This window comes from Mus caroli, chromosome 1 (assembly GCF_900094665.2).
Source record: "Mus caroli chromosome 1, CAROLI_EIJ_v1.1, whole genome shotgun sequence".
NCBI lineage: Eukaryota > Metazoa > Chordata > Mammalia > Rodentia > Muridae > Mus > Mus caroli.
Genome location: NC_034570.1, coordinates 159,715,866 through 159,773,726, shown reverse-complemented (window position 1 = coordinate 159,773,726; position 57,861 = coordinate 159,715,866). Strand labels below are relative to the sequence as shown.

Here is a 57,861-nt window from a genome sequence, read left to right as displayed (position 1 = left end):
CACCTGATAGGATGGTGCCCGGACTCACAGAAGGGAGAAGCCTTCTGACGGTGCACCTGATAGGATGGTGCCCGGACTCACAGAAGGGAGAAACCCTTCTAACTGTGCACCTGATAGGATGGTGCCCGGACTCACAGAAGGGAGAAACCCTTCTAACTGTGCACCTGATAGGATGGTCCCCGGACTCACAGAAGGGAGAAGCCTTCTGACGGTGCACCTGATAGGATGGTGCCCGGAGCATAGGAGCCGTTCAAAACACCGGACAAGAAAACAAACATCCGTAGGCCAGGAGATGGAACTGAGCTCTCAAAAGAAGAAATGCAAATCACTAATAAATGTTTTTAAAAATATTCAACATCCTTAACTATCAGAAATGCAAATTCAAACGATAATCTGTCTTATCCCAGTTAGAATGACTAGCTTTAAGAACAGAATTGATGCCAGAAACTGGCAAGAGTGTGGGTGGAAGAAAGCCTATAAGAATTTATTTATTTATTTATTTATTTATTTATTTATTTATTTATTAATTTAGTGTACTTATTAATTTAGTGTGTGAGCACACACCTTGCTTATGCTTGAAGGCCAGAGGACAACTCTGTGACGTGGCTCACTCTTCTTCCACCATGACGTGTGTCTTGGAGAGCGAGCTCAGCTCCCGGGCTTCCCAGCAGCACTTTGCTGTTGTACTGGTCTGAAGGACTGTTCACTGCTCACGGGACTGTAAGGTGGTGCAGCCACTATGAAGCCAGTGTGGGGTGCTTTGGTTAAAAATAGGACTGCTGTCTGACCCAGCTGTAGACCGTTGTAAGACAGGCTGTTATGTGGTCGCTATACTTGCTTATTCATGCTCATGGCTGCTCTGTTGAAGTCACCAAGAATCATCCTAGATGTCCACCTACAAAGGAATGGATAGTAAAACTGGGGTGCATGTACACAGTGCACTGTTATTCATCCATAAATGAAAGAATATAGATGCTAGTGGAAAATACTATATTGAGTGAGGTGACCAAGGCCCAGAAAGACAAAAAACCACGTTCTAAGTGTTAAATGTGTGTACTTATGTGGAGTGAGTGTGTAGATAGCAAGACCTAAAGAGTCTGTGAGGGAAACAGGAAGCTTTAAGGGAGAGGGGTATTAGAACACAACCGATACCAGAATGGAAGGGGAAATACCAACAGTATATTTGAGACAGGATTTCTTTATGTAGCTCTGCTGTCCTAGAACTCACGTAGTCCAGGCTGGCCTCAAATTCAGAAAGCCAGTCGCTTCTGCCTCCTGAGTACTAGGGTTAAAAGCGTGTACCACCATGGCTGGCTTCCAACAGTATATTTTTGATCCATGAAATAAAATACTTCTAGGATCAATGGATGATGTTAGGTGTAAAAGTCCATGAATGTTATAAAATTCTAAATCTCTCAGATTTCAAAAATGAGATTATCAGACCAACACTTGGGTGAAACATTGCTAGACTCCGAGTTATGCCTTTCTGTTCTGAAACTACTGGCTAGGTAGGCACTGTGCCCTGAGCCCTCGATGTGTGTCTAGTGCACCAGAGGGGCTAATGGCGTTAGGATTATAATCTAAACTTTTGAGACAGGGTTTCTCTTTGTAGCCCTGGCTGTCCTGGAACTCACTCTAGACCAGGCTGGCCTCGGACTCAGAAATCCGCCTGCCTCTGCCTCCCAAGTGCTAGGATTAAAGGCGTGCACCACCACTGCTGAGTTTATAATCTAAATTCTTTACTTATAAATAGCTCCAAATGGCTAGTACTATAGCAAACAGCGCTGGGCTAGGTTTGGGTTTTCTTTCCATCCCAGCCCTCTGCTTTGACTTTAGAAGGATATGCCTTCACAGTAAGACTTTTTATATGCCAGCTGTCATTATAACCTCCCACTTGTGTATAGACATTTACTTGGATATTCTAAAATAGTATTGAGAAGGCTATATCCCATCTCCTTTTACACCCAAGAGTGTGCTCAGTGCGATGCCACGTTTGCTTCTTGTGGTGTGTTGCTGGATTTGGGTTTCCTGTTCCATTTATCGTGCCTCTGTCTGTGTAACTAGCTCCTCCTTGGAAGTGTGCTTATTCTCAGGAGAAAAACATCGCTTTGATGTACTAAATGGCTCGGTGTGTATTTGCAGATTGTATTTCCTTTTTTAGCTACACTTGGCTTTGACGGTTTCTCGAAAGTGATCTCTCTCTGCCTGCCTTACTCAGCTCTCCAATAAGCACATAACCTAGTAGAACGAGGAGCTTCAATTGATCTATAGCCTTTGAGTGTGCTGATTGCTCAAAACAGCATTCACACAAACCAGTCACTGATGCACCTGCTTGTTCTTACAAGATTTAAGAAATAAAGCTTTCAGAAACTTCTGTTTTCTTGGTGGTTCATAGTTTATCTCAGCTGTATCAGCTGTAGTCGTTGGTCCTGGGTAGAAAAGATCTAAGCTCTTCCAGCCTTGTAATAGAACTAATATGAATGGCCATTGGAATATTTTCAACTCGGGGATAGGTCTGGCTGTCACATGGAGTGAGTACTCTTTGTCATTTGTCCTCAGGAGATCTTTGTAAACTTGAAAAGTGCTCTGGAGAAGTACCATGAAGGCATCGAGAAGGTAGCAGAGGAGCGCAGCGCTAAAATAGAGGAGAAGGCTGCCGAGCTGAAGAAGAGGATGGTCCGAATGGTCTGAACAACAACAGCCCTCCTGTAAACGGCCTGCTGCCTTTCTGCTTCTGTTTGCCATAGTTATATTGAAGCTAATGGAAGTACCTGCAATATCAGCTCACTAACACGGGTACCACTGGTTCTTGTTTCTCTTTGGTGTCCTTTTCTATGGCGGTGTGCTTCCTATGTGCCTCCAGACCTGTCCCTGAGTTGAAAATATTCCAATGGCCATTCATATTAGTTCTATTACAAGACTGGAAGAGCTTAGATCCTTTCTACCCAGGCCAACGACTACAGCTGATACAGCTGAGATAAACTATGATGGGGATACAACTCAGGGCCTTGCATACTACACTGACTTGCTTTCCCAGGCTCCAACATGCCATGTATTGTATAGACTTTTACTACAATTCAAATAATGTGTACAGCTTTTATGTCCCTACTCTCTCTCTTTTTCTATGTACTGGTTGGAATAAATAGATACTGAACTCTGTGAGTTTTACTACTGTTATCCAGGATGTTGTTTCTTCGACGTTGGAGTCCCACACTCTTGAGCCTGACTGTGCCCTACGCATTTTAATTACATGCTCATTTGATGCTCGCTCATTCAGCCTTCCCTACATATCTGATTGCTGTTGTTTAGGTAGAGAATTATGATGATCTCTGAAGACTTATTAGCAAAAATTTGAACTGCCACAAAAATTGAAGATGTTCCAACTGGTAAGAAGGACACATGCTCCACTATGTTCATAGCAGCCTTATTTATAATAGCCAGAAGCTGGAAATAACCTAGATGTTCCTCAACAGAGGAATGGATACAGAAAATGTGGTACATTTACACAATGGAGTACTACCCAGCTATTAAAAACAATGAATTTATGAAATTCTTGGGCAAATGGATGTATCTAGAGGATATCATCCTTAGTGAGGTAACCCAATCACAAAAGAAGTCACTTGATATGCACTCGCTGATAGGTGGATATTAACCCAAGAATACCCAAGATACAATTTGCAAAACACAAGAAAATCAAGAAGAAGGAAGACCAACGTGTAGATACTTTATTCCTCCTTAGAATAGGGAACAAAATACCCATGGAAGGAGTTAGAGAGACAAAGTTTGGAGCTAAGACAAAAGGATGGACCATCCAGAGACTACCCCACCCAGGGACCCATCTCAATCAGCCACCAAATGCAGACACTATTGCTTATGCCAGCAAGATTTTGCTGACAAGACCCTGATATAGCTGTCTCTTGTGAAGCTATGCCAGTGCCTGGCAAATACAGAAGTGGATGCTCACAGTCATCTATTGGATGGAACACAGGGCCTTCATTGGAGGAGTTAGAGAAAGTACCTGTGGAGCTGAAGGGGTCTGCAACCCTTTAGGTGGAACAACAATATGAACTAACCAGTACCCCCAGAGCTTGTGTCTCTAGCTGCATATGTAGCAGAAGATGGCCTAGTTGGCCATCATTGGGAAGAGAGGCCTGTTGGTCTTGCAAACTTTATATGCCTCAGTACAGGGGAACGCCAGGGCCAAGAAGTGGGTAGGGGAGCAGGGGTGGGGGTAGGGTATAGGAGACTTTTGGGATAGCATTTGAAATGTAAATGAAGAAAATATCTAATAAAAAAATTGAAAAAAAAAACAAAACAACTACATAAAATAAAGAAAACATTTAAAAAAAATTGAAATAGTCCTAATATACCATACTTTCTAATGTAATTATTTGAAAGAGTAAGTTTGTAGGGTTTCATTTTTCACTGATGCAATTGGCATGTTTTGAGTAGAAAGAAGACAGTTGTAGACAGAAAATTCAAAGTGAACCAAAACAGCTCTTCCTTCTTTATGACTTTATTATCTTGAGGACTTTGTTACAAGGATGTTACAAGCACAAGGATGCTTAGCCACGCTGTGGCCTTCTGCACTAGATCTTGGCTTCTCAAACTGTCCTGGCAGAATGTCATTGAGAATTCTTATGAACCAAGGAATGTGGTAAACTTTTGAAAGAAACACAGTAGCCCTTGCTAGCTGGCACCCACCATTGAAAACTGCTAGCTCAGAGTGTTCATAGTTGGAGTGTTCAGCTGCTAGGCTGTCATTCCAGTGGTCTGTCCTTACCAACCTAGTGAAGGACAAGAGACATATATGGATATATGCATATGCCTGCAGAAATCAGAGATGCCTGATACCCTGGAACTGGAGTTACAGGTGGTTGTGAATTGCCAGTGTGGGTGCCAGAAACTAAATTCAGGTCCTCTGTAAGAACAGTAAGGTCTCATATGCTGAGCTATCTCCCGAGCCCCTAAAATTTTAATAACATTTATTTACTTGTGTGTGCACATGTGAAGTCAGAACCACTTTCTGGAGTCCATTCTTTCCTCTACCCTGGAAGATCAAGGAAACGAACTCAGGTCATCAGACTTGGTGGCAAGCCCCTCTACCTGCCAAGCAATCTTACTTGCTCACTTTGGGTTTTGTAACTTAAGAGTTTTTCTATTTTTGCTGTCTTTTGTATTGTTTTATGTAGTTTCTTATACACATTTTCAACATGGCTATATGCTGTTCTGGAGGCCTGGGACTTCTGTTTTAGCATTTCAAATTTAGCATCATACCATTTTTTAATACATGTTCATTACTTGAATATTTATTTAAGGAAGAGTATTTTTTTTCTTTTCTCTCTGTGTGTGTAAATAACAGCCACAGAAGCAGACTCATCAGTTTAGCAGGCAACATTCTGACATTTCCTCCTCCCAAATACATTTCCTGGTGACTCTCTTTAATCATTCCTTTCTGCCTCCAAATAGTTAAAATTTAATCAAAGGCCCTCAGCATAATCTACTCAAATCCATTTGGCTCTTCTGACTGAAGAATAAATTCTAAAATTTAGAGATTTTCCTCGAGCTGTCTTCAAAATGACATTGTTGGTGCCCAAATGGTTTTGTAATACGGGGAACTGCATACCCTGAAGAAGCAGGTGCCATCATGTTTCTGGGGCACGTGCCGCCCCGATGGCAGAGGAAAGGAAGGCTGTGCCGCCAGACCGCCGTCCTTCTCTGTGAGCTCAGCTCCTTAGCTGGATGGAGCAAATATTTAATTTCATGTTGAACTGACATATTTCAAGAAGCTAATCCATTTTGTGACAAAGCCAGGGGAGTTGAAATATGCACCTCGCAGGCTGGAGTTAATACATTGGATTTGAGTTTCTCGGGATGTTTCCTATTTTTAGTAAGAACTGAAAAGTTTGATATGAAATTCCATTTCAAATTCAGGCCTGCCACCTTTTTCAATTAAGTCGGCACGCTCTCCCTGATTGAAATATGCTTCTCATCTTCCTGTCCAGATTGCCACCAGGGGGCACAGCTCGGCTTGCATAACCAAGGCAGAAATAGCTGTGGATTCTCGAGTTGGAAATGCAAGAGCGGGAAGTTTTAAAGTGACAGTGACGACTCAAAATCAAAAAAATGGCAGAGAGAACTTAGACTCTGTCTCGTTGAAATAGGTTCTAAATAATGGCTGAGTGTCTGAAGGTTTTGCTGAAAGGATAACTCTTACCATGGGGTTTCTAAAACTACCTGAGTGATTATAAGTGGTTCAGAGTTTCTAACTCAGATCTCATGCAACCCTAGAGACTGCGTTTTCCTCAGAGAACTTGAAACTCCATGAAATGACCAAGTGCCTTAGGGACTGAATATAGACAGACCACCACTTGGTATCCATAGCTCAGTCTGATCTCTTTGCTTTTGATTTTCTTTCCTGGTAGTACCACCAACCTTCACCACCAAGAGCTTCTTCAACTCCACTCTTTCTGCCAACACAAAAAAAAAAGTCTCTAAAATACTTGATCCTGTCCCTACAGCTCTCTCTACAAATCTTTGATGCTGAGACCAGAGCTGTGCTCATATAAGGAGCAGTAGTTTGTGGTAGTACAGCCTGGTGAGTAGCTCCCCCTTGAAAACAAGTTTATTCTATAGGTAAAGCAAAATGATTTTATTTTGTGTGTGTGTGTGGGGGGGCGGTGTTCATGTGGTGGCAAGTGTGTGTGCATGCACATGTTTACATGTTTGTGCAGGTTTGTGTTCACATTGCATTTGGAAGCCAGAGGTCATCTGCAAGCGTCATCCCTCAGGGGCTAACCACCATGACTCTGCCTCCCGGGCAAAAAAATAAAACCAAAATAAACAACAACCCATAGGCTCTAGAGATCCAAACTCAGATTTCCACTGTGGGCACTTTAATGACTGAGCCATTACCCCAGACACCAGAGTGGCTTTAATAATTATCCTTACAGGTTGCTTTTAAAAAGAAACTCCCATATGGTTAGAGCATAAACTAAAGTCTTCACACTCCCTTTTAATGAGACGGTGATAGCAAATCTGTCTCCAACACGCAAGGATTGAGGGGCTTTAGGGACATAGCTCACATGCTAACACCTAGCCAGTTCTGTTAGGATCAAACTTACCAGGTATCTCTGGGATGCAGTTTAATCTTTGCATGTATGTCACTACCTCTGTCCCAGTCCTTCCCACCTGATCCTAGATGAATGAGTAAGTATGTGCTTAAAGAATCTGCACAGCCCACGTTGACACAGATTCCAGAGCAGCTAATTCTCAGGGTAGGGTAGCTTTGAATTTTTAACACAAAGAACAGAGGACGGGGTGTTTGATTTCACCAGGGCAGGTAAGATCATGGGGCAGCAAACTGCTTGGCTCCACAGGGTAGGATCTCACTGTGGGCTCTTTCTCAGGCGAACTACGGTGGGATTGCCTGGCCCTTCAATCCGAATCATCAAACCTTAAGAGTTCATTAGAATCACCTGAAGATAGACCCAGCATGTCGGAGTCTGTAGGCTTGGGTGGGATACTTGCTGGGTTTTGTGTGTCAGGTTGACACAAGCTGGAGTCATTGAAGAGAAAGCAGCCTCAGTTGAGCAAGTGCCCACATGAGATCCAGTGGTAAGGTCCTTTCCTCAATTAGTGGTTGGTGGAGGAGGTCCCAGCCCGAGGTGAGTGGTGCCGTTCCTGGGCTGGTGTTCATGGGTTCTATAAGAAGGCTGGCTGAGCAAGCCAGGGGAAACAAGCCAGTAAGCAGCACCCCTCCATGGCCTCTGGATCAGCTCCTGCCTCCAGGCTCCAGCCTTGCTTGAGTTTCTGTCCGAAGTTCCTCCAATGACAGAAGTGTAAGCCAAATAAACCCTTTCCTTCCCAACTTGCTTTTTGGACATGGTTTTTCATTGCAGCAATAGAAGCCCTGACTAAGACAGGTCCTTTGCAGTCAAGTTGTTCCCAGGTGAAGCAGCTGGGTCTGGGATCCCCATTAGAGCAGCCCCATACTAGAGAAGCATGCTGGCTGAGGTGGAGCTATCTCCACAGATTTATGACAGGAATCCTAAAACTCTGATGTGCTTCCAAGTCACCCAACGATCTTGTCAACCTGGAAACTGGTTGCCTCCATTTCTAACACATTCTTGATGCTGCTAGAAGACACCTGAGGCTTGCAGTAGCAAGGCGTGGTCCTCATTATCTCCTGGCATTGCCCTGCCTTTGCATCTCCAAGTTCTTTGCCCTGAAAGACAACGAATGCCTGTAAAATGTGCCACACAGGACCCTGAACCTTCACAGGAACAACTGTTAGGATGAGGTGTGTAGTACAACAGTAGAGAGTGGGCTTTTGAGAAACATTCCTGCATTCCTGTTGCAACTGATTTGCTTCACGAACTGAGGTCCAAACAGTATTGCTACTCAGGTCTTTTTCCAGTTGCAGCACCACTAGGCTTTGGCAGAGGATAAACCAGATGATAAACTACTTAACACTGTAAATGGCTGCTATTGCTAGTAGAACTCAAGAAACTGAGGTGACAAGAACAGCTGTGGCAGATGTTATTTGAGCTTTTGCAGTCTGAAAGAATAAGAATCCAACCAGAAAAACAATCATATGGCAACTGTGATCATGACTTGCCTTCCAGACCCCTAATGCTCATTTATTGCTGTCTGGGTATCAGAAGGAAGGACTCCAGAGATACTGCCATGCTCACAGCAACCTTTTAAGGCTATTGCTGTAGGGAAAGCATTGTCTTTACAAATGTTCTCAGAGAACTGTTGCATTTCATCAGGAAGTCAAATTCTTCCTTCTGTAATGAAAGTGAGTTTATCTCTCAAGATGGTGGGACTTAGCATGCCACAGAAGCAAGATGCAAAGCAAGCTTTGCATAAATAAGGAAAGCTTTCATGTTGGAATGTGTATGAGGTGTGCCTCTCTGGGCTCTCCCATCCTTTTCTCTGTTTTTCTTTAAAAGGTTTCTCTTCTTTCCTCAAGGCCCAGACTTTAGCCCCGAGTGTCCCGCTTTTCAGGGAACCCTTCCCTTCAGTCAGTGAGAACCAGAACCATCATTCTTTTTAGGTATATACCTTATACAAAGCTACACTCTTCTCCGTGCCCATGGTAGGGGCTTCCTTTTCTCCTCTGTCAGATTTAGGCCTATTCTTCGCCACTCAAGAACTCAGTGAACATTTACTAAGACATTACTATACATTATCATGCCTAATACATTAGAAGTTGAGGCCAAAAGATAATTCCTGGGACTTGGAGAGATGGCTCAGCCATTAAGAGTGCAGCTTGAATCTCAACACCATGTGATACTATGCAAGATCCAATGTGGACCTGTAACCTCAGCACTGAGTGGGGTAGAGATAGGGTTGCTGGAGTTTGAGGGTTACCTGCTTAAAAACAAAATCAAGCTCCAGATTTGGGTAGAGCCATTTAATCAAAGGAATATTAAAGGCTAGTAGTAGACTCAGTATCTCCTGTGGAACAGAGGGGAGACTGGCTTGGAGAAGCTCGGCAGTAACTAAGTGATAGAAGAAGACCGTTGATAGCCTTCTTCCGGTCTCAGATCAGGCACAGGGTGTGCCCACACACAGAGATGAACATATACTATGCATACTACGCATACATGTGTCACATATAGATACTGCATACTAGATAGATAGATAGATAGATAGATAGATAGATAGATAGATAGATAGATAGATAGATAGATAATGATAGATAGAATCCTTGCTGTTAAGAAATATCTTTGGACACTGTTAACACTTCAAAAACTCTACAAATCCAATTATCATTGGTCTTCATTTCTGCCCATTTCTTCCCTGTATTAGTAATCCAGTTCTATATAAAAAAACATGCCAACTCTTAGTTGCTAAAAACAAAAATGTATTTATTATTGCACAGAATTCTCGAGGATAAAAAAGAATCCATAAGCAGTTTCATGGGGTGGGTGCCAGTGTAGGGGCTTTCATGAGATGGTAGCCACTCTGTGTGCCAGGGCTTCAAGTCCCTGACAGCTTGCGGAGGGGAGGGGGCTCTGCTTCTGGGATGACTCAATCAAACTGATTTGGGCAAGAGATCTCCACTCCTGTGAGGGTTACCAGAAAGTCTTGGTTCTTTACCACCCAGGCTTCCTCAGGCAGCTGGACATGGCAGCTGTCTTGTTTGCCCCTTGAGAAAAATGGCTGGATGTATATGAGATAGATACAAAATGGGGTAGAAAAGCAAGAGGAAGAATGGTGGGGTGGGGGTGGCAGGATGAAGCTACATCACTTGTAACCTGATCTTAGAAGTGATAATGATTACTTCCACAGTGCCTTGTGGATCACATACCCATCCCTCCTGCAATGTGGGAGGGAACCATGAAAAGGCAGGAAGTTCTGCATTGCTCTTTTTTTTTGTTATTGTTGCTGCAACAAAATATACGAGGGTAGGTAAATTATAAAGAAAAGAGGTTTGATTTTGCATGTAGTCCTGGGAGTACTAATAGCGTAGCACCAGCATTTGCTTGGCTTCAGCTGAGGGCCTCATGATAGATTACGCCACAGTGGCGGAAGCACGTGCATAAGAAGGCACATGGCAAACTCAGAAACCCAAGTGTGGAGAGGGACCAGCCGGACAGACTGTCAGTTTTTTTTTTCATATAAAACTATTTTTTTATTACATCTTTTCCTCAATTACATTTCCAATGCTATCCCAAAAGTCCCCCATACCCTCCCCCCTACTTCCCTACCCACCCTTTCCCATTTTTTTGGCCCTGGCATTCCCCTGTACTGGGGCATATAAAGTTTGCATGTCCAATGGGCCTATCTTTCCAGTGATGGCTGACTAGGCCATCTTTTGATACATATGCAGCTAGAGTCAAGAGCTCCGGGGTACTGGTTAGTTCATAATGTTGTTCCACCCATAGGGTTGCGGATCCCTTCAGCTCCTTTGGTACTTTCTCCAGCTCCTCCATTGGGGGCCCTGTGATCCATTCACTAGCTGACTGTGATCATCCACTTCTGTGTTTGCCAGGCCCCGGCATAGTCTCACAAGAGACAGCGATATCTGGGTCCTTTCAGCAAAATCTTGCTAGTGAATGCAATGGTGTCAGCGTTTGGATGCTGATCATGGGATGGATCTCTGAATATGGCAGTCTCTAGATGGTCCATCCTTTCGTCACAGCTCCAAACTTTCAGACTGTCAGTTTTAACATCTCACTCAGAACTAAGTATAACGGTTCCCCTCCCAAGAACTGTGTTGATCCCTCCCAAAGGTGGCGCCCTAAATAACCTAATCACCTTACACCTGTCAACATTGCTATACTGTGGACCACAGTTCCAGTATGGATCCTTAGAGGGGCACCATCAAACCACATCTTAACCATGGCCATTATTAAGAGGTTAAATCCCTTAGGAGTGCCTGTGGGGTTGCCCACCATCTTCCCAACCCCTGTGTTGGAAGGTTCAGATGAACACAGCTTGGCCACCTTGAGTCAGGGGTCTTGGTTCTTTGATTGGCTACTTACATGAGCACTCCACGGCACTATAGATCCTGCTCATGTCAAGGCACCATGTATCCCTTGCAACCTGCCTCCTCCCTGATTGGAATGTTATAGCTGTGTGCTGCAATCACAGTGGAGAGAAGTAGAAGACTCATTATCTCTGGTGAAACAGATGGGAAACGTTGGCTCTGAGAGGCTCTTAGCGGTACCCAGTTGATTTACTTGCCTGAGAAAGTAAGATGATTGCCAGTGCCCTGGCGAAGTCCACTCTGAACTACATATCTGGTGTTCAAGCCTTCTTAAAACTGGACCTTATCACCCTTGATGAGATAGTTTTATTATTGGTTCAAGCATTTCTTAGAATTTGACGAGATGCTTCCAAGCAAGATCTTTCTCTTGATTTTTAATAAAAAGCAAACAGACATTTGCTGACCACACATTCAGGATTTAGGAGCCCATTGCCTGAACAGTGAGCCCTGTTTAAGTCCAGAAATATAAATCTGGAAAATTTTGGAAAGTCCAGTTTGACTGCTGTGCTTTGGCTCCCGCATGAGAATAAATGTGGGTCTTTCCCATTCTCATTTCTATTGTGGCTTTCTGGGAATTACTACCAATCTCTTTGCCCAATATATCTTGGCTCTCTGCAGTTTTTCTTCAAGGAATCACATTAGTAGTTCCAATGATTTCATATCTGTGGGCTAGACCCACAACAGTTGACTTTCCTCTCAAAAGTGACTACAGTCATAAAGAAGTTCACCTTACAAGATAGCGCTGATATCATCCACATAGAACACACACAGACTCAGCCAGAGTCTTGGGAGCAGCTCATTGTCCTGTGAGACTGGACCTTATTGTAGTGGAAGAGGACTGCATAATACAGCCCAGACGTCTGTGTGCTTACTGTGACGTTTCCCCAAGCTCTTCGGGTAAGCACAGTGCATAGCATTCTGGTCCAGAAATCCCAACAATCTAACTAAAAGCTACACTTGAACTGATATTCAGGCACACCACTGTCACCAGCACTAGTTTGAGTGCAATAAAAACTGTGTAATATATTTAACCTGAGGGTGGTTACATAAATATTTCTACTGGAAATAAATTTTTAGAATGTAAACAAGACTCTTTAACTTGCTTTTCTACATTTGGTTAACATAATGATTGAATGAAAAGATTTTTCTATTTTCCTTCACAAATATAAATTTCCTTTACTAATTTCTACCCCAAATATAGTGACTTATTCACATCCTATTATTTAACGTATGAAGGAATACATGGGACCAACAAGATGGCTCAGTGGGTGAAGGTGCTTGCAGTAAAGTTTAACAACTGGAGTTCAGTCCCTAGGATCCACATGGTGGAAGAGAGAACCAACTCTTAGATGGTATCATATACACTCACCCCATGACATACATGTGCCTGCACACACACAAACATACACATGCATACCCAAGCACACACATACTTATATATACATGCACACACACAGGCATGCATTGATAAAAACATTATACAGTCCACTGGATTGCGAGCTCCACTAGACAAATTATTTGTCATCAGGGTCTCATGCCTCGCATTGCACTTCCTGGGCCCTTAAAATCCCCTTTTTACTTTTCCCTTCCCTTTCTGAGTCTCTCCTCTTCAGGCAACATCATATCTGGTAGAGGTGAACCCAGAAGCTGATCAACTGCAGACCATGGCTAAACTGCCCAGTACCTGCTTTACAAATAAAGTTTTGTTTCAACACTGGCACACTCATTGGCTTATGTTTTCATCTGTGGACATGAATGTGCTACACCGCATGGTTCAATAACTGTGACATGACTGTCTGTCCTAAGTAGGGAAGTATTTATTGCTCTGCCCTTTACACAGGGAGTCTATGAGCAATGGTAGGTGATAAATCCCAGTGGGAAGCACACTGTGGTGGTTTACATCAAAAGGGACCCCCGGCAGTTCCTAGGGAGTGGCACTATTAGGAGGTGTGGCCTGGTTAGAGACTGTGGATCACTGAGGACTTGGAGATCTCCGAAGTTTAAACCTAATCTAGTGGCTCACAGTTCCTCTCCTGTTGCCTGCTGACACAGATGTAGGACTCTCGGCTACCTCTCCAGCACCATGTCTGCTTGTGTGCCACCGTGCTTCCCACCATGATGATAATGGGCTAATCCTCCGTGCTCTAAGGCAGCTCCAATGAAAGGTTTTTCGTTATAAGAGTTGCCACGGTCATGGTGTCTCTTCATAGCAATAGAAACCCTAACTAAAACATACAACATGTGAACAAGTATATTATTAGAAAAAAAAATACCAAGCCACTGTCTTGACATTTGCCATTCATTTTGTAGATAGTTGCCTAATTCTATCTAAAAAGAACAGATCATAATATATACAAGGCAATTTAAAGAAAAATGAATTAATTCAGGTTACACATACTGCAACCAGTCCCTCAACTGCTATCCTTCTGTCTTTAATTCACAAATGAAGAAGTGGAGCTAATTGTATAAGACTTTTCTATCCAAAATAGCCCCCTGGATCTTCAAGTACTTGAACTGTCTCTGAATTTCTTTATGACCTCTCCCCCACCTTTCTCACTTAATGACATCACTCCGTAAGTTTTGATGTCAGGCTTCAGATAATACAGTATGTTCTTTTCCTGGTTGTACTTTGTAGGAAATAACTGGGGCAGACAGAGAGGGACTAGAGGTGTGGGAAGAGGCTGTGGTGTAGGCAAAGGAGGAGAGGGAACTAAGCAGACGACCCTGCAAGCGTTGGCTAATTTATAACTCCTGGGGCTGCTGAAATGGCTTTCTAGTTTTGCACTCTGACGTTTTTGCAATTTTTCCATGTTCCTACTGCTGTCCCAGCACCATAGATAAGAAACCCTCAAATCTTGCTCTGTTCTGGAATAATGAGATTGGAAAAGAAAAGATCTTTTCCATCTTTTTAACATTAAGAGGGGGAAAAAAAAACAAACCAGCTAGTCAAAAAGCCCTGCAGTTCAACAAATATTACTCATGTCGTTGGCAAAAAAGAAAAGGAGATTTTTGAATAGAAAAATGGAAAAGATGAACACAAGAGGCATTGTTTGCATATCGGAAAAATTAATCTACACAGCAAAGTGTAAGAGCCTGCAATTCAGAAAGCAAAGAATTAGGACAGCCCAGCTGAGAATAATTTTCTAGCCAGTTAATTTAATTGCATAAATCATTCCTTTGTTAGCAATAAAGAGATATAATTAAAATGAGATTGCCTCTAGTTTCTATTCTCTGGAAGCTAAAGAAATTGATTTTGGGGAAAGCATTCTTCTAAATACCAGATCGGCAAATTACATTTACCTTTTGTAGAAAAAGCTAAATTATTTTGTGATAATATCGTGGTGAGTTTAATTAATTATAGATCTGCCATATGATCTTAAAGAAATAATTTATTTAGTGCTCTTAGAACAGAAGTTTGCCATCATGTGAGCATCCCCTCTGGTAGATGGTTGTGCAGATTTTCACAAACAGGTCACAAGTTTAACAGGAGGCTGTCAGGAGGAATTTGAGGCAGCTTAACGATTGTTTGGGGTTTTGGTTAGCTGTCCTTATTTAAAATTAAAAAAAAAAGCCACTATTTGATGTTGTATAATTTAACTGAACTCATTTAGATCGGCTTTATCCTAAAATTGCGACTGGTGATTATTTGCTATCTCTAAACCTTTGGAATTTAAAGAGCCTATAATTGTCTATTAAATAGGGGAAGACCAGATCAAAGAGGAATTTGAACATCTCCTGCTACAAAGCACAGGTCTGCTGATCCATCAGTTGAGTGTCAGGTAGAACTGCAGGCTGTGACAGAGGGGAGGCTCATTTTTATGGTAATGAATTTGAATTTTTTTTTTTAAAAAATGTACTAAACCACATTTGCTTGCTCTAGATTTTTGAAATTCCCTGGCATTCCTTGGTAACAAGGATTTGTCCAGTGATGGGAGGGATCTAGCCAGGTTTCAAAAGGTCTGGGCTAGGGGACAATCCTGTCCCCAGTGTGTGTGGCTTCAGCACTGACACAGTGTGTGAACCTTAGAGGAGCTGGTGGAACCCACCCTCAACCCCAATTTAGAAAGGAACTGGAAAATCTTCAGAATCATTTTTTGTAGTAGATAAAATGTGCAGTTAACTTGTTGCTTAACGTCTTAAAACAAGAAGTGTTAGCCACCCGTTATGTGGGTTCTTGAACTTCAGCACAGGATGGCTTAAAGAATAGGCCTAGGACTTGGGAGGAATTAAAGTGATTTCCATTACTCAGTTTAGATCTCATATCAAATGAACCAGGTGCTGAAGACAGATACCTCCTCCTCTGAATGCACTCCCTAGGAAGGAAAGATGGCTCTGAGTTTAGTAGAAGTAGTCAGTGGAAGGTGCTAGTTTCTGCTGGGCAATACATCTTGATGAGTACTGTCACAGCAGGGGTCAGCCTTCAAACCAGTATCCTGCGGAATGTATGCCTGCTGCTTCCCCATAGAAACAGCTACCCAGCCACTGATCATGGACTGAAACTGGAGCCAGAATAGATCTTTCTCCCTTTTAAATTATTTCTCCCAACTATCTGTCACGGGACAAAAAGTCGAATGCACGTAGGTCTCCACAATCTCCTTAAATATCCATGTATCTGAGTTTTGAGTTTTATTATTTTCCTTATGATATATACATATATATGTGACATATATTATGATATATATACATCTTATATATGTCATATATATACATCTTATGATATATATATACCTATCTCAATACATACACACACAAATATATGCGCACATTTATACAACACAAACATACACATAAACATGTCATCACATACACAAATATATATATATATATATACTTACATACATATACACACACACATACATACACACACACACACACACACACACTCCACTCAGTTTTCTTTCTTGCTCACTACTCTGTAGTTTAAGTATGATTTCTCCAGAAGCCATCTCTATGCTCATCTATGCTGACTGGCCGTGACGTTATCACATACCACTTTCCACACCTCCTATTGTCCTCCACTATTGGATTTGCTGAATGAGTAAGTAGCTTCCACGGGAGCCAAGTCTTTGGTTCAGCCTTATAATCCCAGAGCCAAATCTGGTGCCTGGCGCATAATAGGAGCTTGGGAATGATTCATGGAAGAAAGAAAAAAATAAACTGAGGAGTGTTTCAATGCTGTGTGAGGAATTTATTTTCCAGTCCAATTGCAATAAGCACATCTTCTTGAGAGAATGGCTAAATGCCCCGCTGTCGCCTGAGCATGGACACAATCCAGCAAGTCTGAGTTGTGGCACCAAACAGACAAACAGAGAGGCTCTTCCTAGGGAGAGAGGTAATTAGCACACATTTGGCAGAATGCACTGGAAGGAAGAGACGTCCTGAGGGGTACTCTTGGAACACACTCAGGGAGGAAAGCTCACATACAATGAACTGTTTTTTATGGGTCTAAGACGATTTTAACTTAGTAACAGTGACTCTGTTGTACAGAATCAGCATTCTATGCAGGCAATGGGAAAGCAAGAGTCCATGTGCCTCGTAAGGAGTGAGCAGGTGGCTAAGATTAGACAGGACTCGGCAGAAGAGGAAACATCTGGCTGCCTCTACAAAAGAGACTTTGCTCTCTTGGCCACTCCAAGCTTTCCCCTCTAACTTCTAAATGAGAAGGCATTGAAGGTGAGTTACCAAATTCTATTTCTGTGGTGACTCCAGTTGATATATCGGGACTTTGGAAATAAACTTTTATTTCCATAAGTCATTTTCTTATACTTTCTAATTCTTTAAAGAAGCCCTGTTACATTTGGACTGGGTTGCTGCAGACAGCCCAAGTGTGTTAATTAGCAAATTAAATTATCTTATTCCTCTCTGCTTATGCTACATACAACTCTGTGGAAACACTGAGAAGACAATGACATTCATCTAGTGACTTCCCAACCCTAAGCATGCTGGGATAGTGAAGAAAGAGATCCCAGCTGGGGCTCACTAGGGAGAGCATGAATTCCGTCTTTGTTCTGACATAACTCTGCCTGCTGCAGGCACATGTCTTCACCTTCTCCTTTGCCTCTTAAGCATCCCATGCTGTTTCTAAAGATGGGCTTCATAAGCTGGCCATGTGGCACGCATCTGGAATCCCTGCTCCTGCAAAGTGGAGGCAGGAAGATCAGGAGTTCAAGGCCAGCCTTGGCTACACACTAACTTTGAGGCCAGCTACATGCGGTTTTGTCTCAAAAAAACAAAATAAAGATAAAACGAGAGAATGAAAGGAAGAAAGAAAAAGAGAGACCCTGTAATCCCCGAAAAGACTTCAGATGATGCTTACCAGGTGAAATGCAGATATCACGTCTTCCTACTCCTTCAGCTTTTCTCCTCTCGTAATTATATAAAGCCACAGACAGCTGGAGAAGGAAATAAGTGTAGGCTCACACAGCTCTTCCTGAGAGTTGGGGCTTTCCCATTCAACGTAAACATTACGTGTTAGAGCCTTCACATTAATTGGCAGAGCCTTCTTCCACCCCCACCCTTCCCTTCCACCCTTTTGCTCTGACTCTACTTGTCCGAGCTGTTCCAGTTCATAGGTTCTTTATTTGTTTTCTCATTACCGATGATTGTGAGCCACCAAGTGGTTGCTGGGATTGGAACTCATGACCTCCTAAAGAGCAGTCGGTGTCTTAACTGCTGAGCCATCTCACCAGCTCATGGCAGAGCCTTCTTAAGGAAGGAGAAACAATGAGAAACTGGTGGGCTAGAAGGCAGCCTCACCCCTAAGCTAGTGACTGGATTCTCACCATGATCTTTTCTCATTATGTCTCCATCGTGTGGCAGATGGCTGTGACTTTTGTCTCTTTGACACAGGTTGGACCATATGAGGCTGTGAACTCAATTCAACATAGGATACCTTCCTTGAGTTAGAGGCCACAAACTACATCCTATACCAGAATAGTCTTGGGACAAAAGGGATCTTTGATAAGTCATAAACAACCAGTGGATTGATTGATTCTAGAAATTTACATATCTAGGCATTCATTTTAATTAAGCACCTCATTGGAAAACACATAACCCCGGCCAGAGTCAGTGCAACTGTGACAGCTATATTGCCACTTTATAGCCCCCAATTTAATCATCAGGAACTGATCAATCGCGCTCTGAAAGTCTTCCACAGCACAACACTTGCCTGGATCCTCTAGGTTTCCAAACAGGGAGGGGAGCACTGGCGTGGCAGAGAAACCAGTCCACCAGCCAACCTTTCACTATTGTGCTTTAATTTTCTGGGAGTTTCCCCCTCAGCTAAAAGCCAGGTCCCCTCTACACTACTGTCCATATGACTCTAACAGTGCTGCTAGAACGTATGAAAGAGAGTCCCTGAAAAATTACCCAGCTCTGAGGAAGGGACTGGGTTTGCATGTATGTGCATGCATTTGTGTGTGTGTGTGTGTGTGTGTGTGTGTGTGTNNNTGTGTGTGTGTGTGTGTGTGTGTATGTTCAGGTGCGAGGGCATGCATGTACATGTGTGTGTGTGTGCTGGTGCCTGTTCATGTGTGTGTTCATATAAGCATGTGAGGGGTACACGTGTGTGTGTGGTACACATGGAAGCCAGAGGCCACCCTTATGTACTATTCTTCAGAAGCCATCTAAGACAAGGTCTCTCAATGGGACTCGGAGCTTTTGGATTTTGCTAGTCTAGCTGGCCAGTGAGTCCCAGTGGTCTACTTCCTAAGGTTGGGGATGACTGGTACAAGTGCTTTGCAGACTGGGCAGCTTTCCCAGCCTCGGATTCAAAGTTTTGTAGCTCACTTTCCATCAGTAAAACCAAGGTTCCATCTGAGATGCCACACCCTTTGGAATTCTTCCTAAAATTGCCCATGGTTTCTCTGCTCAACCTATTCTGCAGTCTCACGCTGCCTCCTCCCTCTTGGTTGGACACTTTGTTATTACTACAGTCCTCTGACTTTACCAAAAAGCACACTGTCTCCCACACCCTTTTTCTTCTAGAATGTTCTTACTGCCCCTAGTCCAGCCCTTCCCATGCCCCTTCAGCACCCAGCTAGTCTCCTTTCTTCCCACCCAGGCTGGACCAAAGTCCCTTTCTCTGGGGCCCCAAACTACTTTGCTGTGTCTGTATCACTAAGCGTACGGATTGTAAAATATTTTTGTTTAAACCTGATAATAAAAGGAAAGCTTCCTTGTTGTTGGGGAGGTTAAGAAAAATGGAAAAAATATAATGTAATCCTACTAATACCATATGATTGTTTTGGGACTTCCCTGACTTTTTTTTTATGTGCATCATGGGCAGTTGATCTATTATCTATTATTCTAACTTTCCTCACCATGTAAGGTATTATTGTGGGTGCTCTCCCACCAAGAGATGAGTTTTTAATTTTCCTTTCATTTAATATGAGCTGGTCTCATGAATCAATTTGGAAAGCAGAAGAGAGTAAGTGATGGGATGGAGCCTTGTAGCTGCCCATCTTTCTCTCTCTTCCGATATATCATAAAAAGAAACAACCCCCAGGCTTGCCTGATGAAGAATAAAAGGTCACATGGAAACTGGCTAATTTATAACAATCAAAGCCATGCTTACTTATCCCAGCTAACCAGAGTCCCTTTACAAACCTGACCCGATGAAAGTTTATAAGAAACCCTGCCCAGTTGAGCCCAGGCTAGCGTTGCCTATAGAATTATGAGATTAATAAATGGTTGTAGTAAGCTAGTAAGTTTTGAGCAATTCTTTGCTATACAAAACTAGCTGACTGGTACATGTGTCCTTTCACGTAGTAAAGATTCTGTCAATCATGTAAGTTTGTTTCCCGTTTCTTCCTTAATGGTTTGATCATAGCCAAAGTGTTTAAAGAATTATTGATGAGCATTGTTTATAACTTTATGGTAAGTTAAACTATTGATATAGCATAAAACTACCCATTTTTCAATATCTGCATTATTTATAATGATTTTTCCAAACATAGAACTACAGCTTCGTGAGCTCCCTAAAATTTGAAGTATAATTACTGGGCCAAAGTCTATGTCAACATTTTGAAGGCCTTTGATAAATGTTGACATTTTCTTTTTCCAGGAAGACTACCTGTGGTCTAAGATGGCTCATTTCCCTACTGTCTTTCCACAGTTAATTAATTATTAATTATGAATAAATCATAAAGTTGGTGATCAAGAAATGCATTTCATTCTATTTCTTATTCATGTAAGTGAAGTTGGGCAGGCACTTTTTGCGTTTACTCTTGAGCCAATGGTTTCTTTATTCAGAATGGTCATTGTTCTTCCTTTTTATTTAGAAATGCATTAGTGTGTTCTATATATTAAGAATGCATGCTACCGATCACTTCTATTTCCTTAATGACAACCACAAACATCTCATTAAAGTATCTCCTGTAAATTGTCACAGAAGCTTTTCCAGGTAAGTTCTATATTGTTGGAGGCCTGAAGGATAAATATGATGCTCGTGGCCACACATAGACGTACTCAGGCTGTAAAGTCCAGTTCTTATGTTTGGATTGCTATGTTTCAAGTTGTTGTTTTTTTTTATTCATTTTAATTATGTGATTTTATTTTGGTTTGACATATCTGCACTCAGAGAGATTACCTTGATAGAAGTTCATTTAAATGTCCCTTGAGACTGCAAATTTCCCTTGGTTTTCACCTAAGATGCATAATAATTAGATCATCTCTTCCTTCTCTTTTTTTCCATCCAAACCCTCCAGGTGTCCTTCTCTCTTTCAAATTTATGACTTCTCTTTCTTTAATTATTGTTGCCTGGGAGTGCTTGTTTGTGTGTGTGTGTGTGTGTGTGTGTGTGTGTGTGAACAATGGCGACACCAATAGACATGCTAATGTGGACAGAGGACATCTCCTGAGACCTCAACCTTAGACAAAACACTATAAGCAAGTAAGGAATGACTGGAGTGAGAGAAACAGTCTTCCCCAGGGAAGAACACTCCAATTACTTATCCAATATCAAGTGGTCAGCCCTCAAAACACGTCCAATCTGAATTCTTTAGTGTCATGTTTACACCAATATCTTGGTGGATGAAGTCTCTGACTGTAATGTGTAATGGCGAGGCAAGCCCCTCCCTAATTAGATATGAAAAAGAACCAGGCTAAATGTGTTCAATTATTTTACTTTGTCAAATTGTTTTTCTCAGAAACAGCTGAGAACCTGAAGAACTGGTGCCAGGACCACTTTAAAACAAGCCCTGAGTTCTTATCACCTCTCAGTGCCTAAGATCCCTGACCACCCAAGACAGAAGAGCACAGTCCTGTCCAGTCCTACATACCTGGAATTTGGCCAACAAAGCACACTGGTGATTCCTTCCTTCATCCGACTAAAAAAATTTTTTTTGCCGGTTAATGTAAAGATCCTCCTTCAAGATCTCCCTCAAATGTGTGTGGAGCAGGCATGGAAGGATCCGAACAGCAGGGTGAACTGGTGATGCATTTTCAAGTGCCAACCGTGAAGAAGAGGTGTAGTATTCTTTATCTTTAGATTGCTCTGGGACAGGAGGAGGTGGGGCTTGGTAGTTGGGCTCTTGCCTAGTGTGCTCAAAGCCCTGCCTTTGATTTACAGTTCTAACAAATAAATCCTCTTTAACTTGGTTCCGTTTTAAACTTTTAACATTTTCAGATGGTCAAATTGCACCTGTCCTTTTGTGGAAGAGACTCAAATTCCTTGGTCAAAACAGAAATAGTTCTAATTGTACTTATAAATGGGAGCCTTTCTTGTATACATGCGTTTTATCGACGTGGGGTGTACCTCTATCTCCTTGGAAACAGGAAAGATGATGTCCAAATATATTTGTAAAGTGAAATAGTGACTAGGTTAGCAGCCTCGTTCTCACAGGAGCTCACGAAAATGTGTGTATGTGCACTCTAAAGCAAATCGAAATTAAATTAGCAAGACTCTTTCCTTTCCTGGTGGGACTTGTAGCTACCTTGGGGACAGACTGACAGAACTGCTAGCTTCAGCCTAGGGAGGGGCTGGAAGAGCCTGGAAACGCTGAGCGGGGCCTTTGCTGGGATGGAGCACCTGGCGCTGGTATTTTAAAACCCTCTAGAGCCACCCTCTGTTTTTTTTTTTGTTTTTTGTTTTTTTTTTTTTTTAAGCTGAACAACAACTTGCGGGGCTCCGATCTAGGTCAGTGAACATGGAGGAGTGAAGCTTTCTGTAAGATCAAGCGCTCCTTATATTTGATAACAGTTACAGAACCAAGGCAGGCAGTGGGTACGCTAGCAGCGAAGGGATCTTCTTTCTTACAGGCATTGCCACAGGATTTCTTTGGTGGAGAAGACCATCTGGCTTCAAAAACTTGAAGTGTGTTGAATGATATTTTATAGTTTATCCTCCGTGTTTCATAATAGGATTCACCAGTCCGTAGATTAGAATCTCCTAGAAAATATTTTCTCTTAAAAATGAATATTTATATCAGCTTATAAGTAAACAAACAGAGCATAAACAACTTCATAAACTATTCCAATTTATTGTATGATAAACCAGGTATCTCAAAATGGTAAGAAATGGCTCGAGATGGTTCAGTATTTCACAGGGCAAGGGCTGGCCACTCTTTCCTAACTTCAGGAATTTAATTCCCAGCACCAGGTTGGGCAACTCTCCCTCTCCCCCTCCCCCCCTCCCCCCCACGCTTAAAAACTCTGATATGGAAGAGGTAATGTAGGATGCTGGGATCTGCTTACCTATTTTGAGAGGACAAAAGGTAGATTTCCATCTAGGACCTTACCTAACAATAAATGTTGAAAGAAGTGTAAATATCAAAATGACAAAGATGTAGCATCTTACCTTACATTTTTCCTTGGTCTTGCATATTTTCTACAATTTTTTTATGTTTATTTCTGTTGATGGGCAACAGCTGGGTATTTTTTTTAATCTTGCTAATCTTTTGGTTTTTTTTTTTGTTTGTTTTGTTTCTCAAAGAAACAACTTTTGATTGATTCTATGTGCTATTATTTTCATTTTTCAGATAGCCAACATCCTTAAATGCAGAATGATTCAAAACATTTTTGATGAGGACTAAAGATGAGGACTAAAACATGGGTAGCAACTCTTTCCACTTCTGTACATTATAGCGCTTGAAGACTTACTTAGAACAATAAGATAAGAAAAAGTAAGAGAAACAAACTGGAGAAGATGGAGGTAACTTTCTATGTCAGTTACAAAGAGGACCCCCCATGTATGTCAGTGATGGAGATGGACTTCTGTGTATGTCAGTGATGGTGATGGACTTCTGTGTATGTCATGATCAGTACATAGAATCAGTCAACCCAAAAGTTGTTTATTTGAAAAAAATCAAATTAAGGTTAGCTAACCTCTACTAAAACAAAACAAAACAAAACAAAACAAAACAAAACAAAACAAAACAAAAATACCCAGCTGATGCAGATCAACAGAAATAAGCACACTCTCTCCCATCTCAGAGCAATCTAAAAGCAGAGAAGAGAAGAGAAAGCAGAAAGAGAAGTGCCTCTTCCCCATTGGCACTTGAAAATATATCACCTGCTGTTCTGTTCCTTTCATGTCTGGGTGAGAGAGGGAGTGAGAAGGGGTTTGGGGATGGTGATCGAGATTTCTTTTTATGCCCAGATATCACAGGTATTTCTCTAACCTGATAAGGCAGTCACCTGATTGTAATAAATTATGTCTCACATGAAGAGGTTCTGGGTTCTGGCAGTGATACTGTTGCAGAAGAGGAATTTTCCATGGTTATTATTTTTTTTTTCTGGAGGCATGCTTCTGCTGGGAGTTCCAAGATGAAAAACTCATGGTATGCTGCTAGTGAGTGGGCTACAGGGAGAACACAAGTTAACTGCAACAACAGGCGATCCAATCTTTTTGCTCTTCTCTATCTAGACCAGTACATAGAAGAAAATAAATGTTTCCTTTTGCTTTTTCAACAGAAAGATCTATATGGGCACCTTGGTAGGATGTTATGATGAGAATGATTTTAGTATGAAAGACTGTCCTCATCATCTGAGGAGCTGATGGATTTGTTGGAGTTCTTAGTCTTGAATGGATTGCATAAGCACCATCCAGGACCCCTCGGGTCAGCCTCAATGGTAACAATTTGGCTTCCCTTCTTATGCTCATGCTCTGGGTCTAATGTGGACAGCCAGGGATGTTGTTATAATTTTTGCTCTTATCATCCAGACTTCTTAATTCTTTCTATATTGTCACTACTAATATTTATATGACACCAGTGAGTGATTGATCTTCTATAGGGCCCTATGGTCACTCACAGTTGCTTATCGTCTGTACATAGGGGCCGATCCGTTGATTTATGGTGGCCATAAAAATTGTTACCAAAAGTATGGCTTCTTTTCTTCTCCCTATGGGCTAATTTCTAATAACTCTTGTGCATGAGAGCAATTACTGACAAAAGTCAGCCTGTGTTAATAGAGTTTATCACACTTCATCATATATTCTTTGTCGTTGGAAGCATTTTGACAAGCCCAGGGTTAATTAAAACCAAGAAGACAATAAAATACACCTAATCAAACATAACAGGTACAGAAATCAATTAGCAGATTTATAGCACTTTGGAGGTTTCCATAATGTATAAAATTCAAAGAAACTGTCGTTCCCATTTCCTCAAGACAGTGTAATTAAATTTCTAATTGAAACTATTTTTCAGTAGATAATGTATAATCTACTCAAGTTTCATTTGCATTAAAGCGGGGTCTATAGAGGTTGAAAGAGCTTAGGAAATTAAAAAAGATCATTGAGTTATTTCCACCATTGATATTTAGTCTAAGTAAAAGTTTGGGGAAAGTTATATAATACAAAACAGGGGAGGAGGGAAAGACAGCACTTTTTATGATAAAGAGAATAGGTGCAGTTTTTCGATATGTTGTGCTCATGTGTTCTGATACAATACAATAGTTGCCAAGGGACTGTGGATCAATTCAACAATTCTCTAGTTTTGTAAGCATCTGTCAATCATTTATTTATTTTCTCTCTTAATTCGCATACTTCTTTTGATTGGATTGATTGTGGTGGTCCCTTACATTGGTAGCAGGTGCAAGTAGCTTTACACAGCCATTGGATTTTTTTTGTTTTGTTTTGTTTTGCAAATTATGTGTGTGTCAATCTGTGGTGGTTTATTCCATTTTTGTTTGTGCATATGTGCATGTGTCTGCATGTATGTGTGTGGATGCATGTGCATGCCTGTCTGTCTCTCTTTCTGTGTGTGTTCCCATGCATATGCATGTGCTTGTGCATGCGTACATGTGTGCACATGTGTGTGCCTGCATGTGTGTGTGTGTGTGTGTGTGTGCGTTATACAGGTATGAGTATGGGAGGCCAGAGAAAGTGTTGGAGAGTTTGCCTCTGTTGCTGACCTTGTTACTGCCTTGATAAAGGGTTTCTGGCTGAATTGGAAGCTTGCTGTTTCAGATAGACTGATTGTTCCACCAGGCTCTCAGGAGTACCCTCTTCCTGCTGAGGTTATGGGTACCTGCATCTGTGCCTGGCTTTTATGTGCATCCTGGGGATTCAAACACAGGCCCTCATGCTTTCAGAGCAAGCAATCTTTTCTGCTAAATCACACCCCCCTGGGGCGGGGGGGGGGCTGATGGTTAATTTTGTTTATCAACTTGACAGAATTTAGGGTCACCTAGAAAACAAATCTGTGAGTATGGCTTTGAGAATGTTCTCAGAGAGTTCTGAGGTGGGCCCCAAGCCTAAGATGGGCACTGCCATTTGGTGGCCTGGGGTCTCAAACTGACAGAAGTAGAGAAAGCTTGCTGAGCCCCAGCAGCTCCCTTCCTGCTTGCTGACTGCCCGTGGCTACCAGGTTCAAGTTCCCATCACTTTGTTTTCTTTGCTATGTAGACCACCAAAGTGCAAAGCGAATCTAACCATTCCTTCCTCAGATGGCTTTTGTTAGACACTTTGTGACAATTTTAAAAAATAACTAAAAACCACCTAGGTGAAATGTGACACTAAGCTCCTGGAGCAAGTTCTACTGGGACAAGGGCTGGAGGATGAACAGGATCAAAGCACTGTGCTGATCTGCAAAACCAGGTCCCTGCTGCCATAGGGGCCCTATAATTCCTGCTCCCCCCCCCAGACTCTTGGTACCTTTGATTGAGATTTTTCTGAACTATGAACAGAATCTCATATTGTTATTCACACATAAAATGATCATATTCTTTAATCTTCTCCCAAAATTATCCTTTAAACAGAATTCTGTATTGTTGACATTGGATTGAAAGATTTGTGTGACGAAAGGATGGACCATCTAGTGATTACCATATCCAGGGATCCATCCCATAATCAGCTTCCAAATGCTGACACCATTGCATACACTAGCAAGATTTTGCTGAAAGNACCCAGATATAGCTGTCTCTTGTGAGACNATGCNGGGGCCTAGCAAACACAGAAGTGGATGCTCACAGTCAGCTATTGGATGGATCACAGGGCCCCCAATGGAGGAGCTAGAGAAAGTACCCAAGGAGCTAAAGGGGTCTGCAACCCTATAGGTGGAACAACAATATGAACTAACCAGTACCCACAGTGCTCATGTCTCTAGCTGCATATGTAGCAGAAGATGGCCTAGTCAGCCATCATTGGAAAGAGAGGCCCATAGGACTTGCAAACTTTATATGCCCCAGTAGAGGGGAACACCAGGGCCAAAAAGGGGGAGTGGGTGGGTAGGGGAGTGTGTGGGGGGGTGGGTATGGGGGACTTTTGGGATAGCATTGGAAATGTAAATGAGGAAAATACCTAATTAAAAAAAAAAAGAAAAAAAGTGAATATAAAAAAAATGTCCTTACTTATCCTTTCAGGTAAGTACTCCCCTAACATAATAACCAATAATAACAATAAACGACAAAATAATGGGTTGTTTTCCTAAACTCATAATTAAGCCACACCCACAGCTGAGCTGCTTCTTTAAAACTATGAGCAAAGCACGCTCTAGTGCTATAGAAGGGCTGAGCTGGAGATAATTCTTTCAGCATGTGGGGCCACCTTTGAAGTTTTACCCATATAATGCCAGAGGAAGCTAGATACTTAGAAACTAAGCACAGCCAAAACGTTGCAACTTCCACAGACAATGGTGAAGACTGGCAGGTTAATCATACTGCACTGTTTCGGGAAAGATATCCTGGTGACCAAGAAAAATGAAAGATACAAATGTGGACAGACCAATTTTTAAATAACATAAAAACAGAGAAGATGATGTTCCCTGTTTTCTGGGCAATCTCATTTGTGCGTCTCTGGGCGTTGAAGGACTATGAAGTGGTTAAGCGGCTCAGCAGTAGTGTCCCTTACTGCAGCAGGTCCCTAGGTCAGGAAGGGTGCTGGCACCTTAACTTTCTCTGTGTGGACCCATGGAAGACGCTCTAAGAGTTAAGAAATGACGTTTTGTGTTTGACCTTTGTTCCTTTCCTGTCTTACTCCTCTCAAGTCTTCACTAGTTCTCCTTCCTCTCTCCAGTACTTACCAGGAGGCCCAGTCCTCAACTCTTACATTCTTACAGTCTATTGATCTGAGAATTTGTTTGTTCCACAGAATTGGCAAACTAATTTGCAAAAACCCAATCTGTCTTTCTTACTGAGTTCTCTCTTCATGCTTTGGTTTGCTGTGACATCAGTGATCTATGGACGTAGCCCCCAAATATGGCTCTTTCCATATCAGTATCGTATTTTGTTGTTTGGATTTTGTTGTTAGTGGGGACACTGTTTTCAAAGTCCATGGTAAGGTAGTCTGATTCCTAAAATAAGTGGAGAATGTGTAATGATTCACTCGGTAGAGGTTAGTTTTTTTTTCTTTTCATAGTATAGCAGAATGGGAGAGGGCTGCACTGTGGTCCTCCTCATGGATGCTACTTTGGGAACTTGAAGAGGGTGCAAAGAGAATGGAGTGTGCATGAAGGAGGTTTTATGTCCTCGACAGAGAATATTCCTAGTTTCTGTGCACCGTCTTTGGTTAGATCAGGGCTTTCTGCTTATATGACTTTTTCCTATAAGAAAATTTCATAGACCTTAGATAGACTTATGCATACAAATAAAACATTTACTGAAAACAAGTCACACATACATTTACCTTAAAACAATTATTTGGTATATATTTATTACCACTTATTAATGAGAGAAGAAAATTTTCAGATGTTCATATACTTAAATGCTTTGGGAGCAGTTAGTGGAACTGTTTGGGAAGGGGTGTGTCTGTTAAGGAGGCGTGGCCTTGTTGGATACAGTGTGTCACTGGGGCTGGGGTTTGAGGGTTATAAAAGACTCATTCACAGTGTGCCCTGTCTGCCTTCTACTTGAGGATCAAGATGTGGACTCTCAGCTGTCCCTACAGCCACACCTTTTCTCTGGCATCATAAACTCTAGCCCTATGAACTATAAGCCCAATTAAATGCTTTCTTTAATAAGTTGCCTTGGTCATGATGTTTTATCACAGCAATAAAAAGTAATTAATACATACTAATGACATGAGTATGCTTAGCTATTTTTACACAAAGCATTAAACCTCAGTTGAAAACTTGCTATTGTGGGGCATAGTGTCTTTGACATCTCTCAGAGTTGATCACGTTTCGATTTTATAATCATTAATGCTGCTTCACATAAATACATAAGCACACAATGCAGAAATTTAAAGTAATTTCAGAAATTGTTGAAATTCAGTCCTGATCCCTGACCAAAATCCTTTTAATGACTTTTATGAAATTCAAATCAGTAATCCAAACAGAGATGTTTTAAAACCTTCTAACATGATGCCACCTGAAGCTATAATAATTTGTTCTTTTTGTGTGGAGGAATGACAGTAAGGAATATTTTTAAAAAAATCTTTGTCTTGTGTAATTAATTCACCCAGTTCCTCAGAAAGCAGAAAACTTTATGTGTATTGTAAAAACACTGCTATCCTTAAAATTGTCTTGGATCTGAGCTAAAATATTCCAGGAAGTACACGTCTCTGTTGTGTGACAGCACACCAATGCAAAATGCATGTTTAGAACTAAGGCTTCAGGGAAATCTTGGGATATAATGATGATGACGACTTTAAGAAAGGCTATGGGCTCATTATAGGCTTGAATTTCAACTGCTATTTGATTATTGTGGATCCATAAACCTTTTTCTATTGCCAATTTGTAAAAATAACAACAACTTTGCTTCAGTTAAATGTTCCCAGCCATTTAGGGTCATGACGCATAGGTTGAGAAGCTGGGCTCTAGGCTCCGGTAGTTTGGCCACGTGCAATTGCTACTAAAGCTGAGAAGTTTTACCCCGCTGTTTCACCAGAAGGAAACAGTATTGAATTTTGAAGTGCAGCTATCAATCTCTATCACAGCCCTCTAAGTTAAAAACGATAGATTTCAACTTTGTTTTTTAAAAAAGTATGGATTTCAACTCTGTTTTTATCTTCTTATTAGGTCAAATCCTAGATCAATCCCGATTACTATTTAAAGTGTGTCTTAATGAGTCTTCATTCTGGTCCTAATACTGGCATGTGGTCCAAACCTCCTCCAGCTCAGCTTCTTGGATAATCTCTACATCTCAGCATCTTCTCCATCTTGCAGCAACTGTTCCTACTTAGGGTCCTTGCTTTCACTGCTCCCCATCCCAGATCAAAGCCTTTCAGAACCCATTTCCAACAGATGCAATTTAATCCCCTCTGAATCACTGTTAGGAGTTAGCATACCACCACAGTCAGAACTGACCTGACTCCTTTTCTTACTTCAGCCAATCTTGATCCCTAACTCCCAAGTTTCTGCACTGTATTTCTGCATCCCTTGGGTTAGCTGAAGATATCACTAATCCTGTCTTGTATTGTGTAATACTTGTTCGTGTGTTTTATAGCATTCCCCAACACTACTTGGCGAGCTTCTTGAGAAAAAAGATGATGTCTAACTTTGTACTCCATAAAATCTCAGAGGTTGTTCAGTTCACACGAGGTTGTTAACCCATAAATTCTTGGTGAATAGGCTATCTTGGAGGTAGAATTAGTCATTATGCTGGCTTTATATAATTTCACTTCCTAAAAGTGTCAGTCATATTGACAAATCATTGCTGCAAACTACCTTTTATTTATGGAGACCTATGCTTAATTACAGTTTATGTCAGAGTATCTCAACATAAACTGATATAAACTAGATACACTTAAAGCCTGGAAACTCATTTCCATGAGTTGTTTCATTAATTCAGTTCTTATCCACACCATGAAGAAGCTTATGAGTTTGAAGGGAAGCTAAAATATACACACATTCTGATAGTCAGAATTTTGAAGACAGTACAAAGAGTTCTGCCCTATGTTGTACGTGCTGTGTGACTCTTCTGTATGTATGTGTGGAGCCTGTAAATAATATGGACCATCACTCCCACAAATGATTATCTTACATGACAAAAAGAATTGAGCAGATGCAGCCATGTCTCTGAGGAAACTGAGTTAATCCCATGGCAGACGACCTTTGGCGGGCTCTTCACCTAAGCAGGGGAGTCCTGAGACAACAAAGTAAGCAGCTTCTAGGATAAGGCTGGAGAAAAAGTAAAAGCTGTAACCAGAAGCAGCTACAGAGGGGGCATCTGACTAGGCTCAGAGGACAGTCTCTAACAGGCAGGACACACACACATCTAAGGACTCAAAGCTAACATCCACAGATGAGCAACCATCTGATGTCCTGACAACAAGAACAAATTTGGGATTTGAATGTACCAGTGCCACCTCATTTCCTTCCCTTTCCTGGAGCCAGTGGCTATAAAAGAGGCAAAGGCTGGCATTGCCTCATCTATTTGCAAAGACCTGCACAGGAGATCATTTAACACAATCATTGGTGTTTGTTAGAAGGTCATGCCTCTTGGTTCTACATGCTAGCAAGCTTAATGCATAGACTGAGCGCTGTCTGTTGGGTACCCCACTGGGTTACCCTTGGAGGAGAGCCAAGTAGACTTCCCACTCTTAAAAGAGAAAGTGGCTCAAAGGAGGTTGCTGCTTAGCAAAGCCACAACACCATGGCATACCAGGCTCGTTTCCATAGTATATTAACAGTGCTGATGAGAAAACTAGCCTTGGGGTGAAAAAAGAGAAAATGAAGAAATCACGTCTTAAGGAACATCTTGGTGAGGTGAGAAGTCCTGGAACATGATTAGAGGTGTGACTTCTGCTGGCTCTGAGGTGAGGGAGGGGGCCCTAGAGCTTGCTAATTCGCAGTTTCCTTACCAACAAATGGAAGATTGAACCAAAGGAGTCTCAGTTACCTTCAGGCTTTAGTCTCAGTAATCCACCTGGTCAAAGATGGGATGATGAAGAAGAGAGATGAAGGCACTTACTCAAGATAAATAATAGGATATTTATAGTAGTGGTAGGCATGAGGATGTGATTTCTGTGCTTAAGTCTATTGTGTGTTATCCATTTATTGAACTATGTTGAACAAATCTTGCATCCCTGGGATGACATCAAGTTGATTGTAGTGTAAGATCTTAATGTGGTTTTAAATTTAATTTGCACATATTTTATTAAAAGTTTTGCATTTATTTCCATCAGGGAAAGTAGTCTGTGGTGTTCTTTGTTGACTCTTATCATCAGCTTGCAGAGCTTTTCCACTTGTAGTTTCCAAGCTGGACGCCAACATAACTTTTCCATTCTCCTTTCATTTAAGTTGGAGCTGGGATTGAGCCTAAGAAATTGAGAAAAAATAGTTGTAAGCAGTTAGAGGATTGTAAAGGCTCATAAACAGGAACTCTGAAGAAATGAAAAACCTGTGCAAAGAAGACAATTGGAGGGTTGGAAGAACCACAGAGAGAATCTCATCGACATAATTACACGAGCAGGCACTGTGTCAACTCCTTGTCTACAACTTATTTCACCACTGTGATAGCAAGAAAAACCAAACATTAGTTCCCACATCTCCAAGTTGACCAATTATAAAACTGAACTTCAGTCACTGGAGACTGAAGAAATGACATCTTCTCTTCTGGGTGATGCTGCTTTGCCCAGCGCAGGGATGGGGCAAGTGAGTGGTGGTTTTGAAGCCAGAGAGGCATACATAAGATCACCTTCCTAGTTGTAAAGTTAAAGCAGGATACTTGGGCTAGCAACCAAACACAGGGGAGAAAACCCAGGAGAGCTTAATTCAGTATACTTCTCCATTTTAGTGAGACACAGGAAAGAAGATGCTATGAGATGAACCACACCCTTACATAGGAGTCATGCATGAGTCTGGAGGTTGAATAGAATAAAAACAAGTCAGAAAGACAATATAGAGTGATTAGTCTTGTTTGTTCATTTGTTTACCCACTATCTCTGCTATGCTGTGGGGGAATTGAGCTAAAATACTTACATGTTCCCCATTTCCATGTTTCTAGGTTGGTATGAGTTTCTGGGCAGTGGTACTTGTCTGGGCACAGTGCCTTGAGCACTCCCCACTTGTTTTTTCTCTTCCCTCCCTCTAGGAGTGATATTTCTCACTTTGGAAAACCAAGAGTCCTCGTGTCTTAGTGATCATCTCAAATATCTGATATTTTCCTAGTATGTGTGGCATCGGTCATCACAGCACCTCTACGATGCCTGGAGTTTAAGTGATGTCACTTTTTACTCGAGGTCAAGACACTAGAAGGAAAATAAAGACAGGGGGTAGTGTTGGATGCTCATTTGTTTATGTGCAATCTCTGCTACACTACAGAAAAATATAGATGAAATCTGTACATGTTTTCTATTTTTGAGAAATTTGGGATGTTAGTAAAATGTAGTAATCAGATAGATATATGAAGGTAAAATCAAATGACCAGGAGAATAAATAAAGTATAGAAAATATATGTTAAAACCAGTAGAAGAGAAGGCAGAATGACTGAGTGGGAGATAGAATGCAAGGTTACAGTAGCATAGAGAGGGGATTAGAGCTTACATCTTCTGTCCTACAGCACAGAACATTGCACGATAGGTCAATGCTGTTGGGTGGGGCATCCCTGGAGCCATAAGGAAATGCACCTTACATCCATAAAGCAGAGGCAAGGGTCTAAGGACTGGTGTTCCTTCAGAGGTGGCACATTGTTTAAGGCAGGCGGTAGAGTAAGAATGATGGCTTTCCAACCATGGCTTTATAGTTTATTTTTTGAAAGCGCTTGTGTCAGTCACTTCCCTGCTAGTTTTGCAGTGCCCTTATGTTTAAAATGCCAGTGGCTGTTAGGTAACCCATCTACAAGTGGATGGCAATTACGTAACATAGGCAAAGCACCAAGTGACTCCTGGCACTTGGTAAGTGATCTAAAACCTGCTAATTACTATTAGTTTTCATAGATCAAGTAGCAAGTGGCACTCATGGGATATACCTGGGACCAGAAATGCTGTAGATTTCAGTCTTTCAAATTTGGGGATTAAATAGAAACAATTGTATTTTTGGATTTTTGTGGGCAGGTGTGGTCATGTCATGGAGGTTTGTGTCCATGTGGCAACCAGAGGACAACTTTGGGGAGTCAGTTCTCTCCTTCTGTCATGTGAGTCCTGGGCAATAGAACACAGATTGTCAGGCTGGGTGGCAAGTACCTTTACATGCTTAGTCATCTCACTGGCCAGACTTTTGGCCTATTTTATATGGACTTTACTGGTTGAGTTTTCCAAATCTCAAAAACCGAAACCCGTGTCCTGAGGATCTCACCTGATACTTGAGAAGTTCCAGATTTTGTACGATCTTTCGATTTAGGAGTTTTGGGCTCTTCAGCCAGGGCTTTTAAAGGCTATTCACCGACCTTTAGTTTGAGGTTCTCGTGAATCTTTAAGGATGACTTTAACTCTTATCCATGTTCATCTCTTTGTCTTCAGGCATTTCCTCTGCCTTAGTCATTCCAGTCAAAGAGAGAACTTACAACACAAGGAGACAAGAGAAGGTTCCATGGCCTTCTATGCAGGTACTGTGGAACATCTTTAAGGATACGTAGAGATGGAAGAAAACCCAATGCAAACTTTAAAGTCTTCTTACTCCAGGGCTGTTCTATTTTTAAACACGCTTCTGCTTGGGAGCTGCACCTCTGTTTTTCCTCATGAAGAATAATAATTCTGTTCTGTCCTCTGTATCCCAGACTCCAAATACTCTTTTCTTTTTTTTCTTTTTCCTTTTAATGAGAGCAAAGCTCCCAGGCTACATCCCATGCAACCCCAGAAATGCAAGCCATCTTTTGTTCTTAGCTTTGGCAGCGTTGCCCCTTGTTTGTTCCCTTGCCGGTCTGTGCGTCTCAGAGCTGCTCTGCAGTCGGAGATTGCAGGAAGCTGGTGGACTCAAGCCACTGGCTTCTTTTATAAGCCAAACATAGAGAAAGGAGTTTTTCACTGGCTCCAGCCTCACAGTCAGGTACTCCCTGGTGGGCTCCACACAAAGCTGGGGCTCTGGAGCTGGCCCCTGGAGTTTGCCTTTGTTTCTTCACAGGCCACATGCCTAGTCATGGGCAGGTGAAATGGCAGCCCAAGTCCCCAGCTCTTTACAGCCACTGGAAGCTGGTTCCATGCTTAGACCTCAGAAGTCTCTGGTTTGACCCAGTCCTCCCCAAAGCCAGGCTGAGTTCTTTATTAGTGAGCGTAAAAAATGCTCCAATCATAGCACCAGATGGTACCCAAACCAATTTGGGTTGTCAGCTGTGGCCTACTGGTTTCCAAGGACTTTTTCTAACATCAACGCTGTCTCCCTCAGTGCCCATTGAGTTCTACGAGGTGATCTTGCTCAGATGATTTTGATGAGAAATAATATTTTCCTTCACCCAGCACCATGGTCATTACATCTTTCCAGCTTTATTAATTCACTCAACAAGCTTTTATTGAGTGCCTGCTGTGTGCATGAGGCATTTTAGTGTGTACCAAGGAGGGATTCATTTCTGCTTGATAAATATTTGCTGAGAATCTACTGGATACAGAACAAGCACTTTGAAAGATAATGAACAAGTGATATCATTGAGATGATACAGCGGCCTTTAAAGCACTCACAGTTGCAAAGAGGAGGACGTGGTCATCACTCAGGAAAGTATCAATGTGAGACATGTGACATTTTCTGTGTCTGCTATTTGATGCTCAAATTTCTGTATTTCTCAGTCTTCCTAAAGAGTCAGAATCATCAGTACATTGTCCCTGAGGGCCACTAGCACATAAGTAGATCCCAGGGTAGGATGTGGGGAAAAGTCAAGGACTGTGTATTCTGTCCTGCCTCTCAGAGAGTGGCTGCTCAAGTATCTCCTAGGAGCTTGTTAGAAAATCCATCCCACCCCATGACAAGTGGATTAGAATATACAGTTTTCCTAGGTCGCACAGGTGACCTGTGAACCTATCAATTAATGTTTGAGAGGCACCACTCTGTTAGTTATAGTTATTTTTCTCCTGGTGATCCAACAATGCTAGTGGGCTCATTGATTGTTCTTGTGAATATTAGTTGTATATCCATAACTCAGGACTTTCTAGCAGTATGGCTGCTCTTCCCTGAGCTTTGGACCATGTCATCTGACATGGGAGCCAAACAGGATTGGATGGGGATCTTAGTTTGAGCCTCCAAATAGCCACTGAAAAACCAGTGACCTTTGTGACAAGAGAAAACTGTCCAAGAGGAAGACTTCATAGGGCCGAAGCTAATCACTACACTAGAGGAGTCTCCGTGGGGGACTCAATGGATATTTAGAATTCTCATTTGTCTCAGGAGTAGAGAGAGAGACACACACAAGAAGAAGCAAGCAGGAGCTACACAATCATGAGACTGGGCAGGCAGGGAAGTGAAGAGCAACCCCATTGCTTTTGTCTTTATGTAGGAAAGTATTGGAAACTTCATGTAGATGTCCTCTAACCTTCACAACACCACTGAACAGCAAATGCCACCACTGTCTTCTTCAAATGGACAACCAGAACTAAGGGAAAAAAGTAACAGTTACCCATGAACACCCAACTAGCAAACTAAAGCCAGGGTCTGAATTAGGTTCAGACATTTCAAAGCTCAGCGGTGGCAATTTGTCATACCAACCTCCACCCCAGATTAGTGCTTCTGTTTTGTTCCACTCTTGACATTCGGATACTCTGGGGCCTCTTGGTTTCAGGGACAGTAATGGATCCTTCAGAGTCACACGATGGAAGAGGGAGACTTAGTGTTCCTCGGTGACCCAGGAGAGCTGATTTCTCACACAAAATTCCAGTGAGGGCAGTGTGGGACTGGAGACAGGAGTCCTGATCTATTCCAGTTTCTTCAAGGAGTTTACGTCTTTCTGGTAAAGGAAGAAATCAAACTGTCTTTTAGAAAAAAAAATCCCTATAAATTAATTGATCAACCATGAGTAAGTAGGCGTGAGCGTTCAGAAGTTTAATGTAGGACTCGAGAACAGAGAGGGAGAGAATAAAGAAGACCATTGTAGGCTGGGGGAAGAGTGTGAACAGACGTCAGAGATGAGTCTGTTGAGGTGTAGGAGGGGAGACTGAGTCCTCTGCTCTCTATTCCCAGTGTCGAACGGCACCTAGTTCAGGGCGGCCAATGTGTGCTGTATGCAAAAACCTGCAAGTAACCTGTAGATCCAGTGGGTAACTGGAGGGAGATTCCTAGGTACAGAGAGACACCCCAATCTAACCCATAAGAAAAGAGTGCCCCGATGAGAATAACCTGGCAGAAGGCATATGTTTATTGGGGGTCTGCTCAGTAGCCCTGTCACTCAGAGAATGTGTGGACGAGGAAGAAGGTTGCTCAAGGTCTCTCCCTCGATATTGCTAGGAAAGGGAGGATGCTAGAAGATAATCACGCCATAGTTTTTTTTTTCCCTTTGAGAAGCCCAAGTTTTAACATTTCTGTTGCTCCAGTTTCCATAATCAGTGTGCACTGACTCTCTCTCTCTCTCTCTCTCTCTCTCTCTCTCTCTCTCTCTCTCTCTCGGCTGAGAGGTGCTTGCTGTTTGCTTGGTGGGATGAAACAGAAGCTACTCAATACATTTAGGGCCCGATTCTTAATACCATCCTCCTCCAGCCCTCCCTTAATCCTCTGTAATGATCTGAAGGTCAGCTAGAGAGTGTAGCTGTGGGTGCAGGAGATTGGACTCATGAGAAGTGGAGTTGGCATATTCTTGTTGGGTCGCTGAAAGTTTGGGGTCTGTTGGTCCAGCCTTCTCAGACTTACATGCCATACATTTATTTCTTTATATTTATTTTCTAACAAGCACTTCTAGGTTGTTCAACAGCACATCCCCAGTGATGGCTCAACATGTAGCAGATACTCAAGCATTTTCACTGAGTGACTACATGAACGATTGCCTTCGTTGTGGAGACCCAGTTGCAGTTGATGTTATTTTTAACCTGAATTTCTCACTCTCAGAGAGCACACACGGTCACCTTGAAGGCCACTCTTTCCCTTTCAAGGTTGCTGATGTCATCCAAGACCAAGTTGGGAAGAGTGAATGGATAGAGTGAATTTTTTTTCCCTCTCACTTTGTTGCTGTTAGGGATCATTTTGGAGAGAGTTCTCATCTTCACGGGCCACCGTGCTAAGTAAACGAACCCCATTTATCAACCAAAAGTTCAGAGCTTACATTGGCTATGGTGCTTTCTTTCCCTTGCTTACTTAAAGACTGCGAGCTCAGCAAGGACTTCAGAAGACTCTGGCAAATCCCTGTAGCCCACTTGCCCCGCTGCTTAACGTTTCCCACCCAGTCACGTCAAACTTCCTAGGACCCGGAGGGATGAGTTCCACGCCACACCAAACACTCCTGCTGGGCGTCAGGCTCCAGTTTGTGCAGAGACTGAAAAACCAAACACTTTGACTGGGATTCAGGGCAGAGAAAGGGGCTCCTGCTGGCTGACCCCCTTTTCTCTTTTCCTCCATGTAAATTTTGCTCGCTTAGCTCCTCAGTTGGAACAAGATGAGGATTTGTTTGCTTTACAATTTACTCCTAAGTGAAACTTGGTGGAACTGGAGGCTTTGGGGACCCATGTTCCCCACCAAGCCCCTGCCTCCTTTTTTCTTTTCTGCTAAATATTGCTAACTTCCTGGATTCCTAATGTGCTGGGTGATTGGCCTCTTAGGAGTCTATATGTAATCAATGATCTATTTTTTTTAAAATAAACTTTGATATAATATAAGAAGAACAGTTTGGATATTTGTAGGGAAATTTTGGAACCAGCGAGAACATCCATGATAAAACTGCACCATTTGATAATTGTGTTAAGGGGCAACGAAAGGCAGCAGATTTACAAAGGCGGCAAACAATGAGAAAATGGAGGAGGTGCGGTTACTGTTATGGGAAGTGCCAGGTTCAGAAATGTGTCTTCGTGCTTCCACTTGCCAGCAAGGTAACTTTCTCCAAGTCCCACACTTTTTTATTTTAATTAAATTTCTTGGTTATTCTTTTTGCAACCCAATATTAGCCCTTCCTCCCCTCCTAGTAACCCGTCAAGAGATGGGGAGCCCCACTCTGGGTATCAAAAACCCTCTCCCCATCCGCCAATGACCAGCTCCTTTAAGTCACCTCCAAACTCCTTGCCAGTTTGAACTATTGAATTTTCTGGAGAGCTTCAGACTAAGTAAAGAAACAGTATAATAGCGTGTTTGAAGAGAAGGCTGCCCAGCTGTTGAGTCAGCTGTATGGACCTGTGTGTGCGCGGGTGCTAACGCCTGTGAATGTACATTCAGAGGCCAGAGGATGGTGTGGGGTATTTTCTCTATTTTATTGGCTAGATTGGCTGGCCACCAAATCCCAGCCATCCTCTGTAAGATCTTGTGGTCCTAGACAATGACCATACCTTGCCTTTTACTTGGGTTCAAAACTCAGGTCTTCAGGTTTGCATTGCAAGCCCTCTTACTCATTGGGCCATCTGACCAGTCCTTTGAACCATCTTAATTTAACTCAGCCTCATTCCAAATTTTAAGGCAAAGTACCCAAATGTTGCCAGATGGTCATAATTTTTTTTTGCCAACTTTAGGTTTAATTTTGATTATTGATCTCATGGTGCCTTAACCATGGCACACAAAGACAACAAATCAGACCCTAGCTTTCTTCTTGGACCTTCATTTGTGAGGATGTCAATTTCCAAAGCCACCTGGTCCATGAAAGATAGGAAAGAGTGCGTACAGGTCTGCTTACAGTTGGATGTGTAGACTCATGGATGAGAGGCCAGCCCCTGGGACACCGGGATGCGTTCCCCTGGTTACATCAGCACCGTGATTTCCAGTTTTCAAATAAATCCAAGGCTGTGAAGTAGATCCACTCTCCACCCCGGAGGAGCTTACTTGCCCCATCATCACTGGTTCCCAAGAGTGGGGGTAGGGCGTCTGGTTCCCTTCCACCCACTGGGAAGGTTTGCCACAGAAATCATCCTGAACGCGTCGGAAACGCAGCCAAGTGGCACCGCATGTGGCAGAATCTGTTCCTGTTTTTCTGCACAGTGGGGGTTTAAACTTTTTTGAGGGGGAGGTTTATGTCTACAGCTCAGCTCCCCGCTTCTCACAGAGCAGCTAGGCAGGGAGAGGCAAGTACTTGAGTGGGTCAACCAAATTTCAGCCTGTATTGATTATATCGTTCAAACCCCTACCCCCCCCCCTTTTTTTTTGGCTTACACATAGCATCATGAATACACAGCTGCAGGGGTTGTGCCAAGCAGCTCAGCCGGCTTGTACACACTGCCATCAGTGGAAAACCGTTTTTCTTTTTTTCCTGCTCGAGGTGTTATCATCAGACACCATGTGGATGCTCCCTGGGCCAAGCCGCCATCTCTCCAGCAGGTTCACAAAAGCTGCTGCTGTGAGGTGAGGTCTTCCGGGAGCGGAGGGGATCCCAGTGGGAACTGGAGCTGGCAAGAAGCAGAAGGCAAGATGCCCTGGCGCCTCCTCCTCCACTGATCACTCAGAGAACAGCTTAAGAAATAAATGTTGTGTTCCTGTGCCCAGGCTGCGGACAACACTTAATATCGCAGATCAACACAGTTTTTGATTTCATTCATAAAAAATGTGCTCAGGTCTATGCCAGTGCTCTGAATGGGTGCAAGTTTCTAACTCCCTCTGTTGCTCACTTGGAGACTATGACATATACAATAGATACATTAAAATCGTCATACATATCATGAAATAATTCAACAGTGATACCAGGAAATAAATGATGATATCACAGACACATACCTACTTCACACTGTCTGTTGTTTGCTGTTGTGTAAAGAGTCCATTTCTGGGTTGGAGAGATAGCTAACTGGGGGACGTTGTTGTGTGCAAGCCTGAGCCCCTGGAGCTATGATCCATGGTTGTATAAAGCAGCCTGTACCACCGGCCCTGGTGGGTAGAGACAATTGGATCCTGGGAGCTAGTAGTTAGCCTGCCAGTCTAAGAGAAATGATGGGTTTTGGGTTCACTGAGAGATCTTCTCTCAAAAATAATGTAGAGAAATGACTCAGGAAGGCACTGATCTCTGGTCCCAGCAATTTTCATGCTAAGGCTCTGTGCCTTTCCCCCGAATTGTATCCTCTCAACTCCCAGACTCCAGAGCAGTGGTTCTCAACCTGTGGGATATGACCCCTTTAAAGGGTCATGGGGGTCACCTAAGACCATTGGAAAACAGATATTTACATTAGGATTCATAATGGTAACAAAATTACAGTTATGAAGTAGCAACGAAATTGTATTAAAGGGGCACAGCATTGGGAAGGTTGAGAACCACTGCTCTAACATCGTCTTTTTCTCCTTTTCCTACATGTTCTTGTTTACACATGCAGACTTGCTTGCTCCTCCCTAGATAAGCCAACACCTTTGCTATCGTAAGTGTTTTCCCTCCATCAAGAGTGCCCAGGGCTTTCTTTTCCACTCAGTGGGCATGCACTCAGTAAGACTCTAGTGTGGTTTTCATTTGCCTGGTCCTCCAGTAAAAAATTTTTCTTTTGCTCAGCCTCCATCAAAGCTGACATCTTATGTCTACGAGTTCCCCTGGATTTGACTAAGTTCATAGCTCTTTGCATATTCCTGTCTCAGTCTTCTGTTGAATTTTTCTCCCAGGTATTAATTCTGTAGAAAGCCAAGACCACCCTAGAGCCCCCCTAGCAATTAGATGAACACTTGGCAAGTGAATGTTTGTTGATTTATTTGAAAAATGTTGTTCTTCTAAAATCAAAAAGTATATACAGACAGAATGAAAAAAAGTTTAAAAAATCCCAAAATCATAGAATGTTTAAAAAGTAGAAACTCCTGACCATCCCTGCCCATTGTAACTGTGTGTTTATAGATGTGTACACACGTGTGTGTGTGTGTGTGTGTGTGTGTGTGTGTGTGTATTTTTTAAAACAAAAGTGGCTCAAAATACACATTATATTTATTCCCTCAAGTCACCAATGAAGCAGTCATCTCTCCATGCCCATACTTAGAGATGTGCATCATTCTTTATATAGTTTTAAATTTTAAATTAATAAGGCATGAAAAGGGGCTGGGCAGCGGTAGAAGGGACTTTCTCAGCATGTGTGCTCCTGGGTGCCCTGGGCTCAATCCCAACACTGTAGGAATAAGTTGATTCAATTCTCCAGAGTCCAAACTGGTCAAGATATCAAAGGCTGGGAATAGTTGGAGAGACCTCAACAAAGATGAGTCTGGAGTCTGGCTGAGAGAGATGGTAGACTTTGAATTTTGCAGAGGGGAGTAGAAATGGGTGAGGTTGTCCCTCCCCGGCCCTCCAGTGGAGGGATAAGGAGTATGCTTGGAGAGGCAAGCAGATGGTCTGTCTTAGAATGTTCCAGAAGGCAGTGAGATAGAAGGTGCAATAGAACGTGGACTGAAAGGGACATTAAATGCCTGAGAAGTTTGTTTTCACCAGATGCTGATGGTGGTGGTAGGGATGGACGGCCGGGTGACAATGACTTGGGTACCTGTCTGGTGGTGTTTGGGATGCAGTGTGGACCCAGGAGGAAGAGATTAGTGGCTGGAGTCTCTGCTATTTCTCTATCGAAGGGAAGGAAGAGGTAATGCTTTTTTTTTTGTTGTTGGACACCAACTTGGTTATCTCCCAAGACTACGTTGATGGCTCCTTCCACCAGCCAAATGAGGCGGCCACTGTCAGCCATGATGTAACAACACAATGGAAGCTCAGATCACTGTGCATGTGGCCTGATGCCAGTGGGTTTCAGTTTGAGGTCGCATCTGGTTATTTGAAGCTAGGATTTCTTTTCCCCAATAGGCTCAGCTGTGGAAAAGGGAGGCATTGGTAAGGAAGTGGCTGAGGTGTGTAGCAAACATTTAACTAGAAGCCTGGAAAGGGAGACCAGAGTGGACTCTGCTTCTGGAGAGATTCATGGTGGGAACTCACTGAACTCTGCCTTTAATGGTCTCCTTTTATCCTTTTATCCTTTGGCCTGGCACTTGTGAGATCAGTTTTGAATTTAGATTTATTGAGGAAATTGACAGAATATGTCATAATATAGGCTCCAAAAAATATTTATGCTACAAAGTATCCTGATGTCTCTCTCTGCATACACACACACACACACACACACACACACACACACACACACAATTTTATAAATGAAACTGCCCATGACACAGCAGTCCATTGGCAAGTGTGTTCAGCTAAAGGCATCCTCACAGTCACTGGAGTAAACCTGCCTTGGGAAAAGCATGATGGATACTCAGTCTGAAGAGGAAATGCATGGGATCGTTCTCCTTCCAGGCCATCTAAAGCCTGAGGGTCACTTCCGCCGAAACTTCTTTTGTTTGACTTCACCTGCACGTGAGCCTCGTGCCTCTAGAGGGCACTGTTTACTTTGGAATGAAGTTCCTAAGTTTCACTCGCCTTTCCCTCCGGGATCTACTGTTTTTGCTGTATAGTAGTAGTACTTTGTTTTCTCTCAGGAGGGGTTTTCTCCCTTTTGTGCATGTGTATTCGTGTGGCCTGTGCGTATGTGTGTCCTTTAAAAGTGAATGCAGTACTTCTGAACGCGGCAGATAATTCCTCTGACCAGAGCCTGTCATTGTCTAGGCAGGCCTTTTGAAAGCTCTTCATCCCAGTCCCCATCCCTTATATTCTTCCACCACCCTTTAGTCTGACCCATGGTGCACCTCCCCCAACCCCAATTATTTCAGTCTGGGGGTCACCGTCACAGCTCAGCCAATGCATCTCAATCCTGCCTCACAGCTGCCTGGCCTAGTCCAGCCCGGGGCTCCCACTCAGGGCAACTGAGGCTTGATTTATGACACCCCTTTCCAGTGGTCCTGGACTCTCCTGGGGCGAAACTGCTGATCGTGCCACATTTTCAAATTGGTTCTGCACTGCAAACCAATGTCATGAGGGACATAATTGGGTCCTGAAGCCCATTTTCGACAGTGACCTCCCTCGTTCTGGAGCTGACCTCTGCTCTCTGGACATGAAGAAAACCTGATTGTCCTTTTTTAGGTTGCAACGGGGAGAGGGGGTGGTATATGGGTGCTGCTTCTCTACTGCCTCTGCCTGAGATGATCTCTTGTCTTCCTGTCTGTCTGTCTCTTTCCCTCTCAAGTCATTATGTGCAGTGATACACAGTACTGGGCATTCTAGCACTTGGCACGAGGGTGCACCCGCACCTTCCTCTTCTCTTTCCACTTGTCAGAGAGGCCACACTGCATTTGCACACATGGGGAACAGGAAAATGAGTGTCAGTAAATGGTGGGAAGAGGCTTGGTCCATGATGGATGTGGGTGTTGAGGAGCAGGGAGGGATACTTTTTGGCGAGGCATAGGGGGCTAGTGTAGTGTTTCAAGGACGACAGAGAGCATGGCCACCTTTCCAGGAGTGGGCCTCCTAATTGGGAGGGTATCATCTGGGTACCACATTGTGGAAGCGACAGAATTGGTTTCTGTGACCTCTTGAATGCTACCCCACCCCCTCTCTTTCCATCTTCAGTGCTCTCCTTTTCCTGTTATCTTGGTCCATTTTATCGGGAAGACGTCCCATCAAGCATATGATGTTGCTGTTTAGAAGGAACAAGAGATACTGGACAGGGGAACGCCTGGGGCTCATCCTATGGCAGAAGTGAGGATGATAACTGAGCCTATCATCTAGCTGGGTTATTATTATTATTATTATTATTATTACTTGCTCTGGGAACAACTTTTAATGCATTATTGTGTTTGTTTGTGAGGGTAGTGTTGATAATATAATGACAATGTTTCATAAATATGAAAATTAATTAACAGAGCAGCTATTCTTCTACCTATAGACTTATTGAATGGCAGAACAATTTAATATGAATTCTCAGCCTCCCATACCACATTTAACTTTATATTTTAAAAATTGTGTGACTTATTGATTATGTGTGTGTGTATCCAGTATTTTATGTATATTCTTAAAATTCTTTACAGTAACTCTGTGATGTATCTAACACTCTCATTTATATAGACCAAGATCTAGTCTGTATAATATCTAAAGCTGGCAAAGTGATTGCCTAGAAAGCACAATGTCCTAACTTTGGTCCACCAGAACACAGGTTGAAATGGCCAGGGCATAATTGCTTAGTTGTGACAGCCTATTGCCAGGGAGAGAAAGACAGACAAATATTTCCCATGCCTATGGGGGAGATTATGCCCCCACACACAATAGAAGTAGATAGCACTTGAGAAAAGACAGCTGAGTCTGTCTTACGGCCTCCAAATGTACATGCATGCATACATGTGCAAGTGTGTGCAACTAAATGCAACTGCACATACGCACATCAACATTAAAGGGCTTTATATGAATAAGCTAGGTGTTTTAGGTTTCAGAGTTTAAGTTAGTTACATTTATTGCAGGGTCCTCAGAGGTGCCAACCATATCCTAGGATATTTAGAGCTTAAACTGAATGCCTAGGGGAAAGCTGCATTTACCTAAAAGCATTACTCTGTAGTAGTAGACTGGCAGAAATAACAAGGGGGAAGTTATAGGAAATTAACACCTGGAGGATCCCTTTTTTTTTTTTGAGAAAAGATTTGAGCCTGTAGCTCTTGATGATCTGACCCTTTGTAGCACATGTTACCCCAAGTTCATGAGAATTCTCCTGCCTCAGCCTCCCAAATACTGAGGCTACAGGGATGAGCTACCTGGCTTTGGGAGGTATTTTGAGAAGTATTGTATCCATATCTTTAGACAGCTGTCCACTCAGCAATGCTCTGTAGGGGGAACACAGGGTACTAGAGAACACACAGGACACAGACGAGATCTGGGACCCAGCCAGGCTCCTATCACTTTCTATCAGTGGGCATGTTTTATGAGCAATTTAACCACACGTGAGCTTCGTTTCCTTATTTGTAAAATAGAAATGCTGGCTCTGCCTGTCTTGCAGGAGGTCTAAATAGTGAGGACAACAGAAACCATTTATGATTACTGTTGATCATCTGGGAGGTGGGACCCAGAGCTAAAAGGAAGAGGCCAGTGTACTTCTCTATGCAACGTCCTGGGGGTTGGAGGGGAGAAGAGTGAGGAGTGGGCTTTAGAGGTAGATGTCAGTACCTCTACAGGTAGAGGTAACTGTCAGTTATAGTTCCTGTGGTTATGGCAAAAGCAACTTAAGAAAGGAGTGGCTTATTTTGATTTACGGTTCCGGGGAACAGGTATCATCCTGGCAGGAGCATGAGGCAGCTGGTCAAGCTGCAACTCCAGTCACAGAACAAGAGGTAGGGCAACCCATGGGCTGGCATCGCCCATGTCTATGGTTGATCTCTCTGCAGGTCAATGTTTCTGGAGGTACCCAAATATGTCAACGACCCATTCAGAAGTATGTTTCCATGGTGAGTCTAACTTTCATCCGCTGACAATCCAAACCAACTATCTAATAGGGAGTCAATTAGCTTCACTTGGAGTGTGCTAGCTGGTCAGGACAGGCTGGCGCTGGCTAAGACTTTGAAGGATCCCTGGACAAGAAGCAGGGAAGTGATGCCCAGTGGGGTGAGGAAGAACATTGAGATACAGGCACCTCTCACACAGGAAAACACACTCAGGAAACAAGACAGGAAGGATTAATCTATGCATTGTAACCGACGCCCAAGGATTTCTATTTGTTCTGTAAGAGCGGCTTTCCATCTTAAAGGCAATTTGCACACAGGACCTTCTTTGTAGTTCAGCTGATGAAGCCATGCTCTCGAGGCAATGACCACACGTTCATATGATTTTTAAATGAACCATCAGTTCTAGAAATGGTAATCTGAAATTGGTAAGGCTTTCTTCTGACTTATTGGGGGTTCTCCTTGGGACTCAGACCAAATAGTCACCAGAGACAAGGCGCCTGATGCATCTGTGTGGAGTGGAGGCAGAGAGGAGGTACAAGCTAAGGTGAATGGCTTGGGTGACTTGGCAAGGTCACACATGTTAAGGGAGTGGCAAGCACACACCCTTGCCTGCTCTAAGTCTCTTCCATCGGTACCTGGCTGATGAGAATCATTGTAGTGTCTTATATGTTCTTTCTTTCTTGCTGGGTCTAACTGGTCTGCCATGTCTCTTGCTGAGGCTGCAATTTGATGAAAACATGGGTTCAGGAAGTACCTCTGCCCCACGTTCTGTGGCCAAAACTAATCCCTGTTTTTGGATTTGGATTCTGTCCTTGGCAAATATATATATGTAGATATAGATATATAGATATACATATACATATAATCTTTGATTTTATGATTTGGCTAGTGAATAATGGATGGCTCACATAATAATGCTAATCTCAGGTTTTTCTTGAATAAGTCTGTCATTTTTTGATCCAAATCAATGTAAAAGAAAAACCAAATAAGAAGTGGCACATGTAATGAGGTGATACGAATGTCAGGGAGGGCAGCCATATGTCCCCCGTGTCACACCATGACATCCTCTGGGAAATCCTCATATAATAACACATATGCTCCCTTTAAGGTATTAGGCTTGGCTCTGTTTTTTTCTTCCCCTTAAAATTTGTACTGGCTGGTTTTGTGTCAGTTTGACACAAGCTGGAGTTATCACAGAGAAAGGAGCTTCAGTTGAGGAAGTGCCTCCATGAGATACAGCTGTAAGGCATTTTCTCAATTAGTGATCCAGAGGGGAGGGCCCATTGTGGGTGGTGCCATCCCTGGGCTGGTAGTCCTGGGTTCTATAAGAAAGCAGGCTGAGCAAGCCAGGGGAAGCAAGCCAGTAAAGAACATCCCTCCATGGCCTCTGCATCAGCTCCTGCTTCCTGACCTGCTTGAGTTCCAGTCCTGACTTCCTTCAGTGATGAACAGCAATGTGGAAGGTGTAAGCTGAATAAACCCTTTCCTCCCCAACTGCTTCTTGGTCATGATGTTTGTGCAGGAATAGAAACCCTAAGACAAAACTCTTACTGCATTCGAAGGTGTCTCTTTTATGAAGTTTATCACATATTGTTTCCATTTATAATATTTGGGACACATCTAATAGACAGTATTTTGGTTGGGAGAATGAGATATATTTTATAAATTTCTGTTTCTACATTTTTTTTTTTAAATTTCAAACACCAGAAATGTTCACTTAAGCACTTTTGGATATAAAAAAGAACTGCTACTTTGTTAAATGGTCATATGATCAAATTGCCTTCTAAATATTTATGTTAATATGCATGGGCCCAGGTTACTCTCAATCTCATTTAGAGAAGCTCCAGTTTGCTGTGGCCAATGGAGATATGCATAAGTGGTCCCAGTGTGGAGGATAAGAGTCTCTGGCGTAATCTGGACACCTATATCAATACCACCCCCACAAAACAAAACTCTACACCCAGCAAGCTCAGAGAGTATCTTGGGAGAGGAAGTGGGAAGAATCTAAGAGCCAGAGGATACAGAGGAGTGCTGCGTGACATGCTGTCTTGTGGACATGGCATGGGAGGTATACTCATGAGCTCACAGCAGCTGTGGTTTCTGTCACAAGGCCTACAGAATATTAAGCCAGCCCCAAATCCCAGCATAGATCTGGTAGATGATCTCCAGGCTAACCCCTTACTGAGGAGCCATTGGAAGTTGATAGTTTGAGTTGGCAGTTAATAGAATGGGAATCACTCTTTTTTTTGGAAGATGTGGCCCCTGGCAGGATTCTCATGTTCCAGGGGATGGCTCCATATCATGCACATGTGGGCAGCAGATTTAGTGGCTTTTCAAAGCAAAACAACAACAACAACAACAACAAACAACAACAACAACAACAACAACAACAACAACAGCAACAAAAACCCAGGGAACGGGGAGATATGAGTGACAGTCCTCTGAGTCTCCTTAGGGCATTCAGCTATGCCTTCTTGCAAATGATTATCCCAGCCCCAGTCACTGAGCCTCTGCTTGAGGACTCAGCTGCCTCCCCCTTGAGCCCCCTTGCTTCCTGTGGCTCAGTCCCTCCTGCCCACCTTCGCCCACAGCCGCCTTCCGCAGGCCGTTTCCACCGAGGTAAAGGAATCATCGTATCGTAGGTCCGCTCTCCAGAACCTCCACTCTTCCGACCCCGTTGCTGATGCAAGTAAAGGTGGTGACCCACTTCCTGCTGGCACCGAGGATTATATCCATGTAAGAATTCAACCGAGAAACGGCAGGAAGACCCTTACCGCTGTCCAAGGGATCGCTGATGATTACGATAAAAAGAAACTCCTGAAGGTGTTTAAGAAGAAATTTGCCTGCAATGGTACTGTAATTGAGCATCCAGAATATGGAGAAGTAATTCAGCTACAGGGTGACCAGCACAAGAGCATATGCCAGCTCCTGATAGAGACTGGACTGGCTGAGGACGATCAGCTGAAGGGTCATGGGGTTTAAGAGCTTGTGGCTCTCTGAAGCTTAAGTGAGGATTTCCTTGCAGTGAGTAGAATTTCCCTTCTGTCCCTTATCACAAGTTTAAAAACCTCACAGCTTGTATAAGGTGATCACTTGGGGTCCACTTTTAACTTGGACTAGTGTAACTCCTTCATGCAACAAACTGAAAAGAGACAAACACACACACACACACACACACACACACACACACACACATCCCATATATATCCCATATATATCTCATATATATCCCAGATATATCCCAGATGGGCTTGTTGATGGTTTACACCACATCTTTTCCATAGAAGAGTTAAGTAGGGTACAATGTATTTTCCTTAGTATCCATCTGCTCCCTACCACCTAGCAGTTCTGCACATGGCTTTTGGAACTGCTAAAGTATATAGAAACATGGAAAGTTAAGAGTAAGAGACCCAGTTAGGTAGTTACAGGGAAGCCCTTATCTATGCTGAGTGCGGCTTCTTGGGTATGGCTGGTTGAGGAAGGAGTGCCCACATTTTCTAATTTCTTTGCCTATGCTCTCTATAAGGAACGAACTTGTTGACTCTTCAGAGCCAACTTCGGTGGAATCATGTCTGAGTTGGTCTTTGGAACTTGAGGAGAATGGGTAAGCATTCTTTATACCCCTACACAGAAATTTTAGCAAGAAGAAGAAGGGGAGAGTGAAAGACAGAAGTAGGAGGCAGATGTAATCATATTTCATTGTACGTTTGTGCAAAATTCCCAAGAATATAGCAATTCTGATTAGTGAATGAAAGAGTAGGGCCATAACATCTCCACCAGTTCTCTCTTCTCTCTGCTCTAGCACCCCAGTTTCCCTCTTCATTAGTTATATCCATTCACATGCAAGCATTCTCTAGCCTACTCTACCCATACCCAAAAGAGATAGGGTGTCCTCTTGACCTGCCATCTTTCTCTAGTCAGAGTCTCCTGTTGCCCATGATACAAACCTCAGAATTGTTGTCCCTGGTTCCAGTACAACCCACACTCCCTTCAGGCTTTTGTGTACACTTCTTTACTTAAGTGCCTCAGTGAAACACACTCAGAACTATACCGTGTAAGTTCAATGTCATTCCTAGTCTTCCTCTGTCCTTCTCAGGGCAGCATTTGACAGGGTCAGTCACTGTCCTTGTTCAGTTTGGCTTTCTGAGTGCCACACACCTCGTTTTCTGGTGTACTGGCTGCTTTGCTGGAGATTGTTCTGCGCCACCCCCTACCCCCCAACCCTTGCTGGTTCACTCTCATATGTCTTTAAACTCTAGAGTAATCCACAGCACATCGCTCAAGCCTTCTCTATGATGTCCTTTTCCACTTGTTAAGTAACAGCTTCCAGCCTCATGGTCCGTGTGCAAGAAACCACTTGACTCTAAGTGTGACCCGAGCTTTGCTCAGTCCAGCTGCCTGGCCATCACCATTCCATCTCCGGTGTTGTGAGGCATCTCAGACTCTGGCCTCAGCTCTTGTTATCCCTTCCCACTTGCTTCCCCTCTATCCCTTCCAGTCTGATAAATGGCATTTTTCTCATTTTCATTTGAGTATGTGGTGTGTGTGTGTGTGTGTGTGTGTGTTGTTGTTGTTGCTGTTGTTGTGGTGGTGGTGTATGGTACATACATGGGAGTATCCAAATGCATGTGCCTGTGTGCATACATGGAGAGGCCAGAGCAGGATGTCAGATGTCTTTCCCAATTGTTCTTTGCCATACTTGTCTGAAGATAGAGTTTCTCACTGAATCAGAAACTCAGCATTTCAGCTAGGCCAGCTGACTAGCAAACTCTAGGGATCTGTCTGACTTCACTCCCTAGTGCTGGGTAATGGGCGCCTGAAGCCATGCTGGGCTTTTTATATGACTGCTGGGGGATTCAAACTCAGATCTTCTTATCCATTGAATTAACTTCCTAGGCTCCATTTCTATATTTTTCCATGAATTAAAACCTCCAGTCTACATCCTTAAATTATCTCATATTCATAATTATTTTATATTCTCTAACTCATTAACCAGTTCACTCTTCTATTGTATCTGAACTGTTCCTTGAAAATGCACCCTGATTGTAGTCGTTTCTTTCCCCCTTTGTCTCTATGCTGTTTTAAAGCAGCAGACACACACTTCACTGCTTTCACCCTGTCTCCCTACAGTGGAGCCTTCAGCTAATCATCAAAATGAATCCTTTGAAAACAAATAAATCTATGATTTTCAGCCAGTGGTGGCAGAGAAAATAGAGACTCTCTAAAACTTATCTGTGACTGTGGCAGAATCTCCAGGAAGAGGATATGGAAGGAGGCAGTTTCAGTCCCAAAGTCTGAGGGAGTTTGGTTGGAGGTTGAGGTACAATAGGCATTGCTATTAGGCAGAACTATGCTTATAAAGGAGAAGTAGACTCCTGATCCCACTGTCCAAGCTTGGGTTTTCTTTCAGAAACAGAAAAGGTTTTGTTGGGAGGTAGGCAGCTCCCAACCTGGAAAGGCATGTGGTTGAAATTATAGAAATAAGACAAAAAGTCTTGAAGAAAGCTACTGGATGGAAGGCTGGAACGATTCTTGTGGGGACTGGGGAGCCCCTGTGTGTACCCACAGTTATGTTGGTTCTCATTTATCAGAGTAAATACTTGCCTGGCCACATGGTTAGAATGTTCTGACAAAACATGCCAGATGTTACCAATAAAGAGAGCCCTTCTTTTTACATACCGTTATTGGCGTAATATTTTGTCTGGTTGCAGCTCTTGTGGAGGCATTGTTGACAGTTTGATGGACTAAGTACTCACTCTGGGTCTGATTGCATCTCAGTCACCAAAACCCCAAACTGAAAGGAGGGGAAGAGCTAGCTATCTGTCTTGACTGAAAAATGTAATAATAGCAGCTCAGATAGGATACCCGAAGTAAAATATGGTTTCACATGGGAATAGTCCCAGAGGCTGCTGTATAAGCCCTAGTAGTTGGCTTCCAGAGTTAGAGGATATGAGAGGTAGATTATGTGTTCTCTGCTGAAGATTAACTACAATGAGGAAAGATGAGGGAAGCAGAGGGAAAGCTGACATTAACTAGCAATGTGGAATATACACAAATCCGTCTCTAAGGACATGATCATTTGTACATGTTCACAGCCATCTTGGTAATAATGATAAAATGTAGGAACTACCATTTGTTTAATGAATACTTTTGCTAGACACTCATGTCTATACTATTATAAATATTGTACACAAAAGATATATGTCCATATATTATTCTGCAATATATATGAAATACATTTTATAGGTAGAGGGATGTATAATGGATGGATAGATGGATACATGAATAATAGTTTTTTTTTTAATTAACCCACCAGACAGACAACAATACCCACTTTCATTTGCTTTACAGAACTCCATGATCTTCTTTGTCCATTCCCCTCCCTTTGTTTTCTTTCCCCTCTTTAGGCATTCTAAGCCCCTCATCTGTATCATCTACAGAAATGCCAGTGCATACTTTGGTCAGTGCTATGAGTCATTTTTTTATTATTATTCTGAGGGATAATAGGGATATTAGGAACTTGAAGCCTTCAGAGTTTTTCCTCCTCTGCAGGCTGAATCTGGAATGGAATGGTTGCAAACCCAAAGCTAGAAACAAAACTCCCAAACAAGAACAAACACTTATTTTTCTTATTGGCACGTATCCATTCTGTAGAATAGTGTGTTTCATAAGGACATTTTCATACAAGTATATACTGTATTCTGACCACACCCCCTTTCCTTCTCTATTCCCTCTCCTTCCCATTATTCTCCTTTGTTCCTCAAGATAACCTCTCATCTACCAACACCCTTATGTAAATCCATGTGAAATACTTATTCTGCTAACGTCATAATCTGTGATGGTGAAACTCATTTCCAGAGGAGTGAGGTATGTAAGGGGTGACAGGTTATTCTCTGAAGATGAAATTGTCTCTATTTTGTAAGTGGGAACTGAGTTTCAGAGTAGTTGGATTAGAAGGCAAAATGGTAACCAGGGAGAAGTGCATAAAATTCAGGTCCGTTTTGACAGATACTTTCTTCAGCTTCTATTTTTAGCCTACAACTCACACATCTTAAAAACAATCCAACTGCATGACCCAGCTTGGACTCCTTTGCTCTGACTCTTCCCGTAGACCCCAGCTGCTAAAGCTATGTCAGAGGTGGGAATGGCAGCCCTGTATAATATGCAGCACAAGAACCTGCCGTTCATTCCATAACGAGACAAAAACCTGGCTTGAAGCTGAATAAGTGATTGAAACACTCTTTCCACTTTTCCACACAGAGGCTGCATTTTCCACTCCTGGGACCCAGTCCAGTCCCAGGTATGGCTGGCCACAGCTAGAGAAAGTAGCTGATCTTATTCTGGCTTTGGGTCTTGCACATGGGGCTTGGGGCATGTCCTTTTCTCTGGGACAATGGGTAGTATTTACCATATTAGAAACCTTTTCATACCTTCTTCTCCCATTCTTAACCTACCTCCACATCCTCCTCTCCTTTTACGAATAATGCAAATATCAGGGAAAGCGTGCCACATTCTACTTGCCTTTTTATTTCGTAACTAACAACATTCACTATGACTGAACAGAAAGCGACCATTGCATCATAAACTGAGAAGCATAAAGTAGGGTGAGATTGAAACTCTTGGAGCCCTAGTTGAATTCCTTTAAGCCTAAACTGTGGATATTATTTCATTTTCCGTAGGATTAAACCTTGTTCCTTTTCTTGAAGGTGGCCTCTTCATTCCTCATATGTTGTTTCTTATAAGTGGATTGCCCTGACAAAGACACAGGATGGATCAGGTGATGCCTGGCCAGCTATTTGTTCAGTTAACAGCAACCAGAGGAGTAAGCATGCTTCCCTGATGTACCAGTAAGAAGATGGAAGGAAAATGTCAAGTCACAACACATACCAGGAGGCCAGAGAGTTGTTAGAGACAGAGGCAGAGCAAATGATTTTGGTTCTCTTTAAATCAGGAAATTAGAAAAAAACTGAATTATCCTTCCCCATGGGAAATGCCCCATTGGTAGGAATATTCCAAGAAGCTTCAGAGATTAGATAGTCAAAATCCCTTTGGCTTCTAGGGTAGCAATGATTTGCCCCACACATCTTTATCGTTGAACAACCATAGTTGTTTGAGTATTACATTAATGGCTTTTCAGTAGCAACAATTCACTCCAGGACAGGCTGTCATCTTCACAGACTGGTCCCTCCTCTACATGCTCAACTTTGAGACAAAACAATTTAAAACTAGGCCCACAGCACATAGCCTACTTGCAAATTAAAAGTTAGAATTTTGTTTCTTGCCAAGTTAGAAAGTAGTTCAGATGTGATTAAGGTGCTGTCCTTGAAATTTGCTAGGAAATACCTTAACTTCTGATCCTGCTGTAACCTTTGGTCCAGGTAAGTAAGACCTTGTCAGAAGCCATCTAGGAAAAACTAAAGGCATGCAAATGACTTTTCTTGAGATGGCCTACCCTTTTGCATGGCTTTAGATGGGTGAGCTATGAAGCAAGGTCTCAAGAGACTTCATCCTAGGATTGCTTCTTGCTGCTGATATGTCTTTTCCTGTCACTATTAGATGCCTTAGGATTCCTGGGCATTATCCTCCTATTGGGCAGAATTTTCATAGATTAATGTGAAGATGTACTCTCATGTAGTAATATTGTGTAGACATATTTATTATTTCATAATTCTTAATAAAGATTTTATAAAATTTCTAATCTTAGCCGAGCGTGGTGGTGCACACCTTTAATCCCAGCACTTGGGAGGCAGAGGTAGGTGGATTTCTGAGTTCGAGGTCAGCCTGGTCTACAAAGTGAGTTCCAGGACAGCCAGGGCTATACAGAGAAACCCTGTCTTGAAAAAAAAAATCTAATCTTAAACATAAATCTTAATCTAAAAGCTGCAAATAGGGTTCTGTAAACCTTCATGTGTCATAGGCTAATTGCACTAAGATAAGGAGGCAGACTTGGAGCAAATTTATTTATTTATTTTTCCATATTTTTTTATTTGGTATTTATTTCAATTACATTTCCAATGCTATCCCAAAAGTCCCCCACATGCTCCCCCACCCACTCCCCTACCCACCCACTCCCACTTCTTGGCCCTGGCGTTCCCCTGTACTGAGGCATATAAAGTTTGCACGACCAATGGGCCTCTCTTTCCACTGATGGCTGACTAGGCCATCTTCTGATTCATATGCAGCTAGATACACGAGCTCCAGGGGGGGTATTGGTTAGTTCATATTGCTGTTCCACCTATAGGATTGCAGATTGGAACAAATTTATGTTCAGTGAAAACATTCCTTCTAGGTTAGATGTGAAACCATTATCTGGTAACTAAAGGTTATAATCTGGAAATGGACAATTTATTGATACAAGAACAAAAAATAAAATATTGACTGGTTTATCTATACAAAACTTCAAAATAATAATAAGACACTCGGCAGATGATTTGTCTATTGACAAAACCACTGTGACTTGTGACATAAAAATTATTGCTTTAAACTTATAGTGAACTTATAGGTCTTGAAGATAGATGATGAATGTTTAGTCAGGTACTAGTTTTAGTGGAGAGACATTTAAACACTTCTGCTGTAACTCTTTGTCACTTTATTTTTGTCTTGGACTTGTTATGAGATTATGAAATGTAAAGATGCTTGGAAAACCTTGAGATCAATAATCCCTGGGAACTAAGGAAGATAATAACGGAAGGGCGCAGTTTTCTTCAGCTTCATCTAGTATGTTTGTCCTCTCTCTCTCTCTGTTCCTCCCTACCTTCCACCCTCCTTTCTTCTTTTCTCTCCCTCACCCCCCCCCCAACAAAGAATTAAGAAACTCCAAGTCTCTCACTTGGCCAGTAAGAGGACAGAGTCAAAGAGAAAAGAACCAAAGTAATTAAGTGTTAATGCTCTGTTGCTAATAGCAGGAGCTAATGACCAGAAGCCAGAGCCTTTGACCTGAGAATGGCAAAGAGTCATAGACAGAAGAATCGCCAAAGATAAAACAGATTTGGCCCCATCCATTGCTTACTTCATACCCGTTGACTGCTTTTCTCAGGAAACCCTGAGGTGTTGGGGCTGGAGGGACTGGCAAGACCTCTTCAGAGGAATCAGATTCCAGTATGAGGTTGTTCGAATTTGAAAACAATATTGATATCTATGATGGTTTAGCAGTACTTAAGGTACAGATCATATCTCTGCGGCAACTTGATCTAACCTCACTTTCTAGAGAACAAATCGCCACCTTTCTGCTGTAATGTTACATGGAAAGGGGAGAGACTGTGCTCCAGCCTTCCTTTCTTAGGAGGGCACTAGTGTTGTCAAGGGAACGTCAGGCTCACAAGCAGTTCTATTGACTTGAGATTAGACCTTGCCTCATCTCTCCTTCTAAGGCTCAAAGCCTCCTCCTTCTAATGTTATCACATTGGGTTTAGGAATTCAATATGATTCTTTTTAAAAAAGCAACATTCCTTCTGTAGCAGTAGGCTTTACAAAGAAGACAACAAGAAAATTAGAATGTCACATGAGGTCTCATCGTTCACAGTGACATTTAATTTCCCTCCAGAAACCACACCATTCTGGTTGTTACTGAAAAGTAGTGGAATCCTTTTCAAGCCACCAGCTTCCAGAGAAGAGTATAAATGTTCACACAAGAAGTTTTCCAAACTTGTAGAATATAGTGACTTCAGTATCTTGTGATATTCCATCCCTTACTAACTTTTCAAAATCTAGGAAGTCATTTCTTCAAAATGGGCTCTGTGACTTACTCTAGTACCCCAAGTTTCCTTAGCTAACTTAACTTTGGAGCTCCCAATTTCTGTAGTCTAGATTGACAAATTTGCGTCTTGTTCTCTGGTGTCTATACTGTGAATTCTACTAGCTCTAAGATTTCTTCTTGTGTATGTTTTAGTTCCAGTAGGTTCCTTTTTCTTCTTTTTTTTCTGGGGGAGGTTTCTTCTTATTTTTATTACTTTTTTGAAGTGTTTACTTCTAGTTTTAATATCTTTGTTGTCCTTGATAACCCCTTTTTACCAGGAGCCTCTGGGACTAATGGGCTTTCCCATTGTCCACAGAGGGCACCACAGAGAGCAAGGTCATGTCTCAGTGGTCCCATGCATTGTTGCTACAGTTATTTTTGACCACCTGCTCCTGTGAGCATGAAACAGCAATTGTGGGTCCAGGTGAGTCACTGGGTTTATCTTCATGGACAAGGAGGCCCAGGGCAGGCAATGACTAAGGATGATGCAATGCTACTCTTTAATGGAAGTGTGGTTTGGGGCTGAGATGATGAACTCAAAGTGATTTCTAAGTTTATGAAATGCTGTGTGTGTAACTAGTCTCATACCTCTGGTCTAAATGAACCACAGACACCAACCCAAGGAACCAAAGACAAATCCAAGACAAAGGCTCCCTGGTTTCTATTATCACAGGTCATCTTTACTCCTTTGGTGAGCAGCAGACAAACATCTCCATCACCCTGACTCCCAGACCCCAGTTATTCAGTCTCACACCAATGCTTAGTGCTGGGTTGAAGGATTTCACCGAAGTGATTAAAGTCTTAACTCACTGGATGTTGGAAAGGTCAAATGGTCCTGAATTAATGATGCAAGCTCTTTAAAAGTAGTCTCCTTCTGGCTGGTAGAAAAGGGAGAGAGGTTTGTGGGATAAGAAGCATTTCATGTGCTGGGTGGTGGTGGCACACACCTTTAATCCCAGCACTTG

The 57,861-nt window shown here is 42.5% G+C and overlaps 1 protein-coding gene and 1 pseudogene across 2 annotated transcripts in view; both read left to right on the top strand.

Moving 5' to 3' along the window:
* Window positions 1-3,547, top strand: part of Nuf2 (NUF2 component of NDC80 kinetochore complex) — a 33,791-nt gene extending 30,244 nt beyond the window's left edge. The window contains exon 15 of one of the 2 annotated variants that reach the window (XM_021165454.1): window positions 2,560-3,547. In XM_021165454.1, the coding sequence (XP_021021113.1) occupies window positions 2,560-2,691 (132 nt within the window). In that variant the 3' untranslated portion in view covers window positions 2,692-3,547. The remainder of the gene's footprint in view (window positions 1-2,559) is intronic. The other variant, XM_021165446.2, reaches the window with a different exon arrangement.
* Window positions 3,548-46,006: 42,459 nt separating this feature from the next.
* LOC110296389 lies at window positions 46,007-49,143 on the top strand (annotated as a pseudogene).
* The last annotated feature ends 8,718 nt before the right edge of the window (window positions 49,144-57,861 follow it).